Source organism: Fulvia fulva, chromosome 3, assembly GCF_020509005.1.
Source record: "Fulvia fulva chromosome 3, complete sequence".
NCBI classification, from domain to species: Eukaryota; Fungi; Ascomycota; class Dothideomycetes; order Mycosphaerellales; family Mycosphaerellaceae; genus Fulvia; species Fulvia fulva.
This window is the reverse complement of record NC_063014.1, coordinates 1749277-1816953: the sequence shown is the minus strand read 5'-3', so window position 1 is coordinate 1816953 and position 67677 is coordinate 1749277. Positions and strand designations below refer to the sequence as shown.

At 50.0% G+C, this 67677-nt stretch overlaps 23 protein-coding genes across 23 annotated transcripts; 15 read left to right on the top strand and 8 right to left on the bottom strand.

Annotated features, from left to right (window-relative positions):
- Positions 1 to 14077: 14077 nt before the first annotated feature.
- CLAFUR5_08107 (uncharacterized protein) lies at positions 14078 to 14597 on the top strand (the record flags this gene model as incomplete). Its single annotated transcript, XM_047907255.1, has 2 exons — positions 14078 to 14318; positions 14371 to 14597. The coding sequence occupies 2 exons, from the start codon at positions 14078 to 14080 to the stop codon at positions 14595 to 14597; spliced, it is 468 nt and encodes a 155-aa protein (XP_047759943.1).
- A 497-nt stretch (positions 14598 to 15094) lies between these two features.
- On the top strand, positions 15095 to 15834 carry CLAFUR5_08106 (Sugar transport protein 14; the record flags this gene model as incomplete). The annotated part of the gene is made up of 2 exons (XM_047907254.1): positions 15095 to 15577; positions 15634 to 15834. 2 exons carry the CDS (start codon positions 15095 to 15097, stop codon positions 15832 to 15834), a joined length of 684 nt encoding a protein of 227 aa, XP_047759343.1.
- A 590-nt stretch (positions 15835 to 16424) lies between these two features.
- Positions 16425 to 17628, top strand: CLAFUR5_08105 (Adenylate-forming reductase stbB; the record flags this gene model as incomplete). The annotated part of the gene is made up of 2 exons (XM_047907253.1): positions 16425 to 16727; positions 16777 to 17628. 2 exons carry the CDS (start codon positions 16425 to 16427, stop codon positions 17626 to 17628), a joined length of 1155 nt encoding a protein of 384 aa, XP_047759944.1.
- A 3004-nt stretch (positions 17629 to 20632) lies between these two features.
- On the top strand, positions 20633 to 22694 carry CLAFUR5_08104 (uncharacterized protein; the record flags this gene model as incomplete). Its single annotated transcript, XM_047907252.1, has 2 exons — positions 20633 to 21688; positions 21750 to 22694. The coding sequence occupies 2 exons, from the start codon at positions 20633 to 20635 to the stop codon at positions 22692 to 22694; spliced, it is 2001 nt and encodes a 666-aa protein (XP_047759945.1).
- A 922-nt stretch (positions 22695 to 23616) lies between these two features.
- CLAFUR5_08103 (uncharacterized protein) lies at positions 23617 to 24084 on the top strand (the record flags this gene model as incomplete). The annotated part of the gene is made up of 2 exons (XM_047907251.1): positions 23617 to 23905; positions 23969 to 24084. 2 exons carry the CDS (start codon positions 23617 to 23619, stop codon positions 24082 to 24084), a joined length of 405 nt encoding a protein of 134 aa, XP_047759939.1.
- A 417-nt stretch (positions 24085 to 24501) lies between these two features.
- Positions 24502 to 26094, bottom strand: CLAFUR5_08102 (uncharacterized protein; the record flags this gene model as incomplete). Its single annotated transcript, XM_047907250.1, has 2 exons — positions 24502 to 24793; positions 24848 to 26094. The coding sequence occupies 2 exons, from the start codon at positions 26092 to 26094 to the stop codon at positions 24502 to 24504; spliced, it is 1539 nt and encodes a 512-aa protein (XP_047759940.1).
- Positions 26095 to 26989: 895 nt separating this feature from the next.
- Positions 26990 to 28100, bottom strand: CLAFUR5_08101 (Nuclear transcription factor Y subunit beta; the record flags this gene model as incomplete). The annotated part of the gene is made up of 4 exons (XM_047907249.1): positions 26990 to 27151; positions 27231 to 27358; positions 27430 to 27540; positions 27926 to 28100. 4 exons carry the CDS (start codon positions 28098 to 28100, stop codon positions 26990 to 26992), a joined length of 576 nt encoding a protein of 191 aa, XP_047759941.1.
- A 2583-nt stretch (positions 28101 to 30683) lies between these two features.
- CLAFUR5_08100 (putative prefoldin subunit 2) lies at positions 30684 to 31501 on the bottom strand (the record flags this gene model as incomplete). Its single annotated transcript, XM_047907248.1, has 4 exons — positions 30684 to 30716; positions 30770 to 30962; positions 31326 to 31416; positions 31465 to 31501. The coding sequence occupies 4 exons, from the start codon at positions 31499 to 31501 to the stop codon at positions 30684 to 30686; spliced, it is 354 nt and encodes a 117-aa protein (XP_047759942.1).
- A 177-nt stretch (positions 31502 to 31678) lies between these two features.
- CLAFUR5_08099 (uncharacterized protein) lies at positions 31679 to 31969 on the top strand (the record flags this gene model as incomplete). Its single annotated transcript, XM_047907247.1, has 2 exons — positions 31679 to 31712; positions 31761 to 31969. 2 exons carry the CDS (start codon positions 31679 to 31681, stop codon positions 31967 to 31969), a joined length of 243 nt encoding a protein of 80 aa, XP_047759777.1.
- Positions 31970 to 32524: 555 nt separating this feature from the next.
- CLAFUR5_08098 (uncharacterized protein) lies at positions 32525 to 34348 on the top strand (the record flags this gene model as incomplete). The annotated part of the gene is made up of 2 exons (XM_047907246.1): positions 32525 to 33709; positions 33758 to 34348. The coding sequence occupies 2 exons, from the start codon at positions 32525 to 32527 to the stop codon at positions 34346 to 34348; spliced, it is 1776 nt and encodes a 591-aa protein (XP_047759778.1).
- Positions 34349 to 34850: 502 nt separating this feature from the next.
- Positions 34851 to 35450, top strand: CLAFUR5_08097 (uncharacterized protein; the record flags this gene model as incomplete). Its single annotated transcript, XM_047907245.1, has 1 exon — positions 34851 to 35450. One exon carries the CDS (start codon positions 34851 to 34853, stop codon positions 35448 to 35450), a length of 600 nt encoding a protein of 199 aa, XP_047759553.1.
- Positions 35451 to 35944: 494 nt separating this feature from the next.
- Positions 35945 to 36670, top strand: CLAFUR5_08096 (uncharacterized protein; the record flags this gene model as incomplete). Its single annotated transcript, XM_047907244.1, has 1 exon — positions 35945 to 36670. One exon carries the CDS (start codon positions 35945 to 35947, stop codon positions 36668 to 36670), a length of 726 nt encoding a protein of 241 aa, XP_047759633.1.
- A 1360-nt stretch (positions 36671 to 38030) lies between these two features.
- Positions 38031 to 38431, bottom strand: CLAFUR5_08095 (uncharacterized protein; the record flags this gene model as incomplete). Its single annotated transcript, XM_047907243.1, has 2 exons — positions 38031 to 38302; positions 38353 to 38431. 2 exons carry the CDS (start codon positions 38429 to 38431, stop codon positions 38031 to 38033), a joined length of 351 nt encoding a protein of 116 aa, XP_047759452.1.
- Positions 38432 to 38823: 392 nt separating this feature from the next.
- CLAFUR5_08094 (uncharacterized protein) lies at positions 38824 to 40035 on the bottom strand (the record flags this gene model as incomplete). Its single annotated transcript, XM_047907242.1, has 2 exons — positions 38824 to 39717; positions 39772 to 40035. The coding sequence occupies 2 exons, from the start codon at positions 40033 to 40035 to the stop codon at positions 38824 to 38826; spliced, it is 1158 nt and encodes a 385-aa protein (XP_047759551.1).
- A 2722-nt stretch (positions 40036 to 42757) lies between these two features.
- CLAFUR5_08093 (Choline transport protein) lies at positions 42758 to 44426 on the top strand (the record flags this gene model as incomplete). Its single annotated transcript, XM_047907241.1, has 2 exons — positions 42758 to 42827; positions 42874 to 44426. 2 exons carry the CDS (start codon positions 42758 to 42760, stop codon positions 44424 to 44426), a joined length of 1623 nt encoding a protein of 540 aa, XP_047759450.1.
- Positions 44427 to 44623: 197 nt separating this feature from the next.
- CLAFUR5_08092 (uncharacterized protein) lies at positions 44624 to 45631 on the top strand (the record flags this gene model as incomplete). The annotated part of the gene is made up of 2 exons (XM_047907240.1): positions 44624 to 44784; positions 44863 to 45631. The coding sequence occupies 2 exons, from the start codon at positions 44624 to 44626 to the stop codon at positions 45629 to 45631; spliced, it is 930 nt and encodes a 309-aa protein (XP_047759451.1).
- Positions 45632 to 46000: 369 nt separating this feature from the next.
- CLAFUR5_08091 (uncharacterized protein) lies at positions 46001 to 46831 on the top strand (the record flags this gene model as incomplete). Its single annotated transcript, XM_047907239.1, has 1 exon — positions 46001 to 46831. The coding sequence occupies one exon, from the start codon at positions 46001 to 46003 to the stop codon at positions 46829 to 46831; it is 831 nt and encodes a 276-aa protein (XP_047759531.1).
- Positions 46832 to 47468: 637 nt separating this feature from the next.
- CLAFUR5_08090 (uncharacterized protein) lies at positions 47469 to 48272 on the bottom strand (the record flags this gene model as incomplete). Its single annotated transcript, XM_047907238.1, has 1 exon — positions 47469 to 48272. One exon carries the CDS (start codon positions 48270 to 48272, stop codon positions 47469 to 47471), a length of 804 nt encoding a protein of 267 aa, XP_047759449.1.
- A 193-nt stretch (positions 48273 to 48465) lies between these two features.
- On the top strand, positions 48466 to 50745 carry CLAFUR5_08089 (U1 snRNP-associated protein; the record flags this gene model as incomplete). The annotated part of the gene is made up of 1 exon (XM_047907237.1): positions 48466 to 50745. One exon carries the CDS (start codon positions 48466 to 48468, stop codon positions 50743 to 50745), a length of 2280 nt encoding a protein of 759 aa, XP_047759947.1.
- A 237-nt stretch (positions 50746 to 50982) lies between these two features.
- On the top strand, positions 50983 to 51819 carry CLAFUR5_08088 (uncharacterized protein; the record flags this gene model as incomplete). Its single annotated transcript, XM_047907236.1, has 1 exon — positions 50983 to 51819. One exon carries the CDS (start codon positions 50983 to 50985, stop codon positions 51817 to 51819), a length of 837 nt encoding a protein of 278 aa, XP_047759946.1.
- Positions 51820 to 52307: 488 nt separating this feature from the next.
- CLAFUR5_08087 (uncharacterized protein) lies at positions 52308 to 52787 on the top strand (the record flags this gene model as incomplete). The annotated part of the gene is made up of 1 exon (XM_047907235.1): positions 52308 to 52787. One exon carries the CDS (start codon positions 52308 to 52310, stop codon positions 52785 to 52787), a length of 480 nt encoding a protein of 159 aa, XP_047759963.1.
- Positions 52788 to 53318: 531 nt separating this feature from the next.
- CLAFUR5_08086 (uncharacterized protein) lies at positions 53319 to 54425 on the bottom strand (the record flags this gene model as incomplete). Its single annotated transcript, XM_047907234.1, has 1 exon — positions 53319 to 54425. The coding sequence occupies one exon, from the start codon at positions 54423 to 54425 to the stop codon at positions 53319 to 53321; it is 1107 nt and encodes a 368-aa protein (XP_047759962.1).
- Positions 54426 to 55417: 992 nt separating this feature from the next.
- On the bottom strand, positions 55418 to 56066 carry CLAFUR5_08085 (uncharacterized protein; the record flags this gene model as incomplete). Its single annotated transcript, XM_047907233.1, has 2 exons — positions 55418 to 55879; positions 55935 to 56066. 2 exons carry the CDS (start codon positions 56064 to 56066, stop codon positions 55418 to 55420), a joined length of 594 nt encoding a protein of 197 aa, XP_047759259.1.
- Positions 56067 to 67677: the final 11611 nt, after the last annotated feature.

Here is a 67677-nt window from a genome sequence, read left to right as displayed (position 1 = left end):
CGGCGTCCTTACTATCCCTCGACATCGCAGGGGCCTTCGACAACGTCTTATACCAAAGGCTAATACATATCCTACAGCAGAAAGGCATCCCCTAGTAGGCAACGTCGTTCGTCTTCTCCTTTCTCCAGGAACGGACGACATACCTAGTCCTAGGAAGGTACACGTCCGACCCGGTGAAGGCAGAGACTGGAATACCTTAGGGATCTACTCTCTCCCCTATCCTGTTTCTAATATTTATGTCGGATCTAATCCCCCTACTCACCTCTCCACAAACCTCAGCATCGGGGTTCGTAGACGATACAAACATCCTAGCCTGGTCAGACTCGACAGAAGAGAACTGTCGCCTCCTTGAAGATAGGCACAAGAAATGCGAGGAGTGGGCAAAGAAGCATAGTGCCCGGTTCGCCCCTGAAAAGTACCAACTTATACACTTCAGTAAAGCGAGAACACACCATAATATGAAGGCGGCGGTAAGAATCCAAGGCTACGAGACCAAGCCATCAGCGGAGCTACGAGTACTAGGGATCTGGCTCGACCCGAAGCTAAGCTAGAATGTACAGATTAAGAAAGCCCAGAGTCGAGCGCAAGTCAATGAAGCCTCGATAAAGAGGCTTACGGCATCTACATAGGGAGCAACATTCGACAAGGCAAGAGTAATGTATAAGGCGATCGTCAGACCAGCTATGTTGTACGGGGCACAGATTTGGGGAACAGGAGGCGCAGGCAAGCCGATCCCGAAACGGATAGAGCAACCCCTAAACAGGACACAGGCAGGCAACCTACGTAGGGTACTAGGCGCATACAAGACAACGTCAACAAGCACGGTAGAAATGGAGACAGGAATACCACCAATCGGCCAGTATATCCGGGGAATAAGAATTCAATACGCGGCAAAGACGACAGGTTACCTAGCACAAACCACGATCCAGGAGGCAAAGAATAAGATAGAAAGCCGCTACCGGAGAGGGGCAGGATATAGGACAAGCCAAAAAGAGGATGACCTTACGAGCTTTACGGCCGTACAGACAAGCACCGAATGGCTAGCACGAAAGGAGGAGGAGCGTAGGACTCGCCAGGCCGGCGGGAGCAAGGCTAAGACCTAAAACCTAGCGGAACAGATAGCGAGCTGCCTATGGGAGCAGGACTGGAAAAGGAAGCCCCCTAAGACAACAGGCCCGATAGCGCTCCGAGCCTTCTAGAGACATAATTACCAGCTATATAGGGACCTGACAAGGGCCGAAGCAAGCATAGCGATCCAAATCAGGTCCGAACACATTGGATTAAGGGCCTACCTGTTCAGGAGACGCGCACTAGACATCTATAGCCCAGCCTGCCAGTGTGGCTACCCATCGCAAAACCCAGAACATATGCTACTACGATGCCCGCAGTGGGCGAGAGGCAGGGGAAATTGGAGGCACCAAGCGGGAAGGAGAGACTACAAGTCAATTATTAGGGACAAAGGCAACATTCGCCGAATCTCTCGGTGGATACTACAGCAGGGATACCTCCAGCAGTTTAGCCTCGCGAGCGAGACGGAGGAGTGGATAGACAAGAGGCGGAAGCGAGGGGGGTTGCAGATAGGGTAGTCATCAGGGCAGGCCCATGACACTAGCGTACCCCTAACAAGGGAAATTTAAGACGACAACGAGGAGGAAAAGACAGGCGGGAAGGAGGAGGGGTTTTCACCAACACGGTTTCCCCTCTATATATACAAAAACAAGATAGCATAGCTGCATAGGCCAAAGGGCACTACAACAGCTTAATGAAATATCTATCTATCTATATAGTAGAAGTAGGCCGTTCGTAGGCGCTTTCTATTCTCTATAACTATATAGTTAGACTCCTCTAGTATATAGAGCTCTAGCTCTAGGGCGAAGAGTAGTATATAAGACGCGTTATTTATTAACGCGTCTTCTAGTAGTATAAATATAAATAGATATAGCTCGCGATAAGGGTCCGTATTACCTATAATCTCCTTACGGTCTTCTACGGTAAGGGTATCTATTATCTACTACTATAGGGTGTCGTGGTAGTTAGTAGTATTATATACTAACTACTATATATTGTCTTAACTTACGTAATCTATTACGTACTCGATTTACCGGTCCTTTTAGTTATATATTACTAACTCGCGGTGTTACGGCTAGTATAGTTCTTACCTAAGGAGCTTTTAGTAGGCGTCTCGAGATTATAAGGTATATAGCTACTAAGCCTATTCTCCTACCCCCTCGGCCTATACTATATCTTGCTCGTAATAAGCTATATATAGGTCGTAGTATTGTTTAGGCTCTTTAGCCGGTTCCGCTATTACGATATTCTCGATAGGGGTCGTATACCCTACTATTAGGCGTAATAGGTTATAGAACGTAGTCTTATCGAAGAGGACGTCCTTGACTCGTATAACCCTATCTTTTAATAGGTCCTATACGCGGTAGATGTTAGTAGAGTCGTATCCTATAAGGTAGCCTATAAGCGCTCTCTTTTAGAGTTTCTCGCTCTTACTAGGCTAATCTAGTCTATAGATAAACACGTATATAAGGGAGCTATATACTACTATATAACCTACGTTCGGAATTCGTCCTATTACTAATTCGAATAGGGTCTTCTAGCCCTTTAACTAGATAGGGGATCGCTAGAGGATATATACCGCTACTATAGTATATTCTAGCTAAAGCTTTTCCGGTAATCGTACGTAGATACGAATAGTTCTACTTATAGTAATAATTAGAGCTCTAGCTCTTTCTACTAGGTCCTACGTAGGCGCGTATTCCGCGGTTACGTACTATTTAATCTTGTTGTTATTGTTAATAACTAAGCGAAATACCTTCCTAATAGCGGGCTCGTTATCGCTATAGAAGTATACGAACCTACGACTAATAAAGTTAATAAAGCTTAGTAGGCTATTAAAGCAAGTCAATACCTATTGCTAATCCCTGTTCTTAATAGTGAACTAGAAGTGTCTATAGGTATCTAGATCGTAGAAGTAGACGAGGTACCTATTAGATAGATAGATTTGTTATTCCCCTGTTCTAGGACCCTATCCGGCCTATATAGGTATATATCTATTGTTATGTACAAAGGGAAACCCGAATAGGTGAAAACCCTTCCCGCCCCCGACTACTCCTTGTCTAGATTAGCTTTCCCTCTAAACGTACGAAGTCTATGTCACTACCCCGTTAGCCCCCGCTCCTAGCCGGTCTCGTCGCGCTACGTCGTATCCTCTCTTCCTATACTGCTCCTACTAGGCGGTACTGTTCTAGCCAGCCCTTCTCTAGTATCTAGTTCGTAATGCGCCGTAGGTCTTTAGCGTTGTTAAGAAGTGCCCTAATCGTCCGGTTCCTCGCCTTTGCTATCTACTCCCCCCTTCCTAGCGACTACCTCGGACAGACGAGGAGTACGTACCGTACGTTCTAGGAGCGATAGCCGTAGGGGTAGCTAGTATTCGTGTATCCTAGAACCTTCCTCTATAATAGGTACCCCTAGAGGCCGATGTGTTCGCTTCGTAGTTAGGTTGCTATACTACTCTATACCCTCGTAAGGCGGTAGTAGATAAGCTTCGGGAGGTGCTTGACCGCGGATTTTGTAGCTAACTATTCCTTAGGTTGTCCCGCTAGCTAAGGGCGTCTACTATGCCCTACAACCTAGTTGTTCTACCTCTCTTTCTATAGTTGCTCTACAAACAATTTCTTACCTTCCTATTATGTTACTAGCTATTCGTCCCTTACCCGGTAGTTCGGCTCGTTTCCGGGTCGAATGCCCTTGTACGCTAGTACTAATTCGCGGGCCCTTACGACTACACTAGCGATGACCTTCTATACTAGGTACTATACCGACTTGCCTAAGTAGGAGGTCCGTAGTCCCTAGATGTATAGGTCGATCGGCGGTATAGCGGTCTCGTGCTTAAGCATCCTCGTTAGTGTCGACTTATATGCCCCGGTGACCTTCCTTAGGCATTGGTTTTAGATCTTCGCTAGCGGCGCGACGAGTCCCTTCGATAGGTAGGCCCTCTCGCCTAAGGACTACACTTGGCTACTATAGGTAAGGACTGGCCGTATAATAGCCGTATATAGAAGTCGTGACTAGCGGAAGTCCGCCCCCTATATAGACGTAGTAAGCCTCTAGTATAATGCTATATTCTGTTCAGCTTTCCGTAATATTACCTATACGTGCTTCCTCTACCGTAGCGCCGGGTCTACCTATAGTCCGAGGATCCTAAGCTGATTTGCCGGGTTAGTCGTGTGCCCCTATATCTAGATAGAAGCTTGCATATTGTAGAACCGTAGCCGGCGCGTAAAGTGTATTAGATTGTACTTTTCTAGGGCAAACCGAGCCCCGTGCCTCCTAGGCTAGTCCTCGCAGATCTTGTGCTTCTCTTCTAGTAGCCTATAGTTCTCCTTAGTCGAGGAAGACTACGCTAGGATATTTATGTCGTCTACGAAGCCGCTCGTAGCGGTGTTCTAGGATTCTAGGGCTAGGAGTAGCGTCGCTATAAAGAAGAGGAACAGAATAGGTACTAGCGTTAATCCTTACGGGATTCTAGTATAGACTGCTTGAAATGGGCTTCTATACTAGCCGACTAGGATCGACGTACTGCGGTTTTAGAGGTAGGACCGTACGAAGTTAACAAGCCACTTAGGGAGTCCTTTCGACCTTAGGATATAGAGTAGCCGCGGGTATGACACGTAGTCGAAGGCTCCCGATATGTCTAGGCTAAGTAAGGAAGCCACCTTGTCCCTATTCTTATACTAGATAGCCTTTACCTAAGAGGTGATAAGTTCTATCGCGGATAGCGTCGATCGCTATAGGCGCGTACCTATCTAGGTGTCCGGGAGTAGGGAGTGTTCCTCTACCGCCTCGGAGAGTCTCGTTATAACTAGCTTCTTAAGCGCCTTCCTAAGAGTATTAAGGAGCGTAATTGGGCGGTACGACTTCACCTACGTATAGTCTTCCTTCTACGGCTTACGTAGGACTACTGTCGTCGATTGTTTAAAAGCTATCGGGTAGTATCCGGTCTGTAGGTAGGCGTTAAAGATCGCTACAACTACTAGGGCTAGTTGATCTCTACACTTCTTTAGTAGCTCGTTTGGGATCCTATCCGGCCCCGAGGCTTTCTTCGCCGGTAACTTCCTTAGTATAGCGGCAACTTCTCCCTCGGACACCTCCTATTAGACCGCGATACTAGGGGCTAGGGGAGTAGAGCTATTTATATCGCTTAGATCAGCCTCGACTAGGGGCGGGAAGAACTTGCTAGCTAGTAGACGCGCCTTGGCCTCGGGGTCGCTAACCGGGCTACTAGGCGATTATAGCGCTAGGATAGAGAAGGAGGGGCCCTATATAGGGTCCTGTCGGGCCTATTTCGCTAGCTTCTATATCCTCTCTAGCTTGCCGGCGATTTCTTCTACTATAGCCCTCTAGCCGACTGCTTTCTCCCTCCGTATTATAGCTTTCTTCTATTAGTATACCTCCCTATATACGTTCTAGGCCTCCTCGCTATAGCTGCTCGTCTACACCCGGCGGGCTCTCCTTGCTTCTCTTACTACCGTAGTGTACTCCGGCGTCTAGTATAGTTTAGACTATGTCGTTAGTTAGGTAAGCGGAACGTAAAGTAAGGTCGCTTTTCTTATTTCGTCTATTAACCCCTAGACTGCTTCGTCTATCTCGTCTTTACTGTTGTATTACTACTACGCGATCTAGACTAGCCTCTTAGAGTTATCGAGGTACGCCTAGATGTTGGCCTAGTAGGCCTTTCCCTAGTTTGGCTTAGGGGTTCTCGCTAGTATACGTTATATCTATGTCGTAATAGAGGTCCTGACTAGTATATAGTCTAACGACGCCTCGAGTTTATGTTCGATCCTATAGTAGGTTACCGTATAGTAGTAGCTATCTAAGATCTAGGAGAGGTCGATCGTGCCTTAGAGTCCCCCTCTCTTCTAGGTGCCTAGGTCCTTCGGGGTATTAAGGGAAATTACGTTGCTCGCTATTAAGTCGAGTACTTCGTCGGCTATAGGGTGCGGCTATATAAGGCTTTCCTAGGAAGGGTAGTGTATATTAAAGTCTCCTACTACGATGTAGCACCCTTGTCTCTTAAGCGCACTGTCTAGGTGTCTACAGACCCCTAGGTCGCGGCTAGACCTCGAGGCTAGCGGTTGTATATATAGGTTGTGTATCTAGGTGCTACCTACGTAGAGGGAGCTAATATCGCCCCCGCCTTCTTCGTCTACGTAGTACACTACCTCCTAGTCGGATTCTAGTATGTCCTTACTAATATAGAAGCACGTGCGGGGTCTGCCGTCGCCTCGTAGGCATGTCGTATAGCCTAGTGACTTGTAGGTCGTTAGTCTCTTATAGTGCGGGTTAATCTATAGCTCCTAGATTGTAAGGACGTAGTAGACGCGCGGGTCCGCCTCGTGTAGGAAATAGTTCTAGACTATATCCTTGCTATAGTTAACGTTATACTAGATAATACTAAGCGTGTCGAGGCTAGTTATCGGTATTAACAATCATTTCCTCTATATCGTCCTATGTCCTACTACCCTATACGTCCTAGTCTACGCCTATCGGCTATATACTAAAGGGGAGCCGGGCCTAGTTAGATTCCCTCGCCGTAGCTAGTAGAGCACGTAGCCTCCCGTACGCCCTAGGTTACGTATCCTTTATATCGTTCTCGGCCCTAGGGCGCTTATACCCGACCGTCGCTAGTTAGTTCCGGTATAGGCTAGCCTTACGGTCGCCGTAGAATCTTAGGGCGACGGTTCTGTTTATGATTGCCTTGTTTTTCGCTAGTTTCCGCTATGGGCATTCCGTACTATACGATAGGTAGTACCCCGGACAGTTCGCGTACCGTCTCGTAGTCGATATATAGTCCCTAGATATATAGTCTCCTATATAGTTCGAGCAGGCCTGCTTGTTTATATACGTATAGGTTTGGTGTCTATACTATTAGCATTTGAAGCATTAGAGGACACGAAAGGATAATAAGTACTTTTCTACTATCTTAAGGCTATATTACTAGACTAGGCCTTGTTCTATCGCTAGATCCGCCGCTTTCGCGTCTTATAGCTATACTATTAGCGCCGAGGCCTTCTTGCCTTCTAGCCATTTCCTATAGAGCCAAGTCGCCTTCTAGATTAGAGAGTTAAGAGTGACCGGGTTATCCTCTTAAAGAGCGCGTAGGTAACCCTAGTTAGTTAGGTCAAACTCCTTAGGCATGTCGTAGACTAGGATCGTAAATTGTTTCGTTAAGACCTTCGCTAATGCCGTAACCTTAGATACCTACTATAGCTGTGCCTCTAGGTGCCTCCTAGTAGTAGTAGAGCTAGTATAGATCTATAGAGTGCCGTTAGACTGTTAGTTCACTACGACTACCCCTAGTTAGTTGATTCGTTAGGCGAGCTCCTTGTTCGATAGCTTCGTAACTTCGGCCTAGTCTTCCTTTGCTATAATACGGATCGTAACTATATTATACGTTAGGCGGGGGCCTAGTATCGATGCCGCGACCGATGCCTAGCTATAGGGGTGTTGATTCCGGGTGGCCTTACTAATCGCCTAGGACGTCGTCCTTATTTCTTATTGCCCTCGGTAATACGACAGTACAAGCGCCGTACGTAGCTAAGTGATCATTACCTATAGAGACCGGTAAGGGAGCTAATCGTTAGTTTCCGTGCTTTTTACGTCCTCTATAAGTTGCTACTAGTTGTCTTAGGGGGGCTTCGCCTATAGGGCCGTAGGCGCCGTTAGTGCCGTAGCCTAGGCTACTATTACCTAGGAGTTGCCTAATGTAGCTAGGCACCTCCGCGGCGTTTAGAGCTGAAGAAACAGGGTAAAGAGAGCTTCAAGCTGTCCAGATTGAATAAGGTAGAACTCCCTTAGTCCTAGGGGCAGTGGCCTGCTTTTTATATCGTTAGAATGGCCTTAATAAGAGCTTTCGAATATGTCGTGTTTTGGCGTAGAGATCGATAATTCCCTCGAGGTACCTATTACCGTTATAGGTAATAGTGAATTCTACTAAGTCTATAGCTATATAGCCGTATAGGGTCATTACTCTAATAGGCTAAGACCGATTATGCACCTTATAAGCTTTACTAAGCCTATATACTCTATAATATATAGATAGATAGATAGATATTTCATTAAGCTGTTGTAGTGCCCTTTGGCCTATATAGCTATACTATCTTGTTTTTGTATATATAGAGGGGAAACCGTGTTAGTAAAAACCCCTCCTCCTTCCCGCCTGTCTTTTCCTCCTCGTTATCGTCTTAAATTTCCCTTGTTAGGGGTACGCTAGTGTCATAGCCTGCCCTAATGACTACCCTATCTACAACCCCCCTCGCTTCCGCCTCTTATCTATCCACTCCTCCGTCTCGCTCGCGAGGCTAAACTGCTAGAGGTATCCCTGCTATTGTATCTACCGAGAGATTCGGCGAATGTTGCCTTTGTCCCTAATAATTGACTTGTAGTCTCTCCTTCCCGCTTAGTGCCTCTAATTTCCCCTACCTCTCGCCCACTACGGGCATCGTAGTAGTATATGTTCTGGGTTTTACGATAGGTAGCCACACTAGTAGGCTGGGCTATAGATGTCTAGTGCGCGTCTCCTAAATAGGTAGGCCCTTAATCTAATGTGTTTGGACCTGATTTGGATCGCTATGCTTACTTCGGCCCTTGTCAGGTCCCTATATAGCTAGTAATTGTGTCTCTAGAAGGCTCGGAGCGCTATCGGGCCTGTTGTCTTTCTATAATATATAGTAAGGGGTGCGCTTAGACTACCGTTAATAATCACCCCCTTAACTCTAAGCGGTAACTACTTAATACGTTTATCGCTAATGTGACTAAAGATTTGATACTACTAGCGGCTAGAGAGCTTTTAGTGTTTAATAGGGGTCCTACTAGACGTAGCTATACCTTAAGTACCCCTAGTACTATTTATGACTACGAGAACGGTACGGTTACTATCCTCTTAAGTAGTTAGCGATACTACGCTATTAGTAGGTTTATCGCCGATATTTACACCCCTACTAATAGTACTAATAAAGTGCGCGTTACGTATCTTTTTAGTGACCTTCGGTAGTACTAGGCCCTCTTTTATAGGCTATTAGTAAATGATAGGTGACTTAGGTAGTATAACTACCTTAAAGAAAGGGATTGTACTAGTAGGGCGGTATAGGTCTATCAATTTAGTGTCGTTATGCCATATTGAATTACTATGTCCGTACTACTAGAGTCCGGCTCTTTCTATACGTATATAAGAGATGACGTTTATTCAAAAGCCTAGCCAGTAAGCCACATCTAGTAAGGTGAATAAATAGCCCCTAATTGATATATAAACACGCCCTAACGCTACAATTAGAAAGGTAGTTGTTCTAGCCTAGATTTCTAAGGTAGTAAGGCGCTCTATAATAAACTCTATACCCTCCTAGTCATAATAATTAATTATATAAGTGTCTAAACAGTTATTTTATACCTAGCAATCCCTAAAGTTAACGCTTAACTTACTAATTAAGCTAGAAAGAACAGTAAGGCTAATAAAGCCCTTATTACTTAGTAATACCTTCTTCGTATTAGCAATAGCCTTGTTACGTTCCTAGTCCTTACGATTATTACGACTTAACACGCTAAGTAGACGCTCGCCGTCGTCGCTTAAGTAGTAGTTAATAAAGTTTTTCTAGTACTTCTTCTACTACTCTAAGCGCTAATCCTTTACTAGGCGCTTATCGGGGTTAATTATATCGTATAAGAACAGGCCCTTATAACAGGTGTCCTTAGGCTCGCCGGTAATGTTCTAGTAGCCGCTTAGCCTATTATTGTCCTTGTCTTTATTCTTATCGCCGCGGCTACTACTACGACCCTTATTACCGCGGCTATTACTACGGTTATTATTACTACAGCTACTACTACAGTCACCCTCCTTTTAACTAGTACCTATAGGTGCTATTTTATCCTCTACTAAGGTTTCTCCGGAGAAGGTTACGAAGACTAATCAACCGTTAGCTATTACTAGTATAGTGCCGCGTATCTATTCGAGGTAACGCTTAGTAAGCTTTTATAGTAACATTTTGTTACGCTTCTACTCGTTATATAGAGAAGTACCGTAGGCTAGAGCCTACTTCTACTAAATAGTAAGTAGGAAGTGTCTACTAAGGTCATCGTACTCGGCGTAGTTATACTTAAGCATCTTAGTCTACAAAACTAACTAGTCTAAGTACTAGTTATCGATTCTACGTACGCTAGCCTTCTAAAGCCTAGATAGCTTAAGCGTAAGCTACCGCTTACGTAGTATATTGTCTAGACTATACTGATCCTTAAGAGCCTAGTATTTCGCTCTAAGGGTGTTCTAGCCGTATATTAGCTCTTACCCTAGCTCTGTCGTCGTACGGATAAGGTAGGTAATGAGCTTTAATCGCGTAGTAGTAAAGATATCGTATATCCGTTACCTTCGGTCTACGTCTATTTGTCGTAGCTTAATAAGGTCTCTTAATGTAGCGTCTCCTACCGTATACGTATATTAGATTTCCTTAAACGTTAAGTAAGTAGGCTCTATTAGCTCGTTACTTAGTTAGTAAGGATCTATATACTTCTAGACATTTAAAGACTCTACGTAGAGCTCTAGCTAACGGTCAAACTTGTCCTATTTGTTATAGCTCTTTAGAACTACGGTACCCTAAGGTAGGGTACCGGTAGTTACCGGGGTCTCGGTAGTAGCTATAACTACAAAATAGGTTATAGGCTAGTAAAAGTTCTACTCGGGTTTACTAGGCCTAGGGGATACTACTATACTAGTTATAGTAGTAGTGCTATAACGATACAAACTCTGCTTTAGGGCTTCCTTATCGTAGCGAATATTAGTAAGCGCTAATCGGGCTTATAACTATTACGTTAGAAGTATAGGAAGTTATTATACGGGCTTATATAGGGTGTTTTAAAAGCAGGTTATATATTATATATATCTATCTAGAATAGAGAAGTATTGCTCTTAAAGAGGCTATAGGTAACTAATTAGTTACCTAATTCTTAGCGTACGTAGCCTTAAGTTTTAATAATAGGATGTTACCTATATATACGCTCGGATCGCGATATATATAAGTCGATACTAATAAGGATACTTAAGTACGGGACCGCTATACCGCCGATCTACCTATATATCTAGGGACTACGGACCTCCTACTTAGGCAATTCGGTATAGTACCTAGTATAGAAGGTCATCGCTAGTGTAGTCGTAAGGGCCCGCGAATTAGTACTAGCGTACAAGGGCATTCGACCCGGAAACGAGCCGAACTACCGGGTAAGGGACGAATAGCTAGTAACATAATAGGAAGGTAAGAAATTGTTTGTAGAGCAACTATAGAAAGAGAGGTAGAACAACTAGGTTGTAGGGCATAGTAGACGCCCTTAGCTAGCGGGACAACCTAAGGAATAGTTAGCTACAAAATCCGCGGTCAAGCACCCCCCGAAGCTTATCTACTACCGCCTTACGAGGGTATAGAGTAGTATAGCAACCTAACTACGAAGCGAACACATCGGCCTCTAGGGGTACCTATTATAGAGGAAGGTTCTAGAATATACAAATACTAGCTACCTCTACGGCTATTACTCCTAGAATATACGGTACGTACTCCTTGTCTATCTAAGGTAGTCGCTAGGAAGGGGGGAGTAGATAGTAAAGGCGAGGAACCGGACGATTAGGGCACTTCTTAATAACGTTAAGGACCTACGGCGTATTACGAACTAGATACTAGAGAAGGGCTAGCTAGAATAGTATCGCCTAGTAGGAGTAGTATAGGAAGAGAGGACACGACGTAGCGTAACGAGACCGGCTAGGAGCGGGGGCTAACGGGGTAGTGACATAGACTACGCACGTTCAGAGGGAAAGCTAATCTAGACAAGGAGAAGTCGGGGGCGGGAAGGGTTTTCACCTATTCGGGTTTCCCTTTGTATATAACAATAGACATATACCTGTATAGGCCAAATAGGGTCCTAGAACAGGGGAGTGACAAATCTATCTATCTATCTATCTATATCGTAATCGATGAGAAGTCTATGCTTGGCGTGAAGATGCTTAGTTATATCGACAAACGCTCGAAGGAGATCAAAGCCCGCACATCGCTACTATTTAGTGGCGTGACGGTCCTTCTGTTTGGAGACTTTTAGCAACTACTACCGGTCAATAAGAGAGCACTGTTCAGCAGTGAGGTGTCGACACAGGCCGAAGTGGACGGGCGGAATACATATCGATCGTTTGATTATTCTCTAGAGTTGAAACAGCTTGTTCGACAGCAAGGCGACGTTAAGTTCTTATAGATACTGGAAGGCATGCGACATTACGCTATGACTGATGATTAGTAGAAGAGACCGCTTACACGCAATCGGTACTATAAGGACATACCACGGTTATACCCCAGCATATTTGACAACGCTACCCGGGTGTATAGACGTAAGGACGAAGTTAAGCTCTACAACCACATCAGAATGCGAGAGTCTAGTAAAGCGATCAAGCTATTATAGGCAGACCATACCGGGTCTGGCGCGAAGGACGCTACATTCGAGCAAGGTAGCAATCTTTATGCAGCCGTGCCTATCTCACTCGGCTGTCGCATCATGTTAGTAACCAACATATAGGTCGAGCGTAGACTTGTAAATAGAGCTACTGGCTACTTGGACGACGCGGTATAGGCCGATGGCGACGATCCGGCTACTGATCCTCTATTGTGTCTACTTGTCCGCTTTGACAAGTACGACTTTGACCGTGAAGCCTATATCGCCGCTGGCGATGGAGATGGTCCTTCTGTCCGTGAAACTGAACAGCTAGGAAGAACACGCAAGGTTGTGCCTATCTTTAGGGTGCGCCGTGAATATGAGGTTAGGCGGACCACTTGCTCACGTACTCAATTCCCTGTTACTATTACGTACGCGGTCACTATCCACAAGGCTCAAGGCCTTACTATAGAGAAAGCTGTCCTCAACTTCAGCAAGAAGGACTTCGCTGATGGGCTATCCTACGTTGTAGCATCTCGTGTTACATCACTGAAGGGACTACTATTCGACGAGGGTTTCGACAAGGACTACTTCAGTGCTCCGAAGTCCGGTCTCGCGAAGATGAGACAAGCGGACTACGACCGTCGTGAAGCCGACAGAGCTAGGTTCAAGCAGCTCGTTAAGGGTGAGGTCTTCGAGGAGTGGGAGAATGAAGACCCAGCACTACAGCAGGTGTTGCTTAATAAGGCCGAGCTCAATAGGCTACAACGTGAACGTGATGAAGCTGCTGCTTTGCCGTTCAGTGAACGCGATATCCAGGAAATGATGAAGGAGAGCACTGCCAGCAATCCGTGGTGGACGCCACTCACTGATCTACAGCTGAACACCCACTACGGTGTTCGTCCACGCGCAGAGAGAGATTGGTTGTATCCAAACTTGGACTTAACAAGAGCACAAGAGTCTCGTCGTCGCACTATCGAACAGGCAGAGCGTGATGGGTCTGCTGCTGATGCTAGGCGTAGGGCACAATGGGCGAAGGACAACCTAGAGAAGGCTCAGAAGAACAGTGACTGCAGCAGTCAACAGCAATAGCGACTGTAGCAGTCAACAGCAATAGCGTAGACGATTGTGTACAAGTAGAATAGTCTTGGCAGTGTAGCACAACCGAGGTTGAATATTGCACGCTCAGCTCGTCACTTTGCTATTCCATTGCACGGCAGTACCGCGCAACACCATTTTAAACATCAACAACATCGACGCTTGCACTCCGCATTGAGCTTCGTACCGATGCCCGTACACCTCCACTACCCGATGCCATGTATCTTGCTGGACATGCCCAGGATGCAGATCGTCGACGTTGAGCGTCAGATTGCCGTCAAGCAGAAGACCGCCGGGGGCCACTCTTTTGCTTATCGCCCCAACATGGATGCGGCAGGCAAGAAGCGCTTCAACGCCGGCTTCCAGTGTTCCCTGCTGCATAGCTTGGGGGGAGTGCACACTCCGATCGATCTGCTACCTGAGTGTACTACAGCAGAATATACGGTGACCCTCATCTCCGCAACACATGCACATTTCAGCTGGCTAGCTGCAGGTACTCCATAGGGGGTGCATAATGCGGAGGGCAGTAGGCTGTGTGTGGGAGTCCATAGATATGCGAGGCGATACCCATCGCAAGAGTCTGTGCTGTTCTGCGACTGCACAATTCGCTACATCAACGAAGCCTCGCCACTCAAACTACCAGTCGAGCCTCGCCAGGATGGTGCAGAAGCGCGGTCCTTCAGGGAACTCGTTCCGATCAATCATGGTGGCGACGGCCATCAGCCTGGCTGGGCTGTTGTACGGGCTGGACACTGGTAAGTGGAGCGTAACGGTTTCGTAGGCATTCATGCTGACCCCCGACCGCAGAAATCATCGCAACAACGATCGCTCACGACAGCTTCAAGAGATACATGTACGGTTCGCTCGCCACGAATACGCCTATTCAAGGCGCCATTGTATCTGGCTACTATGCCGGTAGTGCCGTTGGCTCCGCTGCAGCATCTTACTGCATGGGCCGCATGAGTCGCCGCTGGAGTCTGCTATTCGGTTCAGTTGTCAGCATCATTGGTGCAATTCTCCAGGCTGCGGCTTAAGATCCTGCCATGACGATCGTCGGGCGTGCTTTCTGGGGCTTCTCAACTGGCATGGTGTATCCTGTTGCGCCGGTCTACCTGTCTGAAATATCGCCCCCGGAGAATAGGGCTTTCTTGGTCGGCCTCAAGGGCGTCTGGAACACCTTTGGTTTCTTCCTCGCCGGATGGATCGGATACGCTGGGGCGTTCGCTAGCGGCGAAACGCAGTGGCGCATCCCGCTGGCTACACAAGTACCGCCTGCTATACTCTTGGCTGTTCTGACCTTCTTCAGGCCATATTCGCCAAGATGGCTCACTCTCCGCGAGCGTCACGAAGAAGCCGGGTCAACGCTTCGCTATCTGCACGCACACCGGTCTGAGGAGCTCATCACACGGGAATGGAGCGAAATGCAAGCTCAGGTCCGCCTTGAGAAGCAGCACAAGACCAAGTCGAATTTCTTGCGCCTGTTCAGCAGAAATACATACGCCGCACACTGCTCGGCACACTCATCGTCAATATGTGCAAGCTGAGCGGATCGAACATCATCCAGAACTACCAGAACCTGATGTACGCCAACCTCGGATACGAAGGGAAACAAGCGCTTTTGATCACCACGATTTACGGCTTCATGGCTCTGGTCGGACAAATCTTCTCCATCTTCAGCATCGCCGACCGATGGCCACGTCGACGCACGGTCATCCCCGGCTGGCTCACTCTTGCTAGCTGTCTGATCATCCTCGCAGTCATATCAGCACTGTACGGCCAAGATGGTAGCGGAAACAGAGCTGGTCAGCTTGCTGGCATCGCGTTCATCTTCTTGTTCGCCTTGTCGTACAGTGTCTTCTTCAATTCAGCTGTCTGGGTCATCGTGGCTGAGATCTTTCCGCTGGAGCTACGAGCTATTGGCGTCGGATGGTCGACTTTCTCGCAATACCTGACTGCGATCTGGTTGATCTATGGTGCGAGTTATGCTTTCGAAATCATCACTTGGAGATTCTATGTGAGTCATGCAGTCTGCGATGTCTGTCCCGGGCTCTGTACTGACCCACTCCGCAGTTCGTCTTCACTGGCACAAACATTTTCTCGGCGGTCGTATACTTCTTTTGGTTTCCGGAGACGAACCAGTTGACGCTCGAGCAGATTGCTTCTGCCTTTGGTGATCCCATTGCGCAGCCCGTTGCGAAAGATCTTGGCAAGTCGCTTGACGATGACAGCGCTGAGCACGTTGAGACCGTCCCACAACAGGAGAAAGTGTAAGACCGCATGTCAGCCACGGTCGAATCTGGGACGCACGACTTCTCCAGTCGGAGAGATATGGCATATCTTGGAAGAGGATTGGCTTTGGCGCTGGGTATTTTCGGTGGGAAATAATGAGATGCTCTCGCTTGACAACAATGCCCACGAATACTGATCATCTTCAACTTCTCATCATAAACCCCCAAAGCTACGCCCTAGGCGCTCTGCAGGGTGTCAGAGGAGACATGCACACATGTGAAGACCTCGCTAGCCGGAGAACTGGGTATCGTTCGCCAATGGACGAGCTGGCCACGCGGTCCCGACAAGAGATGCTCAAAGCGGTAGAGTGACCCCCGAATGCTGCAGTGTCACAGCTATCACATGTCTCAGCATCCCTGACACCACACATGGACAGCATCAGGACCCGACCCAGCTTCAAGCTTCGTGGGGTCCCCAGCACTTCAACATTGCGGAACCTAGAGCATCTCCTCAGCTTTACTCAACCAGGCGGAAGAAAGTCGCGGATAAATGCGGATAAACAATCGTTCTCCGCAGCGATGTCGCCACCCCAACGACTTTGTCTTTGATATACAGGAAGATGTCTTGCGAACATGGCCCACGATCTGGACACACGTGCCAAGATGTCGACTGTCACGACTACTATTGCGCAGCCTGCGAATGCTCAGCCATTCTCACTCAAGCTGAAGCACCACGACGCTTCGTACTTGCCCACAAGCAGATTCAACACGATTGGTGGACTACTCAAGTCTAATGCTGCCGAGACGGGACAGACGCCCCTAATTTGCTACCCCAAGGAGGGTGCAGCAGACTTTGAGTTGCATACTGGGCAAGATCTTGATCGGTTCACAGATGCTGCTGTGCAGTTCTATCTTGCCAACGGCCTCGAGCCGGCAGTAAGTCATACACTGAAAAACACGTTGGAATGACCACTGATGTTTCCAGGATCCTGCAGCAGAGAAAGCTCCTGTAGTAGCATTACTAGCGCCAACCACTTTCGCTTTCGTGGTTTCCATCTTCGCGTTGAATCGTCTGGGTTGGACTGCATTATTCCTATCTACGCGGCTCACAGCACCTGCATACGCAAAACTTCTCGACAAAGCCGATTGTTACAGACTGATCGTCCCGGACTCGCGCAGAACTGTGGTCGATGATATCTGCAAAGACAGGCCTGGGTGCACCTCAGTTCCGATCCTGCAGAACAAAGACTTCCGGGACGTACCTCGCGCACCTCAGTTTCGGCGTCAGAATGTTGACCCAGTCAAAGAAGCAAAGAAGCTTGCCTGGATCTTACATTCGTCGGGCTCTACAGGATTTCCAAAGCCAATCTTCATTTCGAATACGGCATGTCTGGCCAACTTCAGAAAGAGCTTCGGCCTGAGGGCTTTCTGTATCTCCCCCTTATTCCATTCGCATGGCCTCATGGAGCTGGGGCGAGCATTTTACACACGAGCACCTATGTACCTAGGGAACCATTCTCTGCCCGTCACTGCGCAGAATCTTATCGATGCAGTAGCAGTCGCGAAGCCGCAGCAGATCTCAGCTGTGCCTTATGTGATTCAGCTCCTCGCAGAGAAAGAAGACGGCGTTCGAGCACTTGCAGCTGTGAAGTTGGTCCTGTTTGCAGGCAGCAGTTGTCCAGACGAGCTTGGTGATCGTCTCGTGGCAAAGGGTGTCAACTTGGTCGCGAATTACGGCAGCACTGAGATCGGACAGATCATGACATCTTTCCGGCTCCAGGAGACACCGAGTGGCAGTACATGCGATTGCTTCGGCCAGCATCGGACTTCACGTTGATGGATGAGATAGCACCTGGCGTCTTCGAGTGTGTTGGTCTGGATGGCCTGCAGTCAAAAGGAACTACCAACTCGAAGCCACCATACAGTGCGAGCAACCCTGCCAACAGTTTCCGCACTGCCGATTTGTTCACTCGACACCCTAATCCAAAGAAGTCGAACTACTACAAGTATCTTTCTCGTCTGGATGACAGAATCACACTTGTCAATGGCGAGAAGGTGCTACCGATTCCGATTGAAGGTCGGATAAGACAAGACGATTATGTTCGAGAGGCGGTCATCTTTGGCTTTCAGCGCACTGTGCCAGGTGCGCTCATCTTTCGGTCGAACGAGAAAGCACTCGACCTGTCGGATGAGGAGTTCCTCGAAGCAGTGTGGCCATCGGTGGAAGCGGCCAACGTGCAAGCCGAGAGCTTTGCCAGAGTTCCCAAGGACATGGTCGTGATCAAGGGCGCGGATGTGACATACTCACGGACTGGCAAGGGCACTTTCATTCGTGCTCAGGTATATAAGCAATTTTCTGACGACATCAGCAAGGCTTACAGATTGTTCGAGTCTGGGACTGCGGATCAGCCTGGCAAGATTCGATTGGACGTACAAGGTTTGGAAGGGTGGCTCATGTCCACGTTCTCGAAGGAGCTAGACATACAGCTTCCTAGCGTCGACGCAGACATCTTCTCCGCTGGCGTCGATAGTCTACAAACCACGAGACTTTGGCGAGCGATCAAGCATGATCTCGACCTTGGACCGGCTGGGCAGACTCTAAGCCAGAACATCGTCTTCGAAAAGGGTACCATTAAGCAGCTTGCAAAGCATTTGTACCAGCTTCGAACAGGAGAGGGCGCTATTTCGGACGCAGAAGACGAGATTGCCGTCATGCAGGAGATGATCGAGCGATACTCCAGCTTTGCAAAGCACTTTCCAACAAGAGGAAGCCAGCCAACCAACCAAGTCGTACTCGTCACCGGTGCCACTGGCAATCTGGGAGCATTCATTGTTGCAGAGTTGGCGAAGCAAAAGAATGTCGCCGAAGTATGGGCCTTGGTCCGAGCACCAGGTCCAGCAGCAGCAGGGGCGCGTCTCATCAAGTCGCTGGCAACGAGAGCAATCCAGCTCACTGATGAAGAGGACTCAAAGATACACGCAGTGCCATCTGATCTCAGCCAGCCTAATTCTGGGCTCCGAGCACATGACTTAGAGCACCTATTGAGCACTCTCACAAGTGTGATTCACTCGGCATGGGCCGTAAACTTCAACCTTGGAGTACGGAGCTTTGAGGCTCAACACATTCGCGGAACCTACAATCTCATCAACCTATGTCTCCGTGGAAGACTTCCGCAACCAGCAAGCTTTTACTTCTGCAGTAGTGTCAGCGCTGCAAGTGGCACACCAAAGCTGGCCACAATCTGCGAGACGGCTGTTGAGGATCTCAACCATGCCCAGCGCATGGGCTATGGACGTAGCAAGCTTGTTACTGAACACATCACACGCAACGCGATGCGTAAGACCGGCATGCACTCCCGAGTACTGAGAATCGGGCAGCTGAGTGGCGATACTGGCAGTGCAGACTGGAATGAGACAGAAGCTATAGCACTAATGGTGCGAAGTGCGCTCACCACTGGATGTCTCCCAGAGCTCGATGAACGCCCAAGCTGGCTCCCAGTCGATCTTTGCGCAAGAGCAATAGTCGAGCTTGTTCTCCCCTCGAGCAGCTTTGACGAGTCACGAGTCATATCGCATGCAGATCCAGAGCTTGTCTATCACCTCGTCAACCCAAAGACATTCGACTTCCGAACGCAATTGCTACCTGCGCTCAAACGTAGCAAACTTCCGCCGTTCGAGATTATTAGTCCTGCTGAATGGCTCGAGCGACTTGCCAAGAGCGATGCAGATGTTGAGAGGAACCCAAGCCGCAAGCTCTTTGATTTCTGGCAAGGCAAATATGGCAAGGCTCCGATAGCATCCGCATCCCGGACTGACAACGAGCCTTCCGAACTGACGTCTGAGACCATCCGAACGGTACATGATGCGCAATCTCTAGGCGCTGTTGGCAACCCAGTTGAGGAGGGCCTCATTGAACGATATGTCGAAGTCTGGCTGAAGAAATGGCAGTCATGTAGCTAATCACGGAGCACGACCTTACGAGTCTACGTATAGAGCATAAGATTGCGACATAACTCAAGTCATCTAGGATCTCCAAGCGGTACTCACAGAGATGAATCGCACTGGACCTGTCATGGAGGCTGATGGAGTACCAAAATGTTCTGTCGACTGCCGCATGAAGGCCACGTGGCAGCCTCTAACGTGACACCCTGTGATTCGAGCATTCATCTTTCTGCAGTCCACATCACAAGTCTGAGCATGGATATGCGACGACTGTAAGCGTCGCAGACGTTGTTCAAGTTTCAGAGCCATGTGCATGGGCCACATCGAGTTCAGCTGTGTTACAGGGGCGAAGTTTAAAACAACGTCTTGGAACCTTTTCCTATGTAAAGACATCAACTTTGTCGCTGTTATCCGCGCTGTGCGTCGATTACAATGCAGCGATCGCTACATAAGAGTGAACTCGAGCTTGCTGGCAGCAAATCGAGAGATCTGTTGGAGATCACTACCAGATGTTCGAACGCAACAGCGCCAAGTCAGCTTACCAGGATCTTGGAGGGCAATCGCAAGGTCAACCACATACCAAGGGCCAAGCTCGTGATGAGATACACGTCAAGCTTTTGATGCACCTTCAACTTACCGGCAGAACGTGATGCTTTCCAACGGTGTATGCCCAGCTGTCTGCGCCCGGGTGAGTACCAGGAATCCGTGAGACTCTCACACAGTGGTCATGGACACCGTGAGTATGCTCAGAGCATGTGCATCACACCTTTGTCAGCCGGCCATGGCGATATACGAGCGTCGGAAAGAGCGACTCTGACAGCAAGACTCTCACTCACTGAAGCCACCTGAACGATCCTTCGACTGGCCTTTCTTTTTCATCCCGTCACTCTTTCGTAACAATGAAGACATGCACACTCTTTTCTGTCATTGCGCTTGCTTCGGCAGTTGCTGCACTTCCTCAGCAGGCCCCAAGACCTCCATCCTATGCTCAGACAGATGAGGACACCAATGGCAACATTGAGAACTCGCCTCAGAGACAGCAGAGGCCACAGCCTTACCAAAAGCAACACAATGGCGCTCCAAATTTCTCAGGAGACCCCAAGCAGAATGAGAACGAAGTAGATGCCGTATCTGGCAACAGGGGCTCCAACAACCGCCCTCGTCCACAGAGCTACGGCTCGACTAACAACGTCAACGTCGACTCAAATGGGCGCCCATCTCAGCAAGACGAAGAGGATGAGATCTCTCCTCAGCAAAATCGCCGGCCTCAAGACAGTACCAATAACATGCGGCCACAGAAGGGCAACAACCGCCAGCGACTAGGTCCTGCCAACAACGGCATTATGCCAGAGGAGGATGACCAAGAGAGTGAAGATGAGGATCAGCCTGAAGACGAAGAGGACCCGCAGCAACCCGAGGATGAGGAAGATCAAGACGAAGAGGACGACGAGGAGCAGCCTGAAGATGAGAACGAGAACCATTTCTCTCCCCAGCAAAACTCCAACAACCGCCAACGCCCAGGTCAATCCACCTCCAACAACGGCATCCGCCCCGGCGGCATCGGTGCCCATTCCGGCAACTACCCTCAATCCCGCCCAGGCCCCATTGGCGGGATCGGCCCAGGCGGCATTGGGTCTCCCCAAAGCAACAACAACTTCGGCCCAGCTTCCAACCCAAGCCAGATCGGCGGTCAATGCGTCTCCCGGCAAGAAGTCAACCAGTTCGTCCGTCGCTTCATCGGAGTCCTCAACCGCCAGGGCTCTGACATTGGTGATGCTCAAGCTACTGCCGAGCAAATCATTGCTGAGGATTACATTGGGATCTCGTCCTCGATCAATACTCTTGAGGGTGAGGGCGACAATGGTGATACTGATTCGATTGCGGCGGAGAGTAAGCAGGAGTGGATTGACGGGATGTTTAACGCACCGCCCTTCAGGGGGATTCAAACGCTCAAGGTATGCTCATGAGCATGATCATCGTGAGTTTGTTTCGAGGATGCTAACATGATTGCAACAGGTCCTCGTCTTCTGCGACCAAGTCGTCTGGTACTGGAACTTCGCTTCCGTTGGCAGCGGTCAGTTCCCAGTCAAGGGCTTCAACCTCTTCACTCTCCGCCGTGGCGGTGCTCAGGGCTCCTTTCAGAGTCAAAGCCAGTTCAGCGCCGGCGGCAGTGGTAGTGGCAGCATCGGTGCTGGCAGCTCTCAACTGCAAGGCGGCGCCTCAGTCCAAGGCTCCGGCTCCGGCTCAAGTTCCAGCCATATCCGCCCGTCAGGTCTCTCTGGCCCAGGTCCAGCCTCCGGCGTGCCAACCGGCAACACAATCCAAGCCATCAAGCTCGAGACAGAATTCGACTCCCTCGCAAACGCCCTCGACACCGGGTTCCAATGCACTGATCGTGATGGAAACGACTTCCAGACCTCTGGTGGTCAGGGTGGTCCAATGGGCGGCATGGCCAACTTCCAGAACAACCGTCCTCAAGATCAGGATCAGAGCCAAGACGAAGACGACGAAGACCAGCTCCAACCAGAAGATGAGGACTCTGAGGATTCAGACCTCTTCCAGCAAAAGGATGTGGGTACAGACCGATTCGGCGACATACCACCACAATCCTCCCGTCAAGGTACCAACAACGTCCAATTTCTTCAAGGCGGCGGTGGCGCTCGCCTCTCGACCTCTCAGCGCCAAGGCTCCGGCTCTGGCTCTGGCAATGGCCGCAACTTCAACGCCGGCACAGACTCCAACGATTTCGACCAAGCTCTCGGTGCAGGTATTAACAACCAGTTTGACACCGCCAGTCGTGGTCAGTTCGGACCTGGAGGCGGAGGTCGTCTCAACGCCAATCTCAATGCCAACAGTCTTGCTGGCGAGGCCAATGGGGGGACTCTTGACGAGGCTAGAGTCCAGGCCCAAGGACGAGTTGGCGGAGGAGGAGGAGGTTCCACCGGTGGTGGCGATTTCTAGATGATGCTTGACCGAGAACATGTGACAGGACGTGATGTGCTGGAGCACGTTCGGAAGTGGATTCCAGAAAGCATTCACTGGTCGTCGACCTCTTAGACCGAGTAAGAAAAGAAGGAGGTGTAGACTAGCAAGACTGTCATTCCTTTTACACGGTGTTGGGAGATGGAACATACACACATATGCATGGACATGCGACGCTCGTTTACATTCCGGCCTTTGGAAAGCCATCCGTTTTCAATGTATGCGTGTTTGCAGGGGAAGAAGCAGAAGTGACGATGAAGGACAACGTCAAGATACCCCCGGGACACAAATCTCTTTCTATTGTGACAGTCGGAAACAGTAGTCCATCCTTCTGAGCCAAGAAGAGACATGTCGTCCGCATGGCACGGCTGAAGGCGAAGTATGGGAGGCTCAGTGGCTAAGCCTCGATTAGGGGCCGTTGAAGATGTTTTTAGACAACGCCACAAGCGCGTCGACCGGCAGGCGAGATTGCTATTGGACGCGCGGCTGCCGATGGCTCGCGTGACGATGAACAATGTGCTGGTTGTATCGTGGTGGCACCGTGGCCAGAAGACGCGTGGTGGATATGGCGAAAGTTGTTGTAGAGGCTGTGGACCATGCGAGAAGAAAGAGAGATCAGTCCAGCATATCGCTGTGAGCACGGTGGTCACGGTAACACTGCCAGGTACCCGCCGATGCGCTGTCAGCAATGCGCCTGTTCTGGTCCGGAAGGGCGTACAAAAGTATTGATGGTCTGAAATCATGCCTGTTTGTCGTCGAGACCAGATCTCAGCCGTCTCGAATGCTCCACTGTCGTACCATTCAGCATGATCAGGCATGCTGCAGCGATCCTAGGAGGTAGCTGTTCTTCGTGCTGAAGACGAGGGACAGACTACACTTCTGGTGATACCTTTCACTTCCCATGCGGACTTGTCTCCGCTCCATTCTTGGCTCTCCCGAAGCAACACCGCATCTCCAACACCTCCTCCAACACCACCCACACCCTCCACGCATCTCCACCGCCACAATGATAACGAAATACCTCACCGGCGTCACCACGACCTTCTCACCCTTCAACGCGCGCTCCGGCAAAACCGCCCGCAACTTCCTCGCCCTACTCCCACCCAATGCCCGCTCAACCATGGCCATCGACGTCAAAATGTTGCCGAAAGCACAGGCTGCTACGCCGGTGTTTTTGGGGTTGAAGTTTAGTAAGTTGTCTCAAGACGCAGGAGGCACAGGGAGGGATCAACGAGGCTAATTCTCGATTGCAGAAGATGGAAAGGAAATGAATCTAGACTTGGAGAAGCTGAAGATCAAGGATATACAGGAAGAGGTTGATAGACACTCGAGAATGTTGAGACGGATAGAGGATCTGAGTGGAAATTAAGCTTAAGACACGTTCGTGGGTTCAGCATGCACGAGAAGGGTGTGAGATCAGGCCGAAGCATAGAACACAGGAGAAGGAGGTGATGTGTGGACAAGAGACCAAGATGTGCACAAAGGTTATCAGGGGAAGGGAACGGCGTGGGAAGGCGGGAGAAAGCAACGCATAGGAGCAACCTCTTCGCTCTCTGGACGATGTATGCCTGCCACGAGGAATGAGCGCAAGATCCGAGATGCGCGTGATGATGAAGGTCAAGAGCTGGGCAGTGGGAGCAGAAGAGACGGGACGGGCATGGGAATGGTCGAAATGTACGCCGGCCATGACAGCCGCCATACAGCATACAATATGTCCAGCGAAGCGAGCATACACAACGGCATCCGCCAAACCTCTCGAAGGCCAACGATATATCGACACCGCACATCATAACTCATCATCGTCAGCGTCATCATCAACCTCCTTGATCTCATCCTCAGTCTCCGGATTCATCAGCTCGCCAAGCTCGCCACTCTCAGCAATAACATCGCGAACCTCCGCTTCCCATTCGTGAGTCAAAAACAAGTCTTCCTTGATCAACATCTCCGCAAGATGTGGGACCAGCACACACTGCACAAAGCCCGACACGCCACCTTGTGCGCCGGATGCCATGACGATATCGTCGTTGATCGCTTGCTCGCGAATATCATCGGAGAGGTTATCGATGATGTGGTCGACCCTGGAGATGTCAGTACAGGGGTAGGCAGGCGGTGAAGGAAAGGGATAGACGAACATTGCTTTCTGGCCTCTCGGACCATAGTAGCCAACCAATGTACCAGCTTTCACATTCTTGTCCATCACCATCTGTCCGATGTTCTTCGATCTTCGACCTGGGGCAAGCTGCCGTTGCAGCGCTTTCCGATGCACAGACTCTTGCTCGTCTCTCAAGATCTGCCGTAAGAAATCATCGTGCTTCCCCATTCTTCGCGGGAGGCCTCTCCAGTCAATCGTTTGCGGGTAACCTCGTTCTTTCCACAGAGCTTCTGCTTTGGACTTTTTGTGATGTGTGCAAAACCTTCTTTGCCATTTGAAGTCGAGCTCCTTACCAGATTTGTGATGCGTGTCGAGAAACTCTTCATACAGAAGCTTCTCCACGTCTTGCTCGCAGTGCTCACACTTGTGGGTAGACACATAGGGTTTGGGTGGTGGGAGGAACTGTTTCCCCTCTTCAATCGTAGAGATGGCCTTCTCGTCCAGATCGCTGAGCGACTCGAGCTCATCCAGGTCTGATCTTTCGGCGCCTGCTGTTGCGAATCGTACGGGGCTGTCTGCAGAACTACTCGTGAAGAGTTCGGAGGCGTTCCTTTGTGGTAGCTTGAAGGCAACAGCTGGGGAAATCTCTCCTGGTGACGACACCCCGGTGGCAGTTTTGAATCTGGACTTCTCCTTTTCCTTCAGCTTCTTCTTCGCTTCGTCGGACTTGAGCCGTTGTTCCCTTTTCTGACCCGCTGATCCAAAGACCTTGACGGACTTCACACCAGGTCTCGAGCCTCCTGCTGTTGCGTGTATATTGGTCGCTGGCATCACTTTCCGCTTCTTAGACTTAGGCTGCGAGCTTGCCAGCCAGTCAGGCTCATTGTCGAACTCATCGTCTGAGGCATTGCCCTTCTTTTCCTGTTCCTTGCCCAGTGCTCCTGGCATCCTGAACTTCGTCAATTCGCCATCTTTCACAGCTTCAATGCTGGTAACTGTAGGCTTCTTGAAGTCCGCGAGTACCTTGAAAGTCGGCAGATCGTCATCGCTCTCAGGCTCGGCGTCCGACCCATTCTCCATTGCCTGCGCCTGAGAACTACTCCCGCTTGCTGTAGTTGCTGGTGAAGGATACACCTTTTCGACCTTGTCTATTCGTTGCACCTTCGGCTTTTGACACAATGCCTCCAGTTCGGGTTCGTGATTCTCGTCCGAAGCATGCTCTTTCCCAGCTACCTTCCTAAGCAGGGCAGGAGCATGTCTGGTAAGACCCTGACGCCGTGTGGCCATAGTCGTCTCGAAGGTGAATCGTACGGTCGCCTGACCAGGCAGCGGGCCAGGTCGTGTATTGGAGCTGGTCGTGTGGCCGGACGTTCACGGGGCAAGCACGTGGTGACGACTTCGGCAAGCTAACGAGAGAGTGGTGAGTAGTCCAGCCAGTAGTCTCATCTCGGAAGTCATTCGCTAATTGTTAGCAAAACACATCCATCACATGAGTTCGAGTGAGTGTATGTATACTCGAATGGCAAGCTCACCTCGAGTCTCGAGAAGTGGTGACAGGAACTCGACGCGCCTAGCGCCGACCTTATCCGGCCACGCGACTCCGCGATATCACGCGACCAGAACCGAAAGACTCAACCACTCCCTCCCTTCACAATCGAGCGATAGACGATGCATTGAAATGGTCGACGAGCATGTAAAACATATGAAACTTCATTTCTCAGCTAGACAAGCTAGTCCTCTTCCTCCCTCTCCCTGCCCTGCCTCATGGGCATACCAGCTTCGTAGTTTTACAGCAATTACCTGCGTGAGCAGCATCATAGTCTAAAAGTTGTTGTTGTTGTTGTTGTTGTTGTTGTTGTTGTTGTTGTTGCCATCCCTGATCCCATGGCTGATTCATGTCTCCCCCAAGCATGTACATCTAGCCATCGCATGCTCCGGCCCAAACTTCTCATCGCATGTCTTTGGAAAAATACCTGTTCAACTCCGGATTCGCCTTAGAACGCCAATCGGGCTCACTCTAGGTCGGAACGCAAGCCCATGTCACTTTCATCGTCGTCGCTTTGCGTGGACACCTGTCCCTGCGCGCTAGCGTTGGTGCCTCCAGAACCGCGGCGGATTGCGTGTGCGTCACCTTTCGCCTTGGCCTTTGCTGCAGCACTTGAGCATTCCGCAGCAGTTTCCTTCAATAACTGTCAGCACCTTGCCCCGGGTACGCAAAGTCGTTGGTGCCATCAGCTTCCAGTCCAAGGGCGTTGTGGTTGGCATTGTCGTAAGATGGCGAAGTGACCGAGTTGCCAGCGCCACCGGCAGCGGCGGGCTTCTGGTCGCCTCGAGCGACGAGGTTCTTGGGGTGAGGGTTAGTATATATATGAGATAAGATATATGGGGACAGTGCAATATGTGTTGCGAGTTTCAGAACATACCTCTCGGTACCTTGCCAAGTAGATCTTCAGCGCTTCGCCGTAGTTCTCAAAGCCGAGAGAAGTCATGGCGAAGAGGATGTCCTCGCCATTGACGGTCTTGCGCTTCTCCTGCTGGCACTTCTCGGAAGCTGTCTCAGATCTTAGCGCTTGCGGAAACACTAATAGCCGCCGCTCGATGGCGCTAGGAAGAAGTACGTACCCTCGCTCGTGATGAAGCTGATGAACTCGCTAACACACTCCTGCATGCACTCTTTGGCCTCCTTTGCTATTTTGGCATTCTCGGGCAGTGCAGTCTTCATGATTCGCGCGACTGGAGCAAAGTTATGTATGTTAGCATCCTGATCGAAGTTTCTGCGATTCGGGTTCTTTGCGCGCTGCTGTGACTGTGGCGGCGACGACGATTGCGGGGATGAAGATGGCATGCTGGCCTTGATTTGGTCGTCCAGTCGGCAGCGGCGAGACGGATGCTGCAGATCGTTGGCGGGCGAAGAGTGCTCTGATTCGATGGCCGTGCAGACAACGTTATATGTGGGCGAGAAGCGACGCCAGTAACCAGCAGCATCCGTCGCGGTGCAGGTGTCAAAGGACAGCAGCGCACAAATTGGACGGTACACAAGGATTCCAGCGCGCAGGGTCGTGAGACGCAAGGTGCTACAAGACGCAACGCAACAACGACGGGGACAGCATCGACTCACCATTTGCTATGGGCAGCCATCGGTCCTGCTCCTTGACCTCGAAATCATAACCGACGTCCTCTGGTCGACTCATGCCTTCTTCGTTCTGTTCGTCCGTCGGCTGGTTCTCATTGTCGTTGGGCGATCCAGTGGCCGCCGGTTCGGCTTCGACCTCATGTTCTGGGGAGGCCGACATTTTATGAGCGCTGGACGTGCCTTACCGCTTCGGTACGTGTGAGCTGTCAATGATTCGCTGGCCACCACGTCAACGTCGACCCCTGGTGCTGCAGTACCACCGACTAGCGTGTACGGTGTGCAGATGGAATCGCGTTGCCGGGCACCGGCACGTAAAGGCACCACGAAAGAATCGGTCGTAGTGTGCTGCAGTGGAGTCGGTGTGTTTGACGACTAGGGCCGAGGGTGGGCGGTCTTGTCGCCACGCAAAAGGGTATTAGATTTGTAGCTAGCTCCCTCCCCGACTTGCTTGGTGACGGGACAGTCGACCACTGCACCAAACCCGTCCTGCGCTACGGAGCCTGGGGCGCGGCGGTGAAGAAAGCGCGTGCAGGTGTTGAGTTATTGCAGCGCGGGCACCTTCCGACGATCCTCTGCGGCGGAGGGGCAGACGATGGCGCGTTCGCCTGTTGGTGAATGAGCTTATGCCTGTGGACGGGCCTGGACCTGGCTGCTTGCTGCTGGCGGTATACTGCAGGCCGACTCCTCTACTATGCGATCTGTCGATGGATGCTGGTGGCGGGCACGCGCTGGTGTGGCGGAAAGCGCGCGGGTCTTGGCGCCGGAGAGGGCAAAGCTTCCAGCTGCGATCGTTCGGCGCAACACAAGCAACAGTCGCAGCAGCAGCAAGTCCGATGCAGCTACTCAGCAAACGTCCAACGAGCCACGATTGACGTTGTCGTTTCGTTGTCGTTGACGTTGACGCCCAATGACAGCACTGCAACACCCACACGATGGCGCAATGCGCGCGTGCTCTGGACCCGGATCGGATGCGGTGGGCTTAGGGGGTATTATCTGCTCTGCTGGCCTGCGCTGCGGCGGGCCTTCGTCAGACGCGTTCGTTGCTGCGGCACCCCAAACTATCGCGACTCCGCACAAGGGAAGCTGGCAGCCGTGCTTGGCCTATGAGAAAAATCGGGGTGAATGGAGAATGTGATGATTGGGCCTTCCACCGTCAGGAAAGTGGTGCTGCATTCTTTAATGGCCAGCAAGGCGCGAGCCGCCAATCCCTCGCGCTTGCCCTGTCAATGTGACCAATGAGAGGGAAAAGCACTTCAATGTTCTTCCGCTCTTCTAGTCTACAGGCCCGAGACGTCATCTTCGAGATGAACTCTTCACACTTTCACCCTTCACTCGACGTGTGTTTCGTCTGAGGATTGTGATAAATGCGTCCGCATCGCAGGGAATATGCGACTTGTTCTCTGCAGTCTGAAGGCTGTCGTGCCTCGAATGAGCAGGGCAATGCCGGGACACAATTCATCCCGCGCTGCGATTGAGAGAGCTGCAGGAGCGCCCAACCCAACGCCCGTGGTCATTGATGGAGTCATGATCTGGAAGACTTTGTGCGCTGTTCCCTCCCCCACAGGCTACGCATCCTTTCAATTCTAGCGTGCAGACGATGCGCTGTCAAGTAAAAGAGGCACACAGTGGTGGTAACGCCATTCTATCGTGTTCAGCTCACAGTTGTAGCTCTCTTGCGCCAGGATTTGACATGCATTACAGTACAGTCATTGTGAAAGCCCTGTCAATTTGCGACCTGACGTCCAGCTAACCAGTCGTTGAGAGGCTGTTCCTGACAGCTTCTGGAATCCAATCATCACGCTGGCCTCGCTTTGGGCCTCAAGTATTGGGCCTGCGCAAGGCGGACCACTGTAGGCTAACGCAACGGGCCAGCACATCTTGCATGGGCTACATGCTTACTTCTCCCGCTGCAGTGGTTCTCCCACCTTTAGCGATGTGCGCTGAGGGTGTGTTGCGCAAGATGACATTTCAGTGGATTCATGGGAGCTGTCATTGCGCAGCAGACGGGACAGCGCATGGGGTGTGTCAATCAAAAAGGCATGCCGTAGCTATCGGGTGACACTCATCTCGATGTCGTGTGACGCTGAGATGTGAACTGCTCTCGACCAATCAATGTGGACCGCACCTGTTGATCATGATGTGCTGATTTGGATGTTGTTGAGGCACGATGTAGGTACATGTCAATGACATTGCTAAACACGTGATGTGAGCGTAACGGAAGTTCTGAAGCGATGGAATTCGATTGTAATCTCTTTCTTCTCGGAAAGTATGGTTTGACATCCTTACTTCGAGACTGCAGCGGATCTGGCTGCCACACTTCAGACCTGGACATAAGCATCGCTATCGCACATGCGCCTGAATGAAAGTATGCAAGACCGGAATGCCACCTCCATGGTCGACGGCGGGCTTGCGCTTAAGCCTCTTCATGGCATGGCAGAGGATTTCTCGCGGCGGCAATATCCAACCCAAATACCTTCGAGTTGTCCTTGCGTGATCTTCGACGGCGGTGCTGGCAGCGCGGTCTGTTCATCGGAAATACCGTCGCGGGACAATCGATGAGTCAGGGCGAAGAATCATGTGGTCACAAGAGCGTAGGCTTTCCAGACCGCTTGTGCAACACATATTGATTGTCCGATAATGTATTCTCCGGGCCGAAAGTATCTCGGTACTGTCATTGTGAATGCTGGTCTGACTTTTCCGATCAAAGGATGTCATCGCGCTGTGGGTTGTAACGAGGTCAGAGCTACTGCTGAACCACTTGGATATTGTTCTTCTTCTGCATGCTTGTCAGTATGCTGTGCATGATCTTCCCCGGGTCGTGTGACTCGCCTTCCACTTCTCCATCTCGGTCTGCTTATTCTGATATTGCTTGACGAGATCCTCCAGGACCTTCTTCAAGCCACCCGCATTCGTCTGCAAAGTCGGCAAGATATCGCTGACCGTCCTTTCAGTAAGAACGCCATTGATCATCCGGAAGCATTTGCGATCACCAGGAAGAGGCGTGAGTGTCTCTAAGACAAGTCTGTGCTCTCGTCAGCCTCTTTTTCGTTTATGCATATGCAAAGCATGAACCGGAGTCATGGGTCAATGTCGCATGGCCTGGAAGTTTGGTCATGGAAGAGCGCTTCTGCAGGTACTACATATGGGCTAGAAGGGCAATGCACGGTCGGTATGTTGTTGCAGACTCCAAGTACACCTTGGGGAACTCGGCACTGTGCGTCCCGCCTCATTGAGATAGTGGCGGTGAACGAAGGTTCAGTTGGCCAATCAAGAAGGATGATATCGCTTCAAGCAAGATGAAGTAGTCCGATTGGCGGTGAGCCACCGCTACATTGGTGTGCGTGGCCAGTATTCATGTCGAGATTGTTGGATTCGATGTACTCACTTGTGCTCCTCGGCTTCCTGTTCGACGTCGCCGATTTTCTGCGCGACTGCTTGGAGCGTTTCCTTGTAGTTGGAGTATTGGACTTGCAGCTCTGGTCTTTGTCAGTATGGACAATGACACCGCGCCAGATTAAGTATACCTTGCTGTTTCTTCGCTGAGATGGCTTGTTGCGACATTGTCGGATGTCGTTGAAGAGGTCGACACGCAAGGCAAGAAGTGGTGGCTGCGAGCACGTGCGGAAGTTTCCGCTGAGTAAGCGTTCTGGAATCGATGGATGCTTCATCGACTTCACGATCGTGGCAATGACCTTGACAATACATCCATAGCACTTCATCGTTCCGTAGTAAGCCATCATGCATCCTCACTTGCATCGCGAAGATCAGACTGGTAAGCTCTATTATACGGGTCGCAACCCCTGTCACTGACGATATCTAGGCTGTGAAGCGGTCATGATCGCCCTCGAAGAGTGCCACGCGAAAGGCTTCATGTGGAAGGCTATAGGGATGTGCAGTGACAAGAAGCAGGAGATGAATATGTGCTTGCGGAGAGCTAGGCTCGAGCGGACTGCGGCCAACAGGGAAGAGGCCAAGAAGAAGAGAGAGCACATGAAGAAGGTCTGGGCAGAGATCGATGAGAACTCATGAAGGGACGAAAGTATACACGAAGAACGAGGAAGAAGTACACATCACTCCACTCGCCAAGGCGCAATCGAAAAATTGTCGTTGCAGAGATGCAAGATTCGAGGCCCATAAGAACAGGAGAAGCATCATATCGTGGTACATGTTGCGTCCTGCATGGCCGCTCCGCTGCGCCAAAACAATGCTGCACGACGCGCAGTGTATGCGTGTCTGGCTGGCGGCATGATTGACAGAGCTCACCAGACTGCAAGCATCACAATGGGCCGCTCGGGGATGTGCGGGCTCACGGGGGAGGGCCAATGTTGTATGTAAAGGACATGTCAGTCGTGCGATCTAGGAGCCGGCCATCTTGCTGCCAGCTGGGAGACATTGCTGAGCGCATAGACTTGATCGCAGCGATCGAGGTCGAGAGCATTGATGCCGCATAACAAACGGTGGAGACCCACTTAACGCAACTTCCCGATCTAGATCGGTAGAAGCTCATAGCAACTTCCGTACAAGCATCTGCACCTTCCGCTGCAAACGCTGCTCGTGACCACCAGCACGCGATGGACTACGACTATGGATCCTGTCGAGATGTATCACACTGATCGAGAACAATACTACCGAGACTTAGACAAGCTCATCGACTCCGCCTCAATATTCGCGGCGGCAGCAGCAACATCAGATCAAACAAGCACTGCGTCCAGCCCTTCCAGCCCAGCACCGAGTGCCACCACCATGGACACCTCACCTACTCCTATCCTCGACCCTCGCCTGCGCAAGCGGACAGCACCAACCTCACCCACTCCTTCCAAGCGGGTCAAGATCAGCGACTCATCTGAGAGCGTACGTCGTGCCAGCGCCGCCAGTGATGGTGTGCATCCGGCACGATTTGAGCTTCTCTCTAACCATGAACGAGGTGACAAGGACTCCTTCCAGCCTTGGAACTCCCTGAGACCTTTCGACGATCGTACTGGGGCAAACAGCATCGAGGTACGCATGAAGTCGACTCCAGGTAGGCCATCTTCGCGGTCCTCGGATGTTTCCCGCGCCGCATACTCCATGGCTGAGCTCACAGGAACTCCACGCGAGCCATCTTCACAACTTTCAGTGAAGTCTGGCGCCAGATCCTACGCACATCAGGCCAATCGCTTGCATAGCGGCCGGGACAATCAAAACAGAAGCTCTCTACAAAATGCCGTACGCCGGCAGTGGGACCCAAGCAAGGATGATCTTGTGTACGAAGACCTGGTGGCACGACGGCGGAACGAGCGCCTCGCCAACGTGGATCGCTACATTCCACAGATCGGTGACAGCGTTGATGCAGGGCGTGGCTCTGAGCGCACGCCACGCGCCGCCGTCAATGTCCCATCGGGCTCTCCTCAGCACGCCAAGCCATTCCCTTTTACCAGGCTGCCGGGACGGGTCCAGGATCGAATCTTATCTTTGCTGCTTGTCAAGGACAGCCCCATCACGATCGACTTCACCTGGCTTCGGCCCTTTGTACACGGGCATTGCCGTATCCCTGTCGCCACCGAAACACTGCCAGCTAGCGGAGGGTCTTACACGGTGCCAGTGGAATGGACAAAGCTGTTGGAAGATGTCAGACTCATGAAGTCCGACTGCAGCAAGTTCAAAGACGCCCTGGAGGTTCGTGGCAACAAGACTCGTAAGCTTCGTGGGCCGGGCAGAGGGCTTACTACGGGGCTGCTTCGAGTGTCTCGCGAGGTCCATAGACGTGCAGTCACGGTGTTCTACTGCGAGGTAGGTGGACCCGATACTTCGAAGTTGTCCTCTTGCTGACTTGGCCAGAACACCTTCGCCTTCCCATGGCCCACAGCTGCCTGGATGCAGCTGGAATCTTTCCTCGCCACCGTCGGACCTACCAATGTCCGACGCATCCGCAGCATCTCCATCCACGTTCCTCTCTGGCATCGGGGCATCCACGACGACTACGTCGAGGGCGCGATCCTCGACTTGACGACCCCGGCGTCACGTCTCGGCGTCGTTCAGCCTTCCGATCGTGATAGACTACTCTCTGCCGTTCGATCGTGTGTACATGCTCTCACCAAAGGCGGGAGACTTGAGAGCCTATCCCTGGAACTGGAGCACGGGATCAATACAGATCGATGGACGGGAACATACAGCAACAACCGCCAATTAATTAGTGCCGCTGACGCCGAAGAACATGTCATGCGCAAACAAGAGGGCATCGAGCTGTTGCGCAAAGCTTGTCGTGTCTTGCCACAGCGCCCGACCCTCGCGCTGTATCACCCCTCGGCGACTAACAAGATTGCTCAATATCACATCTCTGAGTTTCGGTCACGTTTGGCTAGTGTGGTTCAAGAGGCGAATAAGTATGGATGGCAGGTCGATCAGCAGCTGAAAGGCAGTAGATGCTAGATTGATCTGCTGGGCTTGTGGCATTTACTGAGGTGTCGAGACAGACTGATACATCAGTGCAGATGCGCTGCCACGGCGCGCCCTTATCCCAATATAATGGAACGGGAACCAACTTCACAAAGATGTAGCGTTTCCGCAGCCTGGGGGCTTCCCTTTCGAGTCACATCCCGCGCAGCGCTCGACCGTACCACTGTGACGTTCCTCCCCCCCCCCCCCTCTCTTCTCGTTGAAAGTGAGCACTTCTTCTCCTTCCCGTGGCATCGAAAGACTGCACCCGCAGAGGAACGTAGCAATGGAAGCAAACTTTAAGCACTGATCTGCAGCTTTACAATGAAGATATAGCTTTCTGGACTCGGGCCAAGTGTGTCCTGATGGAAGGCAAGAGAAAGAAGGCTTTAACACATGGCAATGACACACGCTTCATCAGACACACTTTATCACGACGTACTAAGTCCTACATCTAACAAGGACGTGGTACACAGAGGATTTGGACATAAGGACTATGAGTGAAGAAGTCACAGCTGATCAGCCGGGTGACAGCACGCCACGGGAAGCTACGCCGGTAGAAGCAACTCCGGTGAACACGCCTTCGGTCGAAGCAACATTTTCGAGACCAACCACCAATCTCTTCGCCCCCGACGAGTTACCCAAATTGTTGGACTCGCTGCTCAATGCTGTGTCCCCTGGATATGTACGCAAGCCTCCCATAGACGTTTTGACGCGGCAGGTGCAACGACTTGACTATCGCTCGAAGATGAAAGAATTCTTCCACCCAGGGTCCACCATTGAGAAAGCCTTCTTCGACGATAGGCGTGATGCGGCACCTTGTGGTGTTACTCATTATGGACGCGATAATGATTGCTACGTACACCGACCTGGTGACCTGAAGATACGTTCTGGACTTGACCTCGAGGATGTCGACGACATATTTCAGCATTATCGTGAGAGTGACGACGACGACGAGCCGGATCTAATTGTCGTCGAAGATGTTGATCCTCGCTGGGTGGAGGTCCTAATTGATCGCTACCAGGTTCATCCAGCTTACATTACAGAGCATCTTTCGATTCGGTGCACCTCCAGCCACTGGGCTACCAATGGATGAGCGGTCGACCCGAGAAATGGAATAGCATGCCAGAGGAGTGGCACGTGCTCTGCGGTCGGATGCAATCATGGCGGAGCCATAGAAAGACGCAGGAGCTCTGCAAAGGGGATGACATACCTATATCAGTGTGTCGGCTGCAGGGTACAAATTGTGAGGGTTAGCCGCCATGTGCTAGTGGACTGAGCTGACTTCTTCCAGATCTAATGCTTACAGTTGGCTCAACGGAGGTGCCATACCCACAGGCAAGGAGTAACGCCAGCAGGCTGCGACGTTTCATGCATAAGAATGCTATCTGGCCAGTGAGCCTCCAGGATGGCGAGCCATCGCCCGTCAGCCTGCCGCTCTTGCTGTCCCGACACAAACCGGCGGGAGATTTGCCAGCCCATGGCGGCTCCGAGACGTAGAGGATCAGAGTATCCATTCGAGACTACGATGACACGTTGCTCGACAGTAAATTTCAGAGAAGGACTGTATCGACTAAATGGTTCCACGAAATGTTGACTTCTGAAGATCACCCGCACTTTTGGGACAGCCTGGTGTTCGCTGCGCTAGACGCCAATCTGCATACACTGCAGGAACAGGCCCGAGTTATGGCTTATGAAGAGGTCCTCCGACCTTCTGGATTACGCCGTGATATCCTAAGTCAATGGCACCTCGCGAGACAAGAAGCCGCCGCGATCAATGCTGACCTGACGGGTTTCATCAAACATTGGCCATCCATGAGACATCTGAGCCGGAAAGAAGATGGCGCAGGCTTCAAGAGGCAAGATATGACTCTAGATTGGTACATTGACGAGCTCGCAGACGAGATTGAGCCACTTGAGGAGTTCCTGTTCAACCTTGGGCCAGTCTTGGTCGGAACCATCACCCTCCAAGATTCTGCACGTTCAACCCAACTCGCGGAACAATCAAATGCGCTCGCCGCACAAGCAAATAAGTTTGCACAGTCAGCCAATGACTTAGCAGAACGAGGGATGTGGTTGACGTTGATTGCCGCTGTCTACTTGCCACTCACGCTCGTTACAGGCATCTTTGGCATGAACATCAAGGAGATCAACGATGGTAATCCGAGGTGGTGGGCTTGTGTTACGGCTTTTGTTTTGATCGGCTCGCCGTCTCTTGCTGCTGCTATCTGGATCTTTGTTAGAAATCGGAAGGCGAAAGGGAAGCGCAACAGGGAAGTTGAGAATCTGAAGGTTCGAAATGAGGCTGTAGCATGAAGGAGGAATTCTGTCAGCACTGTATTCGCACATGAAGAACGGCTCATCTGCACAGATTTGCGCTTCAACTGTCCAAGAGAAAGCGCGACACTGAGCTACTTAGCTGGACTCTGTGACGTGCGTCGTAGTCTCATAGGATCGAAGCGTCAACGCACAGAGGCGCCGCCCATAGAGTGAGGTTCGCTTGAGCAGAAGGTCGCGCACGTACTAACAACGACATGACGCATGTCTGGAGGCGCTCCACGGTCGTACAGCAGGTACTGCAGAGGTCGAAGTACGTGAGCGCATCGCGTCAGCTCAGCCCACCGCAAGACGAAGCGCAGACAGATGACCAGGTCATACGGCCGGGCCTTGTTAGTGGGACTCGGTGACTGTACCATCGAAGCGGTAGGGCGCTGACGGGTTGGCGAGCGACGTCAGAAGATCAATACTGCCATTAAGTGGCTCTTTAGGCATGGCTTCCATTGCACCGAGTGTGCCCATACCACGAGATGACCCAGCCCCCTCAGGCAGACGCCAACCATCGCAACCATGATTGTGGTCAGCCTCCAGCTGACACTTTTACACTTGCGCAGACTGCCCTCCGCCTGTCCTTCGCCACATTCTCTGATTCACCCGCATCATGATACGTGTCTTCACAGCCACCTTTCGACTGATCCCACTCTCTATCGCACCCTCTGGACTCGTGGTCGACGTTGCCTGCGCGGGACATTCTTATGATCTGGACCTCCTAGCTATGCTCGTCTTGCACGACGTCTGCGAGCACGTCACATTGTACGATACCTAGCTTCGCGACAGACATCAGCGACCTATGAAGTGGCTGCGGGCCACACTCGAGAACGCGATCGTCTAGTTCAAGTAGACGCTGGAGCTTCTGTGCCACTCGAAAACAGGGAGCGGACTGTAATGGCGCCGACTTCGTTCAAGCTGTGGTCGGGATGAGGTCCCAAGAATGTGAGGCGTTGCGCGCGAGATACGCACCGTGAATCAAATCCCGTATTGCCGGAAGCACGCTGTAGTGGCAGGCCAGGCGTCACCGGAGTGAGTATACGAAGCGCGTCAGGGCATTTGTACGAGGTTGGCGAGTTTGTAAATGGTCGCAGCGCGCTGAGACTCTGCGTGAGTGAAGTTGAGCAGGCCGTTCAATCTCACTTTGTAGCTGCCTCTCGCAGTGAGTATGTTGGAAGCGGTGAAGCGCCCACGGGTAGTCTATCTGGAGTACGAGATCAATTCGTCGATGGCATTGGACGAGCAAGAGAATTCGTTGGATAGATCCGAACTGTCGTAAAAAGCATAGTAAGCATTGCTTTTGTGGTACACGGACTCCCTTTACCCTCAGATCACCCCATCCCACCCACCTCTACGCCCGAGCCCCAGCCGCCATATTGATCGGCGTCCAACCCCCCTTCCACTCGCTCTTCCCCGCCACCTCACTCCCACCCGCACTAGGATACATCTGCGCGATCCTCGCAATATCCCCCTCGCTGATCTTCGGACTAGAATAATCCAACACGTTCCCCGTCCCTAGCCTGATCTCACTAGGAAGCAGCTCGAACTTGTTCGCACCGATCTCAGGTCCCTCCTGACCGATCAGGACCGCGTCGTTGGTCCAGGTGAAAGTAGGGCGTTGGACTGGGTATGTCTGTTAGGACCTGTAGAGCATGGTGGAGTCGAAGTCGAACTCTTGGGAGTGGCCTTGTTCCCCGATGTAGCCTTGGTTCGTGTCGGGCTAGGGGAGGGATCCTTGCGCGGTGAAGCCATAGCGTTGAGCGGTTTCGAGGTCTTCGCAGCTGTGGGAAGGGTTATTGCGTTTTTGAGGACGCGTTGTGTGAGGGGACAAGGTGTATGCTCGCTCGACGGTATTGCCTCTGTAGTGAACGTCACGATCTTTGCTGTCGATGGCTCGATTGACTTGTGGGACGAGGGCATCGAACTGCAGAGGCAAAAGAGACAAAGTGAGCACATCCGTTGTCGTAGTCATCTACGTACTTTTCCTGGAGTCTTGCGTACTCCTGTGCATCTGGTCGGTGGTGCTCGCCGATGCCAGCCAGTGACAAAAAAGCCGCCGAACCCCAATTACCTCGTGCTCGAGTACCATGACATAGCCAAGCTCGGGCGCTGGAGTACCGCCAGTACAATCACTTCTCCGCGCTCTACATTTGTACTCCTCTCCGTCGTGGGTTCTCCATTGCATGCTGACAGATCGAGTACACTTGTCCCTCCTCCAACGGCTCCTTGAAAGCGATACGCCCGACATCCTCCAGCACGTCCCAAGTCTCAGTATCATACTCTCCCAACATCTGCGGATGGCAGTCCCAGATATGTTCCCACAATCCCTGCTCTCCGTCGTACCATTCTAGACCATCATCAGCATTGCCTCTGTAGATTCTGCATGATATGCGGAACCACTCGTCATCTTCGTCTTGGATAACGTTTCCAGGTACGTCGGGATGTGAGATTTTGGGCTGTGCATCCGGGATTTGTGGCCGCTGGAATGGCTGTGGACCACACTTGACGAGAGGATCGGCTGGTTGAATGCCATTTTCGAGCTTCTGGACCTCCTCGCGGTCGAGTGTACGGACTATACAGGCGTCGAGTTCTCTGAAGTCGTGCTTGGGATACAGCCTTTCGTGTGCTATGCGGATATGGTCGAGTATGCCTCTGGCGCCTAGGAAGAAGTCTTTGCCATTTCGGGTGGAATTCGTCCCGCAATTGTGGCATTTGATCTCGTGAAAGTGGCCCTTCATGTAGATCACCGTAGGAAATTCGCCGCTCAGCGATTCACCTTCCCGCGTTTGTGGTGATATAACCGGGAGATTCAGACCCAAGTCCTCTTCCTCTTGTGCTGGCGAGCTACTTTCCCGCGTATTCTCATCCCATACTGATGTTCCAGGCGGGCTATGTCCACTCGAACTGCCATTATCAACCTCTTGTACGCTCTTTTCAGGCGGATCTTGAGCCTCGATGGGTGACTCTAGTGGCGGGACAGCTGGTGGCTGTGGAGGAAGCTCGGCGGAAGGGCGCTCTGGTTGAGATTCATCGTCATCCTTCTTGGATTAGTTCAGATTTTTGTAGTTAGGGATACCAGATATACGACTTACGAGGTCACTTAGGCCGTCTAGCTGTGGATCCGGGATGCTCTTCAATACTTCTTCTCTTCTAGTGGTCAAATCTGCCAGCTTCGCCTGATATTTCTGGTTCGCGATCCCTACTGTGATCCTATACTCTGCATTTTGGCGAGAACGCAGCGCCTGCAGAGTACGCCTCCCGTTATCGTGCCGACGCTTTACGCCACCGAGGAATGCACCTCGCTCTTTGAGAATCTTCGCCTTTTCGGCATCCAGGCGCGCGAGCTCGTCCTCCATGTTTGCTGGGGTGTCCAAAACAGCGCGTCAAAGTGCGTTTGATGTCCAGAGATCCCCCTCCAAACGGCGCTAGACCCGGCTCTTGAAAACATCCCGATTGGGACAAGCGGCGTCTCGAGAGCAGACTCCCGGGCTTGGATGCCCGCGGGAAGGCAGTCGTTCAAGCTGATGAGGCCGAGCTCCTCCGTGAAGCAGTAGCAAACCGAGAATGTGCTTGCGGAGTGTGCGAGCCAAGTCTGGCAGATCTCTGAAGCTTCGTCCCCCCAGCTTCTGGCAGCGGCCCATCTCCTGCTCAAGTGGACTCCGTCTTGAGAGTGTAGTGCGTCGAGAGGTGTGGTGGTATGCTCATCGACAGGACCAGAGGAGAAAAGCGCTAGCCATGTAAGGGACATTCTGGCGAGGCCCGTCACAGCTCCAGGTCGTGCTTGTAGCAAGTGAGATGGCCTTCATTGGGTGTCATCGTCGAGCGGTGGAACAGTGAGGCTGTAGGTGTCGACGGTAGGTGAGCTGTGGCTCGAAGATGTACAGCAATCAGAAACCTGTGTCGTTAGTGCCTCCTCGTGTCCCAACCCGTGCTGCACCTGAAGCGAGCCTCACACGAGTGAGAGGAGAGTGACTGTCATCACGAGCACGTGCTGTGCCCGAGTGAGCACATGGTGAAGTCCTCCCGATGCTGCTACGCTTCCATTCCACCCTATCTACGTTGCTCTCACGTGGGACACAAGCCCTATGCTGAGGGACGTTCCCTCGATGTCCGGTCATCATCGACGTCGTCGTGACTCGCAAGCCTTGACCAGTTCATTGAGATCGCATGTGGAAAGACTCTTTGCACTCCATGCCCGCTAGGACCCTATCAGGTGCATTGCTTCGATACACGAAGGATGCCGCTTGCAATGTTGTATCACACTCCACATAGTTCCTGCCAGAGAGCCCACCGAGGACTAGTTCTGAAACCAGCAATGGCGACACTCTCCAAACAAAAAGGTTGAACTTACGAACGTGGCAACGGTGAAGTCTATGCAAACATCTTCGAGCATATCCTGGCAGACGGATGTACGCAGAGAACACACATAGCAGCTGGTCGGCGGTGGGCCTTTGAACCCGAGTATCAGATTTCAGTGCCATGGCATGATTCCATAGCTACGTATAGGGAACACTGTAGTATGTTGGAGATAATCTCGTCTGCAGACACTACGTTAGTGGAAAAGTGCAAAAAGTTGGATGCTTTGGTGGTTCGAACTTGCGCATGACATGGCAAAAAAAGAAACTCAGTGAGGAACAGTAAACTTTGACTGAGACCGAATCGACCACTACATGCGCGTCACAGAGGAATCGAGCATTACGTGGGCGTCGAAGTCAGACTAGTTTAGCTTTCTGCGAGGGAGCTTTTGTGAGGAGCGTTGGAATTGACCAAACGCCCATCGGCTTTCGATGAAGTCCAAGTTCGCGTTGTAATACATGTACCTTCAATTAATTGGGCCGAGGTGCACCCGCCACGTGATTGCTGCAACGTGAATGTGGAGGGCTCATGTACCGTAGGCCAGTAATTGTTGGCGGTGGTCTCGAGTCGATTCCTGACGGCCTCATGAACAGTGACTGGATCTCGACTTGCAGCCTTGTAGTGGATGGTATGATTCCATGCGTAACTGAATCCATGTCCGGTGTCTCAAGGGCAGTCCAACGATGCGTCAGGCGTGCAGGTCGGCCTTGTGCTGTATCGAACAATGCACGATTTCCTCCTTTTTCTGTTTTGATCGACTTGTAGTCCGATGCTGCTGTCCACGTCTTCTCTGCGTGTGGCAGCGTTATGGTCTTCGAGGCTCGAGGGTGGTGCATAGCGACAGTGTGCTGAGCTGAGGCAAGCTTCAAGCCGTAGCTAACAGATCCAAGGGTCGGTCATGTTGTACGATTGCATTGGTCTGCTCTTGATGATTGTCAGTACTGTCGGAGGTCGAAGTTCATGTTCGGCAGAAGAAGGTGAAGTCTGCTCGCCTCCGCTTTCACACCTGCCGGTGCAATCTCGGCGAAAAGCTTCTCATGTCAAGCACTCCAAGCCTTCATTGAAGCGACATCTTGGTATGCTTGGCCATCAAGCAGGCAAAGACTTAAGGTCCGCCACGCATCTGAAGTCTTCTCGCGAACAACATGGAAGATGAGCAAGCTCCACCAACGTCACAACGTGGCCAGGCCGTCACGCGACAGCGCCCGCCGAACGACTCCGCATGTTCCCACGCTAGAAACACGGTGACATCGCTTTCGATGACCACACCCTTCACTGATTCACAATGCTGATTGCAGTACAGTATTCCGACAGCTTGCATAAGTAAGCCTCGTTGTATAGCATTGTCGACTTTCAGTACGGACCATCGCAGATGCCACAAGGAAGAAGAAGACACAGCAACAGCTCCTTCTGCTGGCCGTTGTCACACCGTGACCCAATGATCGACATCGAAACTCAATTGACACAACGCTAGCCGTCCTACCCACTGCCCTGCGTTCTGCACTTCTGCACTTTTTGTTCCTCTTTCTCCCTTCTGTTCCTCTTCTCTGCCAGCAAGAGCACCATCGTCAATCTTTGTCAGAAGCCTCATGGAGTACAACCCAGAAGTCTTCGGCCAACTCCTCAAAGACCTTCGATGATAAGCTCCAACGACACCTTGAAACCACAAACAAATACTACCACTACCATCCCACCATACCAATTCAAGCCACCAACTCCACCATGTCCGACCCAGAAACCCCCAGCAAGACCGCCGACGATGCCACCCTGGCCTTACTAAGGAAAGAAGCCCGTCCTAAAGCGCCGCTTCTCCTTCATCTCCCTCTTCGGTTTCGCAGTTTGCGAGCTCATCACCTGGGAAACAGTCCTCGCGCTCTTCTCCCAAGCCCTTGAGAATGGCGGACCAGCCGGCGCAGTGTACGGTTACATTATCACCTGGTTCTCGACCATGTCTGTCTACACAGTCATCTCGGAGCTGGCTTCCATGGCCCCCATTGCTGGAGGGCAGTACTACTGGGTGTACATGATGGCGCCGCCGAAGTACAAACGCATTTCGAGTTATATCGTGGGCTGGCTCACGACGTTGGCGTGGGTTGCGACTGTGGCGACGGAGACTCTGTTTGCCGAATTGATTGTGCAGGGCATTTTGGTGTTGGATTATCCCGAGTATGAGAATAAGATGTATCAGGGGACGTTGTTGACGTGGGCGGTCATTCTCGGGTGCATCTTCATCAACGTGGTGATTCCGGCGTGGTTGCCTAGATTCGAGGTCTTCATTCTGGTGTTCCATCTGGCTGGGTTTGTGGCGATTTTGGTTACGCTGCTGATCATGACGCCGAGTCTCGGATCTGCAGAGAGCGTATGGTTGGCAATTAATAATGGTGGTGGATGGCCCACGCAGGGATTGTCGTATTGTGTTGGGTTTCTGGGGAACGTTGCAACGTTCGTTGGGGCTGATGCTAGTGTCCATCTTGCGGAGGAGGTTTCCAATGCAGCTGTGAACATCCCTCGAGCTATCCTCGGAGCTATGCTCATCAATGGCTCGATCGGCTTTGCCATGATGGTCACTGTTCTGTACTGTCCTGGGGACGTTCAGACCGTGCTCGAGACGAAGATAGGATACCCATTCATCCAGGTATTCTACGATAGCGTCCGGAACGTCGCTGGAGCGACGGTCATGGCAGCAGTTGTGCTCGCATTGACATGGGCTTGCGCCACTGGGATCACAACCACAGCTTCACGGATGACTTGGTCCTTTGCACGAGATCGAGGATTGCCCTTCTCGAACTTCCTCGGCCGTGTCAGCTCGAGGTCGAAAGTACCGGTCAATGCTGTCTTGGTCGTGGCGGGCATCGCAGCGCTGCTATCGCTGATCTACATTGGATCTTATACCGCATTCAACGATGTCATCTCGTTGACCATTACTGGCTTCTACGGATCGTACCTCCTGCCGGCCGGATTTCTTCTTTACCATCGCATCAAAGGCAATGTGCTTCCGCGTGGTACAGAACTTGATACTTCACCTTCAGACGCCAACGCGAAGGAGGTCAAGACCGGTGCTGCTGAGGAAGTCACACAAGACGTCGACGGCGTCGAAGTTGTGCAAGCCCGTCTTGTGTGGGGACCGTGGCATCTTCCTGGCATTCTTGGCATTATCAACAACGTCTATGCGTGCGTGTACATGGTGTTCGTGATCTTCTGGTCGGTCTGGCCACCCGCGACACCTGTGTCGGCATCAACGATGAACTACTCGGTAGTCGTGACTGGAGGAGTCATGATCTTGAGCGCCATATGGTACTTCATAGGTGGTAAGAAGCAGTATCAAGGACCTCTGATCGACGATGAGGTCGCGAGCATCATGAGAGCTGGATCTACAATCTCAGTACACTAGATAGCAACGCAAACATCAAGACACATATATCGAAACAAAGAACACGTGCAATCCGCCATCATGGTCAGAGCCCCTGAGCTCTCGGATCGCATCCGGCGCTGGGCGCTTCCCAGGGTTCCATCAATAGGCAAAGCACAATTGCACAACTCTGCCCTTGCATACCCATATTCTGTACATCTACACTCCCGTCCGCAAAAATGTCGTCCTCGCGCGTTTCCCTGTTCATACGTCTCTTCGTCGCATTCTACACAGCCCTCGCCGCATCAGCACAACAAGAAGTCCTCAGCAACGCCAAAGCAGAAACACCTGGCTACAATGTCGGCCAGCCCATTCCAGTGAGCTGTCTCAATCGAACAATGTAAGATCTTGATGACCACGTGAATAAGGCCTCATGCAAGGGAGAATGGTGCCCGGACTAACGGTATTGCTCGCATAGAGACACTGGCGAACACATAACCGACCCGATCACGAACCAACTCTCCTACATCCCCGCCTTCACCTGCAACGAAACCGGCCGCCCCCTCGAGCTCTACTTCGGCATTGAGCGCGACATAAACTGCACCATCGACTTCATCGACGACCCCTTCTTCCACCTCCTCGAGTTCTACGTTCACAACGATGCCCCGCTCACATGTCGGATCCCAACAAAGCCCCTACCGCCAGCGGTGCTGAAGGAGGAGTATGAGCAAGGCACGAAAGACACGACAGATGGACAGGGGAGTCTGTCAGAGATCTACACGCCGTTGATAATTGCGCTCACGGGCACGCTGCAATTGAGCCATTTGCACGTCAGTACGAGCATGAACGTATTACTCCACGCCGTCCCCAAATCCATCTCCCCAGGCACCATCGCCGCCGCAACAGCATATTCGATATCCCGCGATCCTCCCTCCCGGATCGTAATCGGCGATCCCCTCCCATTACGCTTCAGCGTGCGGTGGTATCCCAATACCGCGCTGCCCAGTGGGTGGACGGGGATTGGAGGGCATTTGACGTTTAGCACGTTCGTGTACTGTTTGATCTCTGCGCTGGCGAGTGCGGCGATTTGTGTGGCATACTTTAGGGGTGTGGAGCTGCCGCGGCGGTTGAAGAGTCATGGGAAGGATCGATTGAGTGGGATGGAGAGAGGCGGACTGGGGGGGTATGGGTTGGCTATGGGGAGTGGGACGAATGGGTATGGGTATGGACCCGGGAAGAGGGATTAGAGGGGTTATGTGAGGCATTGGGCTATGGCTTGAAGAGGAGGCTTCTCGAGATGATGCCGCGAGAGGAACAAATTCGAAGTCGGCTTGGAAGGAAGATGGACTGACCCTTCACGACCGCTTCTGCGGAAACATGTCTGGACCTCTGGTGCCCTACATACTCGCCATCTCGACAGTGCCTGCAAGCGAGTCCCTGTACTTCCTCGCGCGATGCTGGCGATTGTCCCAGGGCGACGCGACGCGCTAGTATCAGGCGCCAAGGCATTGCAGCCTGGATCCTTCGACGGACCTTTGGCCCTTCTTCCTGGTACAAAGACCTCCACAATCTTCGCTAGCTGCTCGACAACTGAACCTCTTCACCAATTTGCAAACATGGTACACTATCGACGAGAATTCAAAGCCGATAGTCCTGATCAGGAATGGTACCCAATTGCGCAGTTTCCAGGAAGAGATTACTGGAAGTTGGCCGCTCATGGTACTGAAGAATCTCGTGTCGAACGTGGTTTCCTGGACTACGATCAATGTACCCTGGACGAGCTACGACGATTCTGCAAACAACGCCAACTGATTGTTCCCAGTGGCCATGATGGGACCTTTGACAAATTCAAGGAAATTCTGCAGGCAGCAGATGAAGTAGCCATCTTCAACAGATTCCTTGACCTACCACCTGAGCTGCGACTTCATATCTACGAGATCTACAAAGCCCCACTGGACTTCAACCACTTCAGCGTAGCACCACCCATCACCTTTGTCTCGAAGCTCATCCGGCGAGCAGCGAGCTCCCTCTTCTTCAGAGAAAGACTCTTCCTAATCCATCGCGACCAATTCTGGCCACCCCCAGGGCCCATGAGCCTGCAACGTGTGACGCAGCTCTTCTGGAACAGAGCACCTCTGGCCTTCATCCACTCTCTCAGGAAGCTGGAGATTATGGCGCCGCTTGGTCACGGTGCTGGATACGCTGAGTTCGACATTGATCTTAACGCCAAGCAGCGTGAGGAGAGGGCATGCTTCGTGTCGATGGGCACGTTCAATTGGGTCTCTCTGAATGAACGGAGCCCTGAAGTGGAGGTGGTGGTGAATGGTGTTGTGGAGCAGTTACGAGAGCTTGTTGATGTTATCTTGGCGAGGGAGCCGGGTGTGTTTGAGAGAGGTGATGCCGACGCTGTTCTGAAGATCTTTGCGGCGACGGCGCAAGTGGAGTGAAGAGGGTCTTGTCGAGGCAACAGCATTTAAATCTAAAGTGCAGATACAATGAGCTCCGCCACTAGCGATCTAGACTAGCCCTCAAGAGGAAGGTCTGAACTGCGGTCCTGCAAATGCACTTTCCAATCTTTCATCATTCACTTGGAGGCGCAGCACAGATGGTCCGGATCCTTGAAGAAGTCGCATGTGCTTCGTCGAATGAAAGTTGTGCTTGAAGGAAAGATATTGGCCATTACGTTTCGCACGAGTCTGAGATTGAGCATGGGTTTTGCCGGGCAATGGAGTACAGGATGATTATGAGCTGTAGGCTGTGTTTCGCGAATCACTACCATGCTGGGCAATTCTTGGTTGAGGAGACAGGCATTCGGAGGCATGTCAAAGCGGAGCATTCAAGGCATTTGCCTTGGAGGATGGAAGACGGCGCTGGAGCATTCGTGGTATCTAGATAGATCTCTTCTCCCGACTTCGCCCTTGAAAATGTACAATGGCCCTCTCCTGTACTAATCGGCTCCTTCGATAATGTACACTGCCAAGTCGTTCAGGTGCAATTGTACATATGTCCTCTCTCAGCTTTTGCCTCATTTCCGGTCTTATGGCCGTCATCACCGTGCATGATCCTGCTCTCCTCGCCATATCTTTACCACCCCTGCCTCGTCATCTTCTGCACAAGCACGACAGTCGCCTTGAAATTCTTCTTGAAATGCCTCCTCCACCTTACACTCTTCAGCCTCTTCCTCTTCATCCCCGGCCTTTCATGGAACCTCTGCATCTGGAAATCTCGCTTCACGCTATTCCTGCCACACAACGTTTCCAAGCTCCGGAAAGCCTTTCCCACATCCATCCCCCGAGCGGCGTTGACCTCCACCGTGCGTCCCAGAGTAGGACCCAACTTCAGTGGTGGGCCCTCGTCGATTTCCGGGGGAGGGGCGCCGAGGCGGGAGGAGGAGTAGTTGATGGGCTCCAGCATGGCGCTTATGGTTTCGTGGGGGAGTTGGGTATTGGGGGACCGGCGCTGAGGGGGAGCGCTGGGCCTGCTGGAGGAGAAGGAGTCGAGGATGTCGTCAAAGGAAGATTTGGTGCGGTCTGGGTTGGATGCGGCATTTTCGTTGGCTAGTCCCTGCGAAGGTGGGTTGTTCTGTTGTGCATCTCTGGATGAGTGTCGTGATGTGGGTGATTTGCCGCCGAGATCGAGAGCGCTGTCTAGGAAGGAGGAGATGTTGTCGCTGACGGTCTCGGCGCCTGAGGGTGGGCCATCTGCTTGTCTCCGGGGTTGCGCAGTTGTGAAGGGTCGTGATGTGTGGTGTTGGGTTCGTCCTCTGCAGTGTCGAGCGATTGGCGCTGCTGCTCGGGTGGTCGATGTTCTATAGGCAGCCGGCGCGAGGAATGGCAGCAATGGCTGCGATGAGCGAAGCAGTGCCTCACTCGCTCTGAATAGCTCCATGGTGGGGATGGTGGAAGTGAATGATCGATTGACGTCTCGTGCCTGACATTGACCTCGACATTGACGGAGCCTCACGGACGACTTTGCGGCGATCGGGAGTGAGTTTCCGCTGACTCAGCCTCGATGATGTTGCAGAAAGCTCACTTTGAAACACTTTCCACTGAACGTATTGGCCAACACTGCACTCATCAATATGGCCTACAACTACGGCGGACCTCCAGGCGCATATGGCGGCCAGCAGCAACCATATGGCGGCGCGCCAGGTATGGGCGGACCACCGACAGGACCAGCGCAAGCCTTCCAACCACCACCTAATATGCCGGCCGGTCTCAACTTCAACGCACCTGTCATCAGGCTGGGCATGGATGGTGGAGGTGGAGGTGGAGGCGGTCGTCCGCAGTCTGGCAATGATTGGGGTGACCGAGGTGGACGTGGCAGTAATGCAGAGCCTCTGGGTGGAAGAGACAGACGCGGCTTGGGCGCAGATCGCAACCTCGACCGTGAGAGGCAGGCAGTCCGTGATAGCATGATGGCACTACAGCCTCCCACGCGCGAGGAAGTCTCGAGGACTATCTTCGTGGGAGGTCTTGGTGAAGGCATGCCGCACGACGAGGCGCTGGAGAACATCTTGCGATGTGCTGGCAAGCTGAGACGCTGGACACGAGCTCGAGATGCCGACGACAGGAAGTGCAAGTTTGGCTTTGCCGAGTACGAAGATGTCGAGAGCCTGGAAGCTGCTGCTGAGCTGTACCCTAACCTCGAACTGCCACTGTTCAACGCGGACGGTAGTGTGCAGAGGGAGAAGGCCGAGGAGGGCGAGGTCAAGAAGCAGAAGTGGCTTGTGGTCATCGACGATGCTAGCAAAGAGTACATCGAGACCTGGATGGCAAGGAAGAAGGAAGACGAGAACACTCGGCAATTTCGTATGGAGTCCTGCAAGAGTGATCTCGAGCAAACGATTGCCGGCTTGATCAATCAAGCTGCACATGGCACAAATGGTGTCAACGGACACGGCGATGTGGATGGCGATGTCTCTATGGCTGAGACAAACGGCGACGCGAATGGCGCAGTCGAGCACATCACCATCCAACAAACCGGAGCTGAGGACGAGCTTGCGGACATCCCAGCCGAGCAGCGAGCGACGGTGGCAGAAGAAATTAAGGCCTTCCGTGATAGATCCAACCGCCGAGACATCGAACGCCTACGTCGCGAAGAGGACCTCGAACAGGAAGAGCGACGGCGCAATGGCCCAGCACCGCGTGTCAGCCGACTTGCATCACCTCCACCGGGCGCAGCGAACTCCACAAACGGCATCCCACTTGGCCCTCGTGGCCAGCAGGGTGTCGCCGGTGCACCGTCAGGCCCTAAGGGCTTCAGAGGGACACAAATACCCAACGACTATGTCAACGGTGTCGCTTTTGTGCCAGGTGCCGGACCTGACGGACGTGGCATGACAGTCTCACTGAACCGTGAGGAGGAAGATGCAGATGAGAGCGACGAAGAACTTGAGCGTCGCCGACAAGAGAGGAAAGATGCAGAAATCGAGAAGCAATACCAGGATCAGGTTCGTCGCTGGCACAATCGTGAGCGAACACGCGGTGCAGCTCAAGAGCGTGAACGCAAGCGTGAGGATGACGAGAAGCGTGCTATTGAAAAGGCTCGTGAAGACATCCTTGCCAAGTTTGCCAGCTGGAACGACGATGAAGAGGCAGAGAAGCAACGACACCCATACTACAGAGATCACTCGGCTTGGCTGCGAATACGCGACCAAGATCGCGAGAGGGAGCGACGCGAAGATGACGCAGACCGCAAAGCTGAAGAGCGCGAGAAGGCTGACGAACAACGACGTACCAATGAGGCGCGCGGTATGGCCGACGACTTCTTGGACTCGATGGGCATCGAACCAGAGCCCGAGAGGGTCGATCAAGCCGGACCTGCACCGTTCAAGATCAGCTTGGGAGGTGCCAGCAAGACAAAGCCAGCCACCGCCGCTGCACCAAAGCGTGCGCAAATGGACGTCGAAGGTCTGCTGGAGGACGAGGAAGATGCTGCTGCTTCTGGCCTCAAACGCGATCTACAACTCAAGCCGCTCGAAGACATGTCTACACTACCTACCTCCGGCTTAGGCTTGACAGACGAGGAGAAGGCCAGCGCACGCCAACAGCTGGCGTCTGAAATTCCCACCGACAATGACAAGCTCTTCGCCCACCCGATCAAGTACGAGCACCTCACCAGCGACATTCTCAACAACCAGATCCGACCTTTCGTGGAGAAGAAGGTTGTGGAGTATCTCGGTGTGCAAGAAGACCTCATCGTCGACGCTGTCATTGCTGGTGTTCGCGATAAGGCTTCGGCTCAGTCGATCAAGGAGGAGCTGGAGGGCCCACTTGAGGACGAGGCTGAGGTTCTGGTCAAGAAGGTGTGGAGACTGCTTGTCTTTTGGGGCGAGTGTGAGTCGCGAGGTTTGCAGTAGGCTGGATTACCAAGCTATTCAGACTTGGCGGAGTGTATAGCAGTGAGTAGGAAATGCAAGAGATACCAATCGAGCTAAAATTTCTAATGCCAAGCACTGCTGTGATACCTCCAATGTTTCCGCCATCATACCACAGCCTGGTCACTGGTCTGCTGTTTCAAGAATCCGCAAAACCTTACTGATGTCCTGTCCTCACTGAGGACCACATCAACACCGAATTCTGATTTAAATCGCACGATGTCTTCGCATATTCAGTCAAGACAGACCGTACCCAGAGTCACATCCAACATTACAGGCGCGACTAACCCCAACAAAATCGACTATACCCGCGCAAGAGAAATCATGGACACCAGCTCTTCCCACTCAGGGCCACAATACGATTTCATGTCCCACTACGAAGACCTCTGGGATCAACGCTCCATCACCCACCCTTCCGCTATCCCATCAGATAGCCTCCCAGAGATATCAGACCTGTACCAAGACCAGGAAACCGCCGAGTCCATTTTGGAGTACGATATCCCAGGATCACTCCGGCCTGCCTTTGGCCCCGTCCAACCCGTCTACTACAAGGGCCATGAAGACAGCCAATGCCCCTCCCCCTCGATCTCACGCACAAGCACACGCAAACCAGCCTTGCGCCCTGCTCCCTGCCCAATCCAACCTCAACCCATTTCCTGGCACGACCACTCGGACTACCAAGGCCTCCTGCTCCGCACACCATCAGAAAGCGACAGTTCTTACTTCCCCTATCCCTCCTCCTCAACTATCCCCGTGCGACAGGATTCTGGATGTACCTTTGAGGAGTATATCCACGACTTCAAGAACGCGGAGCGACGCAGAAACTGGACGCCGCCGGATGTGTGCGGTATTGACTTGGCGAAGCGACGTTATGGCAAAGAAAGCTCGAGCTCCTCCTCTTCTTCTTCTTCTTCTTCTTCTTCTTCTTCTTCGTGTCCGCTGCGGAAATTGACGCAGAAGTGGAGGGGGTTGAAGAGGAAGGTCTTGGCGGTGGAGATGGGGAGGATCGAGGATGAGGGTCGACATGGGTGGTGGAGTGGGTTCGTGATGTGGTGAGGGAGGGGAGGCATAGGGGAGGGGCATGGTGGTGTGGATTTTGTGGGATAATGGGCGCTTTGCTGTATTCTGAGACTTCTGTTCATGCATGAGATAGTGTCGGGCATAAAGAGCGCACGCGTGGCGTGGATGCAGCGTTGCGGTGGAGATGGTGTGTGTCTATCGCATCGGACATGTAGCCAGTATTCTGATCAAGCTCTCCAAGTGAAACATGTCGCGCTGTGCAGCGACCATTTCTGACCTGTTATCCCTCTAATTGACGCCGGCGTCCTGGTCCGTCTGCATGTAACCGTTTGTGATGGTGTAAACGTGTCATGACACTGTTTGAGTGCAAACGCGGGAGTTGGCTCTCTTGCCCTTCTTGATTCCTTTTTGGTCGTTTGAATGCTCCCACTTTCATCATTGAAATCTTCAGACTCATCAGCAGTTGAGCACAGCTATTGAGTTCTGTCTCGCATCGCACATCTCAACCGCACACCCCAGCCAGTATGCCTGACGCTCCGACCACAGACCTGGCCAACACTTCGACAAGTCGGGAGATGCAGATCACCCCATCTACCTCAGAATACTCCGACTCTGGCCCCTGCTCTGATTCCTGCGACTGCGACTGCCACTCACACTTCTCCGACTCTGAGGATGAAGACGACAAGAAGACTCGACTGGCAGATATGACAAAGGACGTTACCGGCATCTCGGAAGGCTTCGGCCTGTCAGTCGAGCCAGCAACTGATGAACACGATCTCGGCAAGCAGTGGGAGATCTTGTCAATGCTCTTCAAGAAAGAGAAAGGCATACCATACAAGTCCAAGCAGCGTGGCGTCGAATCCGAGACTCCGACTGCTGTTCCGGCCCAGAGGACATCCTCATCGAGTACTGGAGGAAGAAAGCCACCTCGGCAGAAAATCAGCATGCTAGCGCGAAGCAGCGCGTTGCCAGCTTGGAGAAGGAGAACAGAACGTTGTACCTAAGGCGACCGGAACAGGTGAACAGGGCACGGGCTCTCAGTTTCGGAAGAGGGCTCGACAGTGATCAAGTGGTTGCAGTGTGCATTCCGGTAAAGTGATGAGTACGTTCTACGGCGACTGTGGGGTTGTGATAGACACTGACTTTCTTGCCAGGTTACGTCGCTGCAGAGCACCAGTTGCATGGTCTCTGGTACAAAGACTGCGCGAGACAGGCAGCGATACGTTGATGACCTAGCAAGGGCTGGGAACAAAGTTGACTGCCGCGGAGCGCTTCGACTCATTACTCAGGCATAATACTTGGCTTCGACACGCTGGGGGGTGGTTCACTGGCGAAGTCCTTGGCATCTTGGTCGAGGGTACGGCGCATCGTCGTGTGTTTGGGTCATGGGCGTGTATCCATTTGGCAGATTTCCAGAACAGTCGACGCCTGGGGCGGTAACACATTTCATTACGAGCCATTCGAGTGCATGTCTTACCGAGACCAGAACATTGCCCAATCTTAATATGAATATCGTATCAGCCATAGCACCGATATCAAAGAAGTGCTTGGTGACTACTCTCCCATCCCTTCGGCAATCGATACCCAGGCGGCACAGCATACTGCCCATGACATCTTCCAGGCCGCGTACACGTCTCCAGATTGCATCTTCCATACAGCCGACAGTAGCACTCTTGCGCCGTAGGGCATGCTTGAGCATTGATTCGATCCAGATTGATGGTGCGATCAGGATCCTGCATGAACAGTATATGCCAGATGTAGGACAAGATCCGACCAGCGATCTTATCATCGACTGGAGCGGCATGCTCGCCGCTGTCCAGTAGCCATTGTCGCAGAGCAGTATATTCGGCTTGCGTATGCTGCCATAGCCGTTCTTGAGAGACAATGAACTGTGCGCAGCACTGTGATCGGATGGCGTCGGAACGTGCAAGTGAAGCGGCGCCGGCGATAGCATAGTCATCGAACAGTGTTCTGAGTGTCCCGAGAAGTGCTGCATCAGACACTGCTCGGGCATCCCATGGTTGCAGCTTCGCCTTGAAGATGGTCTCGAGGCTACCCTGCGGCGGCGACTCCTTCGATGAACAAGTACTTGCACTCCAGTCGCAACGTAGATTGTGGTACCCGTATGGCTCGAGAGCGGCTGTGGCGTTGAGAGCTATGAGTAGCGCCGCATTGTCGTACTCAGGCGCATCATTGTGCCATGCCCACCTCGATCCATGAACGAACACTGCTCCGGCCGCTGAAATATTGTCGTAGTTGTCGATGATCCAGGTCAAATATGCCATCGCTTCATGTCCGCGGTTCGCAGGGAGCTGGCCCTCCCAAGATGTCTCGTCGATTGGTGCATCCGCGACATAGCTGCAGACGTGATACTTTCCAGACAACGCGTCCAGCCAGGCAGCATCTCCATCAGCCACCACCCTCGCCACCACCAGCGCCGGCTTCGACGATTTCGCCAATCCTGAACATCGTCCTCGAGCCGCTGGCAGAGACTTCGCGGTGGTTCGATACCTTATCGTCGTCCATCCAAAAGTTCGATTCCTCGGTCCTGGCAAGAGGTTGAGAATCAGGACGACAAGGAGGAGAAATGCAAATGTTCCAGCATTGGCGAGGACAAGATACTTCTTCGTGACCCGGCGCATGTCTCTGCCAAGAAACCACAGCCCTGCGATGGTGTTGCTTGGGAGGGTGTTGGCATCTTGGCGATTGCTTGAGGTGCGAGGGACCTTCTCCGGAAGACGCGGCAGGGTGCAGGATTCTTGCGGCAGTTGGCTCGGCCGGTGATCTGGCGAGACCGGTCGAATGTGGTGGTGGCTGACTGACCGCAAGAAAGACTTCACTTCATTCTTTCAGTCGTGTATAATATCGACATATAATGTTTCCGGTCGTTCTTTGGGAGAGTTGAGCGAAAGACGCCGCTGATCCATTCGAGCCGGGTCAGAGACGCCGGTCCATGTGCGTGCCGTCCTTGGTGATTGCTAGATTCCATCATTGGCTCTCAGAATGCTGCTGATATCAGCTATACGAGGCCATTTGAGCTCACGGAGAAGCATCACAGTCCTGTGTTCCATCGAGAAAGCAAGATGTTGATGATTAAACCGCGATCCGGACGACTGCCTTCTCAGCAATCAATCGATGAGTTGTCCTTCTCATTGGAACGATATATCTGAGATAGACTCGTGATGAACATGAGCATTCTTGATCATGGAGAGTACTTTGAGGTGAGAGGATGGAATCGTGAAGTGAGGAAAGCTCGATGACAAGCTTTACCAAGAAACGGCATACCAAGACTTCGTGGACCCACTCTCCATGGCAGTACAGATGCAGCATTTGCACGGCACATATCCACATGTATGCTCAAGAACACCATCAGTGCACCTCATGGTGCAAGCGCTCAGGCCCGACCTGACCAGCATGATGAATGGCTCCTGCCAAAAGACGGCTCACAAACGGCAGATACCTGAGATCTTTCGATTTACATCGTCTCTTGAAGCGACGAAACGCTATCTCTTGCCTGGTTCCGACTGAACAGGACGAACGACTCGCCAGTACCCTGGTTTTTGTCCCAACATGGAAATGAGGGTAGCGTTTCGGCGCTCGAAAAGGCTTTAATATCAGTGAGCACACTAGACAATTAAGTATATCCTTTCCGCGCCGATTTCTTCCTTTCTTCTTCGTGAGCTTTAAGTACCGCATCCTTCAAACCATCAACACCACCAGGTCTCTGAGCTGGTAATTCTCCAACAAAGTTCCTTGCACTGGGAACTTGGCGCAGCAAGATTAGCAAGAGGTTGCCCTTCCATTCTTGCTTGTACTTGACAAGTGTCTGCTGACCAGCATGTGCGGTGAATAAGTCGTAGCTCAGTGTATGCTCGATCGTTTGAAGTAGCCCGAGACTCTCACGATAGACGAACTTCTGAGGCGTGTTGGCTGTGACTGTGGCATTGCGGATACCGTTTGGGCCCCGGAGCTGAACTGTATCTCCAGGCTCGGCATTGATGGCTCCCATCCAGTGCCCGTCGCGGTCTACTCGGAGAGCTTCCAGATTGCCGCGCCGGCTGACGGGAATGTTCAGGATCAGGTCGAAGTCAAGTACCTATGCACAGTCAGAGTCTCGGCTGCAGGCATTCACGATTACTTGCACGACCTACCTTTTCACGGCAGAACTCTGGCCTCGGACTGAAGACCGATGAATGGCTTCGTGATTCGCTTGCCAGCTGAGGAGCTAGAAGGACTGCCAACAGTAACGTGAGGATAGTGACAGTTCTGACTGGAAATGCCATGTTTGTGCTGCCTTCCTCGTACTGTGCTTCCGAGTCGACAGCTGGTCGTGAGCCCACTGAAATTGTATCTCTTTCCTCAGGATTTCGCTACACTAAAGAAAGCAATGTGCGACCTAGTCATCGAGGAATAGGCGTGATGAGCATCAGCATCTGCGTGGCTGGCTCGAAAGAGCATCTGTTCTCTCTCCATATCGCCCAGAAGTTAGAACGCCTGGTGGTAGAGTGCAGCTACCGAGGTACTTACAAAGTCTAATGCCACAACATCGTTCCAGGCCCCTTGCAAGTGACCATGTTCTACATCAACATCAGCAAACACACATCATCCCTGGTGTTGTTACAGAACCCCTCAACTTTGGTGCGAGGAAGCTGTCGCGTCGACGACACCACGACCTAGTTGTGCTGCCAAGGTGCCAGAGTCATGGACGCGCGGCGTGGCTCCTGGAAGCCGACCGAGTGAGTTGCCGCGTCGCCTCGGAAAGAGACCGACAATTCGGAGCGGCCAAGATGCTGTTCCCGATGGTCAAGAGAGCGACATGGCGAGAAAGATGGCTCAATCATCTATCAGCTCGTGCACAGCTGTCCCCATACGGTGAATTACTCCGACAGGGACAATTATGTCAAGAATTACTACGACAGGGACCATTATGTATTTCTTACTCCGACAGGGACCTGCACGGTATCTATATTACTGTCACAGGGACCATTATTGCCACATCGTCGCATTCTCACCCTAACGTATTTAACCTACTCTCTTATTCTAGTAGAGCACGTTAAATGAGTTAGGGCAAGGCTAGAAACGTATAGCCTTATAAAGGCGAATAATCGTAAGCTACTAAGCTATAAGCAGGTTAATCGTAGAGGTGAATAAACGAGAGGTACGAGTAGCGCGAGTAGATTAATCGTAGAGGTAAATATACGAGAGGTATAAGTAGGGTAATAACACGATACGAGTAGGTTAATCGTAGAGATAAATATACGAGAGGTACGAGTAGCGCGAGTAGGTTAATTTAGTAGAGGTAAATAAACGAGAGGTACGAGTAGGGTAATAAGACGATACGAGTAGGGTAATAAGACAATACGAGCAGGTTAATAATATAATAAGAGTAGGTTAATAAGACGATACGCGGCTAAGAGAGTTTATTCGAGTAGAGTAGAGATAGACAGACATACCCTAAAGCTTAAAAATAATCCTTGCCTTAGTAGTAGTACTAGATATACCGATTTATAGCGTCGACGTAAACGCTAATAGTAGAACGACTAGCTATAGAGTAACGCTAGTACCTATTACTTATATTACTCTCGGCGACACGGCTAATATAGCGATAGTATAGTATTAGGCGAGCTTTACGAAGCTTAGGGCGCTCTATAATATTACCGACGTATGTAGCTTTACGAAGCTCGCTAGTAGCGTTCTTATTAAGATAAGTATTTAGCTCGTAAGCTACCTACTTTATAGTAGACTACGACTACTACTTACTTATTACCGTACCGGCGTATATTTACTTAAACCCGTAGGTACGTACCTAGACCCCGCGCTCGCTAACTAATCCGACTAGCGGCTTAGCGCCCGTATATAACTCTCGCGCCCTCCGCGCCTCTCTTAGATAGAATATCTATTCGACTTATACCTTACCCGACTACGTACTTATGCCTACTTATAATACTTCGAATAGATTATTACTAACGTATAGAGAGATACGAGAAGCTATATTCGGGAGATTATAAAGAAACCGCGATAGTATATAAGGGAGTACTAAGATTAGGTATCGTACTCGCTAAGTCGTACCTTAAAGTAGATTATAGCTGATATAGTAATAATAGCGAGATAGACCGGTACCGGCGTACTAGACGTAAGTATAGAGAATACTAATAGACGCGTTTATCGCGCGTCCCTTAATAGATTATCCTTCTTTACCCTACTATCCGATCTACCCGATAACGATAGCGCGAACCCGGCGATATAGACTTAAGAACGTAAAGAGGATATTATAAATAGGCTCCTCGACGAGAATAACTAGTACCATAAGTAGTATAAGAAGGTGTTCGACTAACTTAAGGCGATTAAGGAAGAGGAGGTCGAGATAGAGCTAAACTTAGCTAACCTATATAGGGCGGAGTTTATCGAGGATAAGATAGAAGATAAGGGTACTAAGGTACCGAGGAAGAGGAGGGTTACTATCGACAACTTCTAGGAAGCCTTCGACTCGTTAAACGGGTTGAATATAGACAAGTTTAAGAAGACGGTCAATAATTATCTCTAGTAGATCTATAAGATCCTCTATAATATTAAGTCCGATTACTAACGTACGTATAAACTTAATACTACGCTCGATATAGCTAACCGTATTAACCTCCGTAAGGCGTAAGATACTAAGGACTAGATAGACCGACTCGAGGATATAATCGATACGGAATAGGCGACTAGACAGTCCCTAGAAGAGGAGGTTACGCGACTAAAGGAGGAGCTCGCTAAGCGCGATAATACTATCGTTATCGACCTAGACGAGCTTACGAGGGCTAAAGATATAAAGAAGGTATATCGTACGTAGTATAACGTAGCGGAGAGCAAGCTAGTAGAGACCGAGACTAAGCTCGTAGTAGCCGAGAAGCGTATTACTAAGCTTAAGAAGTAAGAGAAGGACCGTAGCCAGTCTAAGGAAAAGTAAGACCTACTACCTTAGCGAACCGAGTCTAAAGAGTCACTAGAGCGTCGGTAGAATAGAGGCAAGCCTAATAAGAAGAAGTTGGACCCGGATTTATTAGACTTATTAGATGACGAGGACGACGGTAACAAGGGCCGTAAGAATAGCCGTAAGTACGGTAGTCGTAAGGGTAAGAAGAATCGCCCGAGTACCGACTTAGATAGTAACCCTATCTCCGTATATACGACTTACGACGTCGATATAACTACTAGTATCAAGTCCTCTAACGAGCTAAAGGCCCCTACCTAAGTTCGATCTAAAGAGCGACAATATTAAGTTCTAAGAGTAGTAGCGTACTACCGAAGCTAAGCTCTAAGCCTCTAAGTACCGTACCGTAAAGGACTCTATTTAGAACGTCTAGAGCTAGTTAAAGAACGGTATATAGACCTATATCGACTTAAAGATCCCTAGTCTTACTAAGTCTACGGAAGGTACGACTACTTAGTACTTATATAGTAGTAGAAGACGGCGGATTATACGAAAGATAAAGAAGGACCTAATAGGATAGCTTATATCTATATATAGTATCGCTAGTATTAGTATAGGTAGATACTAGGTGTCCGGATGTTTACTAGCCTATAGGCTAGTAAACCCTAGTTACGTAATCTAGTTATATAACATACCTATACCTATATACTTGACCTACGGCCTATATGTTCTCAACACTCCTACTTAGGCTATATAGTCTCCTATAATCCCTTTACGTAAGCTAGAGCTACCTTATAAAGTTTTAGAACTACTAGCTATTAAGGGGCTTTATTAACCTATTAGTAGCTATGTCCTTTACATAGTAGTAGTCCACTACAATCTTCTTCTACTACTAGAGATGTCTAATATAGTTATATATAACATTAATATACTTTGACCTTTTATATATATAGGCATCTTTAATAAGTGTTAAAGCGGCTTAGTTGTTACCTATAAGCTTAACTAGCCTTAGCTCGTTAATAGTGCCCTTACTTGCCCTTATACTCGGCTAGAAAGAGCTCTTTCCTACTAGTTCTAGGCACCCCATTTCCCTAAGGACAGCAGTAAGAAATTGTGACTACTTTACGGCTACGTTTATAGCTATGAACTTAGCTTCTATTATTAATGTTATAATAGACTTCTACTTTCTACTTATCTAGGACATAGGTGATCTATAAAGGAACTATACGTATCCTAGAATTGAGACTCTATCCACTTTGTCTATAGCGTAGTTAGAGTCCGAGTATCCCTAGAGATTGCCCCCTCCCTTTCTATATATAAGACCTAGGTCTAGGTATAACCGTAGGTATCGGGAGAGCTTCTTTAAAGCCTTTATATACTACTACGAGGGATCAGCAACATATAAGCTAATTCTTCTAAGGGGGAATGCTAAGTCTGGCCTTGTCATTGTCATTAGCTATATCTAGGTACTATTATGGCTCTAGTAATCCTGTTTGTTACACCTCTTATCTATAGGTGCCGTAGGCACTAAGTGCTCGTAGCTCTCTATAGGTAAGTAGGTTGGCGTAGCCTTCTCTCTAGCTATGTTCATCTTGGCTAAGTTAGCGTAGACATAGTGTCCTTGATCAAGCTTTAAAGTGCCTTAGGACCTGTCTCTTATAATCCTTATTCTAAGGATCTTCGTAGGTTCACTAAGATCTTCAATCTTAAACACTTTTCTAAGCTCAGCCTTAAACTACTGAACATCTAATAGCTTTAGAGCTACAATAGGTATGTCATCTATATAGGTAAGGACTATAAGGTCTCTATCCGTATAGATAAGTAGGTATAGATCTACCTAGGACTAGGTAAATCTAATCTTCTCTAGCTTCGTAATATAGAGCTTGTTCTAGTCTCTAGCTACTTGCTTAAGCCTATAAAGGCTTCGTAGGACCTTGAACACTATATTTAGAGGTACTTTAACTCCTAGAGGTGGGATTATATAGATGTTTTTAAGAAGGCTACTTTAGGTAAAAGCATTATTTACATCTACTAGGTGTATCTCGAGATCTCTCTTACACACTACTACTATAAATACTCGGAGAGTATCATGTCTAATAGTAGGTATAAAGGTCTCTTCGAAGTCAACCCCATATTTCTATAAAAAACCCTCTTATAACTAGTCTTACCTTGAACTTCTTAATAGCTCTACTAATCATTCTTTTTATCTCGAAGACCTACCTAGAAGTAATTAGATTTGTACCCTTTAGCGGTACAACTACTTCCTAGGTGTTATTACTTACTAAGGTGATAAGTTCGTTCTCGATTACCTCTCTCTATATATATCCCTATTTAGGGTCTCCTACGGCTACCTTATAGGACTTTAGGATTAGTACTTTCTACTAATAGGCTATAGCCTACCTAATAGTAGCAAATGTATATTCTTCTACGTCGTTTAGAATCTCCTCTACCTAGCTTATTATAGGGTCTAGATAGAACATCTAGGCAATAAGAGCCTTATAGTATTTAGCCTTATACTCTTTAGAGTTATTATCTCCGTCCCCCCTTAACCTCTTGTTGCCTATAACCTAAGGTAGCGCTAGGTGTTTAGATAGGTCGAACTGAACGACATCTTCTTTTTCTTTTATTAGAGTACCCTAATCTCTAAGCTTCTAGTATTCCCTAATGTCCTTTAGGGAGGGGGAAGTTATATAAATAGCGGTTGTTATAGTGTTAATAACTTAGGTAGGTTCTGTATAGATCCACCGTTATCGGCCTTCGAAAGTATTAAAACCGCCTTAATATTCTCTCCTAGCCTTCGTAACGGTGTCTCTAATAATCCCCTATCGGAAAATTTCGCCCTAAAGGGCTTCCTTCTAATAGAATTACGCTATAGCGCTCGACTCGGCTAGTTAGTAAAGGTAATACTAAGATCTATATCTCCCTCCTTCTTATTCTTCAACTAGTCGACGTGACTATACGCTTTTATAGCTTTTATGTCGGGATCCTAGAACAGCTATTGTTTTATAGTGTTTTCTAAGTAGCCTATAAATGCGGCTTCTTTCCCTCGGTTTATTAACTTGTCTCTCCTTAAGCCTTAAGGTTAGGCTCTTAGGTCTATATAGACTATAGCTTTATATCCCTAGACGCGGAAATGGTCGACTGACGGTACTTAGCTAGTAAAGGCTTCTTCTAGTAAAAGAGGAATACTATTAATAATCGGACTATTAGGTAGTCTGTTTCTAATTATAGTCTATACTTATAAAGCTTCTAGCTAGAACTTAACTAGTATACTAGAGTCTTTAAGTATAGCCCGGACTATGTTCTTAGAGGCTCGAATTGACCTTTCTATAGGTCTATTTTAAAGAGAGTTATAGGCATTAGTTGTGTCTATCTAAGTACTAAACTCCTTCTCCTACTCTTTTAGTAAGGCGAGAATTTCCTTTATACTATTACTACGGATCGTAGACAGAAAGTACCTTGACTACCGTTCTGCCTAGACCTTCTAATCCCGTAGGGCTATAGGAGCGTCGCTCCTAGCCTTTAAAGGGATTACCTACTTCTTCCTAGAGAAGTTGTCTATAATCTTAAGCTAATATTTATATCCTAGCCTAGAGACTACGCCCTAAAAAGGCCTATAGATGTTAATAGAGACAAGGGCTAGCCTTTCTCCTTTTCTCTCTATAGTAGGTCCCTTAAAATTCCTTATATTAGTAAGGGAGCATACCTTATAACTTAGGTGTTTAGAAGAAATAGGGATAGGATCTTTCTTATTAGTAACTCTACAAAGGTTTCTTAGTAGTCCCTTACTAAGGTGTGTACATCTTCTATACTATAGCTCCGACTAATCTTCGGACTTAGTATTAGCTATAGCGGTGCCGTTACGTTCTTAAGAGAGTATACTAGTATACTATAGCTTAAGAATTTCCGAGATCGAGTAGATAAACGGTACTCCTCCTTAAAGTTTAGTCTAGACAACGGGTTTACTAGACAAGGATTTTGAGGTAAAACTAGGTAGTTAGATAGCAAACTATTAGCTAAAGTAATTCTATAAAACAAGACTAACTCTAAGGCTAGGAACAAACAAGACATTTTCTAAGACAATTTGCTTTCTAGAGGGACTACCTATTATTACACTTCCTATATTTGTAGCTTATAGATAGCCACCCCTAACCTTAATCCACTTCCTCTTTTAAAGAGGCTTTAGTGTCCTAAATAGTGAATCTTAGTTATATATAATGAAGCACAAGAGTTAAGTAACTACTCGGACGAGGGGTACTTACCCTTAGCTTCTATAGTAGAATAGGCAACCTCATTAACATCATTATCTTCTAATAGTATCTTAGAGTCTAATACGTCTTCCTAGGTCGTATAGGCCCTTATAGGCTTCTTACTAGAAGAGGCCTTTGGCTTACGGCTCTCCTTTATCTACTTTATAAGGTCCGTTGTCACCTTAAGGTCATTACAAAGGTTTAGTAATGATGACCTCCTATAAGGTAGTAACGGTTGTCTCTTAGTAGGGTAGGTAACCCTAGCTAGTTTATCCTTATTCCTGACAGCCTACTAAGCTATAGAAAGGTATAGGCACTTGCTTATAAAATAGTCACTACCGTAGAGATAGTACGTAAGCTTGCCCTAGAAACCCTTCTTAGCAAACATAGCTATCCCTTAATAAATTATTGATTCTTACTTCTCCCTAAGAGTTCCAAGAATGTCTTATAGTAAGAGATTTACCTAGGCATCAATTGTATCGCGAATTGAGCCAAATAAGTCTAGTAGAGCTACTAAGAGTTACTAGATCTTTCTGTCCTTAGTCTTGATGTCTTAGAACTAAGGCGAGATTAAAATAGCCCTCCTTATAATTAAGCTAAGCTCCTACTAGGCGTCATCTATTAACTAGTCCTCTGTTATTACGAAATTAGTATATTACTAAAGCAAACTTCTTCTAGTAGCGAGAAGTCTTCTCTTATATTTAGCTTTAGCCTATTCCTATAACTCCTTTATATACCGGATCTCGTATACTATCTCTTAATTATCTATCGACAGACAGATGTACATCTTATATAGGGCCGTTATATTGTACCGTCTATACGACGCGTTCCTTATCGCTTGATCTAAAGGAAGGGATGACTCCGATAATGTAGAGGGTGTCGCTATAGATAGGGTTATAGCGGGAATGTCCGTAATAATGTCTTCGAGGACCTAGTTAACCTACTTTAATACTAGGTGTATTCTTATTAGCTTGAACTATGTTTCGTGGTTCTCTTATATTAGAATAGGTACTACTCTCTTTCTTAAGAACCTAGTCTCGTTCTCTATTTTTTATAAGTTAAGGGACAGGTTAGCTACCCTTAGATAAAAGGATATATTCGGTCGTACGCGATCGGATCGAAATAGGATAAACCGAACGCGAGGTTAATAGCGGAGAGGATAGCTATCCGCTAAGAAGAGGAGGAAAGTCGGTCGGTAAGGATTATATTAGTACTAAGATACTATAGCGTAACTCTCTTAGTAGAGGGGGTTTCTAAGACACTACGGCTCTCTTAGAATAAACAGTTAGTCGATACGAACGCGATGTCCGGAGAGCGACTCTTCTTAGTAAGCTCGCCTACTTGTCTAAGGTATTAGTATAGGCTCCCTAACTCGGAGTCTAATAGTGCCTTACTAGGCTCTTTTACGTCTTATATATACCTATAGTACGGCTATAGCTTCCTATATAAGGCGGGTACGGCCTCTAGTCTTCCTTCCTTTTGTTCTAAAGAGGAATAACTCTAATACGACTTTATCGAGGGTGAAATACCGAGTTACTAACCCGGGCTTATAACCTATCAAATAGGTACGAGTTACGTAGTAGTAGAAGACGGTGGATTATACAAAAGACGAAGAAGGACCTAATAGGATAGCGTATATCTATATATAGTATCGCTAGTGTTAGTATAGGTAGATACTAGGTGTCCGGATGTTTACTAGCCTATAGGCTAGTAAATCCTAGTCACGTGATCTAGTTATATAACATACCTATACCTATATACTTAATCTACGGCCTATATATTCTTAATAGATAAGATAATAGAAGATCTAGCCCGGCGCTACGGTACCCGTAATGCCTATACTAATACTATAACTAAGCTTAATAGTCTATAGTAGGGTAATAAGGAGAAGTTTAGTAACTTCTACCTATCCTTCCGTAAGAACGCCGATATCGTTAACCTTAATAACGGCGCGAAGGAAAAGAAACTCGAGAAGGACTCCCTACTCCGTAAGTTAAACTCGCGCTACGATAGCCGTATTATAAACGAGGATATAGTTAATATAACTCTTAAGCAAGTCGTGTCTACGCTATATATAGATAGATAGATAGATATTTCATTAAGCTGTTGTAGTGCCCTTTGGCCTATATAGCTATACTATCTTGTTTTTGTATATATAGAGGGGAGACCGTATTAGTAAAAACCCCTCCTCCTTCCCGCCTGTCTTTTCCTCCTAGTTGTCGTGTTAAATTTCCCTTATTAGGGGTACGCTAGTGTTATAGGCCTGCCCTAATAACTACCCTATCTATAACCCCCCTCGCTTCCGCCTCTTATCTATCTACTCCTCCGTCTCGCTCGCGAGGCTAAACTACTAGAGGTATCCCTACTATAGTATCTACCGAGAGATTCGGCGAATGTTGCCTTTGTCCCTAATGATTGACTTATAGTCTCTCCTTCCCGCTTAGTGCCTCCAATTTCTCCTACCTCTCGCCTACTACGGGCATCGTAGTAGTATATGTTCTAGGTTTTGCGATAGGTAGACACACTAGTAGGCTAGGCTATAGATGTCTAGTATACGTCTCCTAAATAGCTAGGCCCTTAATCTAATATGTTCGGACCTGATTTAGATCGCTATACTTGCTTCGGCCCTTGTTAGGTCCCTATATAGCTAGTAATTATGTCTCTAGAAGGCTCGGAGCGCTATCGGGCCTGTTGTCTTAGGGGGCTTCCTTTTCTAGTCCTACTCCTATAGGTAGCTCGCTATCTATTCCGCTAGGCTTTAGGTCTTAGCCTTACTCCCGCCGGCCTAGTAAGTCCTACGCTCCTCCTCCTTTCGTACTAGCCATTCGGTGCTTGTCTATACGGCCGTAAAGGTAGTAAGGTCATCCTCTTTTTAGCTTGTCCTATGTCCTGCCCCTCTCCGGTAGCGGCTTTCTATCTTATTCTTTGCCTCCTAGATCGTAGTTTGTGCTAGGTAACCTGTCGTCTTTGCCGCGTATTGAATTCTTATTCCCCGGATGTACTGGCCGATTAGTAGTATTCCTGTCTCTATTTCTACCGTACTTATTAACGTTGTCTTATATACGCCTAGTACCCTACGTAGGTTACCTACCTATATCCTATTTAGGGGTTGCTCTATCCGTTTCGGGATCGGCTTACCTACGCCTCCTATTCCCTAAATCTATACCCCGTATAACATAGCTAGTCTAACGATTGCCTTATACATTACTCTTACCTTATCGAATGTTGCTCCCTATATAGATACCGTCAGCCTCTTTATCGAGGCTTTATTAACTTACGCTCGACTCTAGGCTTTCTTAATCTATATATTCTAGCTTAGCTTCGGGTCGAGCTAGATCCCTAGTACTCGTAGCTCCGCTAATAGCTTAGTCTCGTAGCCTTAGATTCTTACCGCCGCCTTTATATTATAGTATATTCTCGCTTTACTAAAGTGTATAAGTTAGTACTTTTTAGGGGCGAACCGGGCACTATACTTCTTTACCTACTCCTCGCCTTTCTTATATCTATCTTTAAGGAGGCGATAGTTCTCCTCTATCGAGTCTAACTTAGCTAGAATGTTTATATCGTCTATAAATCCCGATACTAAGGTTTACGGAGAGGTGAGTAGAGGAATTAGATCAGATATAAATATTAGAAATAGGATAGGGGAGAGAGTAGATCCCTAAGATATTCTAGCCTCTACCTTTACCGGGTCGGACGTATACCTCCCTAGGACTAGGTATATCGTCCGTTTATAGAGAAAGGAGTAGACGAACTTCGTTACCTACTAGGGGATACCTTTCTATTATAGGATATATATGAGCCTTTAGTATAAGACGTTATCGAAGGCCCCTACGATGTCGAGGGATAGTAAGGACGCCGCTCGGTTCCTACCGTAGTGCTAGAGGGTCTGAATTTGCTCCGTAATTAGCTCTATTACTATTAGTGTCGATCGCTAGCTTCTTCCCCCTATCTATGTTACTAGGAGTATATAGTTGTCCTCGGTAAGCTACGTAAGTCTCTAGGCTACTATCTTTTCTAGGACCTTCCCTATCGTGTTAAGAAGTACTATTAGTCTATACGACTTAGGCTAAGTATAGTCTTCCTTCTATAGCTTACGTAGCACTACTGTCATAGACTCTCTATACGGCTTCGGGTGATACCCTAGCCGTAGGTACGCGGTAAATAGGTTTATAAGGCTCGGCGCGATCTCTTCTCTATACTCTTTTAGTAGTACGTTTAGTATCCTATCTAGGCCTAGGGCTTTTCGTCCTTTTAGCTTACTTATAACTCCTATTACTATATTAGAGCTAACCGCCTAATCTATGTCTAGGGGTTCCGGGTATATACTCGGGTCGATGTCCGTAAGGTCTGCCTCTACTTATATCGAAAAGAAATAGTCGGCTAACGCTTTTGCCTTACCCCGGGGCGTAGCCTAGGCAATCCCTTCGCGGTCTACGATTAGGGGGAAGTAAGGGGCTTGTTACTCTTCCGGTAGTCGTACCTATTTAGTAAGTCTCTATATCTATTCCGGGTTTTCTATAACGAGCCCGATCGTCGCTCTCTAGTCCTATAGCTTATCGCGTCTTATCTATGCCTTCTTCTCTTGTGTCGCGCGACAGTATTGCTCCTACGTCTCTTAGGTGTGCTCCTTCGTCTACTATTACCTTGCCCTTCTAGCCTCCCTTACCTTCGTAGAGCATTTAGGGGTCTAGAAGGCCTTCTACTACGTTAAGGGCCGGAGTAACGGCG